The 61,358-nt window shown below is 40.7% G+C and overlaps 2 protein-coding genes across 2 annotated transcripts; both read right to left on the bottom strand.

Annotated features, from left to right (window-relative positions):
• Positions 1–821: 821 nt before the first annotated feature.
• Positions 822–7,682, bottom strand: LOC124287676. Its single transcript, XM_046724184.1, has 6 exons — positions 7,512–7,682; positions 7,254–7,393; positions 5,728–5,818; positions 5,158–5,329; positions 2,834–2,954; positions 822–2,627 (listed from the first exon to the last, which is right to left on the bottom strand). The coding sequence occupies exons 1-6, from the start codon at positions 7,607–7,609 to the stop codon at positions 2,413–2,415; spliced, it is 837 nt and encodes a 278-aa protein (XP_046580140.1). The 5' UTR covers positions 7,610–7,682; the 3' UTR covers positions 822–2,412.
• Positions 7,683–8,410: 728 nt separating this feature from the next.
• LOC124287663 (integumentary mucin C.1-like) lies at positions 8,411–40,947 on the bottom strand. Its single transcript, XM_046724166.1, has 9 exons — positions 40,923–40,947; positions 33,059–33,132; positions 13,544–13,788; positions 12,897–12,978; positions 12,181–12,518; positions 11,023–11,113; positions 9,900–10,028; positions 9,657–9,794; positions 8,411–8,652 (listed from the first exon to the last, which is right to left on the bottom strand). The coding sequence occupies exons 1-9, from the start codon at positions 40,925–40,927 to the stop codon at positions 8,411–8,413; spliced, it is 1,344 nt and encodes a 447-aa protein (XP_046580122.1). The 5' UTR covers positions 40,928–40,947.
• Positions 40,948–61,358: the final 20,411 nt, after the last annotated feature.

Raw genomic sequence — 61,358 nt, 5'->3', positions numbered from 1 at the left:
TATCTTAAGCCACATGAATCTACAAGATTCACTTGTCTGAGAGAGAAGTAAAACAAGACTGTGGTCCTCCCGAGTTATAACGGAAGTTGGAAGAATAGGATCTAGGAAATGCCGTTACGCAGTTCCCATGGGCAGTGGGGTGGGGTGGGGTGGGGGGGGGAAATGCAGGACGTATCTAAGGACAGCTGTTGAATCCAGGAAGTGGCTTGACCCACCACCAATCCGTAGGATTCTATAAGCAAAGATCATGAGTCAGAATAAGGAAAAATATGTAATGTTTAAAGTAAAATTGATATTTTATACTTATCCTGGCTCATGAGGAGAAGCCCTCTCAACCTCCCCGCTGGAAACGCTTCTGATTTCACAGTAGATCCAGGTGCATGTGCAGAAAAATCGGGAGAGAGTGACAAGTAAGGCTGGTCACATGACTGTTTGCGCGGGAAAAGGGAGGTAACTCCTGGGAGAGTGTATTTTTACGCCCGCTTCAGTAAACTACAAAGGACTCAAATGTTCCAATACCATTCGTAAGGGAAAGGGAGATAAGCAAGGATCATGAGTCAGGATAAGTACAAAATATCAATTTTACTTAAAAAATTACATTATTCCACTGATAAACAAACGAAGTTCGAGTTTTAATATTTCACTCGGACACGTGATAAATCTGCATATTAAACTCGCGAACACATGGTAACTTACGAAATCCCATAAATCCATTACTGTGTATAAGGTACGCATAAGACGCGACGTAGTTTCTCACCATCTGTAATAATTCAATATATAAGGAGTGTTTTTAATATAAATGAAAACACTTGACACTCGTCTGCAATCACAAATATTTTATTGGATTTTCGAAAGAAAGACGTCATTACAATAGCTCAGACAACATAATCCATAGCAGCTCACAAAGGTGACCCAGATCAAACCTGATAACAATTTGAATGTAATAAGTGCTGTTAGTGTCAAAGATATGGAAGGAATTTTGTTTTTGGAGCTTACAGAATATTTGCTGTTTTCGTTGCAAACGCTTCAAACACTATATTTTCAAATACTAATTTACAAGAGGACACCATTGGAGTGAGTGAGTGAGTTTAGTTTTACGCCGCTGTTAGCAATATTCCAGCAATATCACGGCAGGGGACACCAATAATGGGCTTCACACATTGTACCCATGTGGGGAATCGAAACCCGGGTCTTGGGCGTGACAAGCGAACGCTTTAACCACTAGGCTACCACACCGCCCCCAGGACACCATTGGATAAAGGATTCGTAATGACACCATTGCGCTGTGAAGACTTAGAGCGACAGTAAATGGACTTTTTTCGCATTTCAAATCCCTTCGATTCTTGTAAAGAGACACAGGCATCCGTTGTCAATATGACACGAGTGTTCTCTTATGTCATTGTTCTTGCTTGCGCTCCCTCAAGCGAGACTGGCGACAGTTCAGTAAAAATATCAAGATGAGGTTATCACCTCAGCATGGGGGAAGCATAATGGCCTATATGTGTGGGGAAAGCTGTGTATTGTGCTGTGAAGATTTTAGAATGATAGCGATAGTAAATGGGCTTTTTTCTCATTTAAAATTCCGTTCTTAGCGTTCTCATGTTGTGGGAAAGTTTGTCTTCAAAGGTTCATAAGTTGTCAGAGCCTGACCACTCCCAAACGTTATGGATACGTTACTAAGATGAAAACAATCCACGAAACACAGTCACCCTAGGATCAAAAACATAATAACGATTGTCCTATCAAATAATCACAAAAGACTAATCGCTCTTTAGTTGTTAAACTTTAACAACCACCAATAACGGGTGCATATGTTGTTTTGCCGGACATTTAGTTCGACATGAAGGATGGCTGTACATTCTTAAGGTTTGTTTACCCGGTCTGGTTCACAAGATGTAAAAGACACATGCATATGTTCAATGTATGACTGTAACAAAACATATCCAATCTCACTGATCTTAATTACAGGGCGTGTACAATAGAAAAAAGCCAAAGCGTGTCAAATCTGTACCTGTGTCAATGTACGGAGACGTAATGCATGGATGCTCACGGCTCAAGATGAGACCTGTCTGTCTGGATACCAGACTCCAAAGCCAATTCAACAAATCACTACAATTACGCTGAGATGCTTTGACAACACGCACAAAAATCTCCCATGCTTCAGCCGACCTTTCATCCATTGCCTTACACTTGACGTGTCAAGTTACATCTAAGTTATAAGAAAATATATCAAGCTGGAGAACCTACTCACGAAACATGAGGATATGTCCTTTGTCCTAGTACAACCTACTCACGTGAAAAAGTGTGTGTTTTTTCTGTGTTAGATTAAAAAGCAAAGTTATCGGTGCATTTGAATAATATATATCTTCCAATAGGACTAACAAAATTATTCTGGCGACAAATTAGGCTGAATTAGTTGCTGTATGCGTATGACTTGCGACTCTTTACGGAACTCAGTTCGTCCTGCTTATCTTCTTGCTTGCGTCTTTTCTTCATCAGCAGGAAGCACATGTACATGATGACGATGATGAGCACCAGGGTGACGACGCAGACCACGATGATAGCGGGGAAAATCACAGACATATCCAGGAGGCAGTCCTTTGTAGTTGGAGAAACTTCAGTTTCGGCTGGAAAAGAATGATACCCATCTCTTCATTTCATGTATGTGTTTCGCCTGTTTTATGGTGCGTGATCATAGATCTCATCGGCAAGGCCAGACAAAGTACGATAGTAAATTCTATGGTTTACAATTGTACGACGAATAATATGTCTACATTTATTTGCTGACTAGAATTCGGCTTATTCAAGACGATGCATGCAGGTGAAAACGTACAGTTTGTTTGTGACGCTGGCGTGGACTCATCCTCGAAGTAGACAGTGTGGTTGGCTGTTGCCTCAACTCCGCCGGTATTCGTTTGACGCTTCTTCCTGCCTCCGGTTACTCCACATTGTGTCTTCAAACAAATACAAGAGACACATACATACACATGCGTACTTTAAAAGAAACGTCACATCCAATTCCAATGTGAGATGACGTAATACAAACCTAGGGTACATAATAGTTTTTATGATAATATACTGAGGGAAACAAATAAGGGAACACCACTTCATGGCAGTATTCCTTTCTTTATTCTCAGATTTCCTCCCACACCGCTATTCAAAGCTGGTGATGAAAACTAGAAAATGTTAAAGGAACGCTAGAATTTTCCTGTGTTCCTTTATTTGTTTCCCTCAGTATATGTACTGTTTTTATCCAGCTTATATCTCATCAAAAAAGATTGTACACGACGTAAGCTGATGCAACGGCATCCTTAATGGCTAGGGATTTGTATGTACAACCGTAGGCTGCAGTCTAACCTTGCAGTGGAGGATCCCATCACTAACTGATTTGTTTTTGTTTAACGCCGCACTCAGCAATATTCTAGCTATATGGCGGCGTTCTGTAAATAATCGAGTCTGGACCAGACAATCCAGTGATCAACATGATGAGCATCGATCTAAGCAGATTGGGATACGTCGATATGTGTCAACCAAGTCAGCCAGCCCTATCACCCGATCCCGTTAGTGTGCTCTTATGACAAGCATTAGGTACTGAAGATCAATCCTATCCGGATCTTCACGGATCCTCATCCCTGAACAAGAGCATACATGTATATCACAGCTGTATTGACATGAACAGAAAATGGACCATTGATAGATTAAGGCATTTGTTGTACCAGGACGTAAAATAAGGCTTTACACGGTCCAGTGATGTTTAAGCCTTCCCGTCTTATCTATGTTTCCGCTCGATATCATGACGCTCGTTGGGACTTCATTTTATTTCGTCGTCCATGTATCAGAACATACTTTCATCATGTCTGCCTATAAACGTTTACTGACACCTTTATATAAGTTCTGTCCATTTTGGAGTTTGCATCGCCCATATTAGCTCAGTTGTTTTTATGCTAGTTATGTTTTGCTTGTTTTAGACAAACACAATACTGATTATTCTTGGAGCTTTAAAAGATCCCAGTTAGCTAACACAGTTTGTCTTATCGGGCGTCCGCGAATCGGGTATATGAAGCGTAACCCTCTCCATCGTAACCATCTCCATGGTAACCATCTCTAGGCCCCTTCACCGTTTAGGCATCTTGTCGATTGTCTTCTTTGAGTGGCATTTTCGAAGTTGGAAGTCAGAAAGAACAAGTAAGTATATGGATGACAACTTCTTGTATTCTAGAGCACTATGGATGACAACTTCTTGTATTCTAGAGCACTATAGATGACAACTTCTTGTATTCTAGAGCACTATGGATGACAACTTCTTTTATTCTTGAGTCGATTGTGTTGTTAACGACCTTCCACAATGGCACTTGAATGTTAGTCAACCAATCAACTTGTGTGTATATGCTCAAAGTTTGTTTGTCAGAGAACATCGTGAGTGTTGATCCCTTAGATTGCTTGTATTGAAATACTGTCAGCTACTAATAATAAAACTATAATTTTCTACCATGTTTCCCAGCAATACTTTATGACACCCTGATATCAGGACTACAACCCCGCGAAACTGTATATTACTTTTAAAAGGAAGCTATTTCAACCCTGAAATGACTGATATAGGATAACTGTCTTTAAGACGTTATTGTCAATTTGCCTGATAAATATAAAACGTCAATGCTTCAGTTACGGATTACATTTGGCGTGAAGGTCTAAAAAGCTGTCAATAATGAAACCAGGTGTTCGATAAAAGGGTTAACATATTCTACGCTACCAGGAGCACCTGGTAATTCCCTGAATTACAGAAATTCCCTAAACAGTGACTATTTACAGTCCGATACTAAACAGCAGAACTGCCATGTGACGGGGACAATGAGACAGATTCATACCTCATTGTTATTTTGTGACACTCTGATCTCACGGGCACATCCCCGCGATATTGTATGTTACTATTTTTTAAAGGCAACTATCTCAAACCTGAAATGACTGACATTGGATAGTTGTCTTTGGAATATTTCATGTGACAGTTATGAAATCAGGCATCAGAACAGAACTTCTGCCATGTGACAGGGACACTCAAGTGGTCGATGGAACAGAATAACGACTTCCGTGTAGAAATTCAGAGATTCCCCTGAGTACAAGTAAGAAAATACGTGTTTAAAATAGATAACCTCCACGTACCAACTGACAGCTAACTTGATCCCCTGCCAGGCACAGCCTGTATTTCATATCATGGATCACAGCTGCAGGTCCTGGTCGGAAGTAACCTGGCCTGTACCGCATGCAAATCCTCGTGTCACTGACTCTGCTTGGATAGGAGTGCACGATAGCCTTGCCGGACTCGTCGCTGCATCTATAATAAGAACAAATGACCATTCCAATCTTGGCCTCACCAAACATACGTCTACTGATAGTTGCAAATGTCAGAATACTAGATAATGCTTGACCATGATTTTGGGATTGAAAAGTTTCATCGGAAACATTCTGCTGATAAAAGACCACTGCAGAACCCCTCCTGCATTTTATGCAATGTTATTCCAATCCATTTGTATTAAAATGTGTAATACTATTATTAATGTCGTCAGAAAGACTGTTAAAACATGCTGATATTACCACACGAATAAAGCTTCAGTTTTGAATTTAGAAACCTCGTCGAGTTTCACAGATTCATTTTTATGTCAGTAGAGTCAATAATGGTGAAGTGTGAAGAATTTGGGGGTGATTATGGAGATACTTTTGGGGGATTCTTACCCATCATTTCCATACACCACTGCCTCTTTTCGCGAAGAACCCGTCTGACCATTATGGACGATTATTCGGATCAAGCCAAGATATGCGAAGCCTGCAACAATTTATGATTAATGAAAGAGACACAGGGGTGGAAATCAGCTGTTCCAGTTAAATACCGTTGTCAAGTCCATGTCATATGGTCTCGCCACATAGCATTAAAATATTGGTACCATGGCAACCTAGCAAAACACTGACGTTTTATATCTACATTTTGAGAAGCATAATTGTCAACCATTTCAGGGCCATTTACATCATGTCATATCTTGTCTGGTTTGGGAATGACGTGACTAAAATAGTATAATTTTATGACCGGGCGCTATACTCTTGTAACCAACGTACGAAGGAAATTACTACGACATCTGGTTTAATAATACTGTGTGGAAGTCCATGTTCTGAATAATCGTTTTGACAAAGAAGTTGATGATTAGGACGTGAGTGAATGAGTGAGTGAGTGAGTGAGTACGTCACATCGGCAATTTTTCAACCATATCGTGACGAGGATGCTTTGGACGTATGGACTATACTTCCGGCCATGGAACCAAGATAACTTTCTGTTGCCATGCAAGCTTTGCTGATGTAGTCCAGGTTTAGAACAAGACGTAACCCGCCTCTTAATGCCTCTGATTATGTATATTTTTGTCTCCATGTCCGTTTTATTGATCTCAGATATATGTTGGTATTGTATCACAAAAATAAGCAGGAATGACCATTTTGCTCACAGTGACCTTGAAATGTACTGTTGACGGTGGCTTAATATCTTACCACTCAACGTCCGGCATTGCACTGGGTTGAACATAGAACATTTGGCAAGTGCATGACATTGAAACTCCAAGACTAACCAGCATCTAAAGCATATATAGCTATATAACAGAGAAAGTAGGTCACCATGACCTATAACTCAAACCCTTAGATTACCTTCCCATTTCATTGATAAGTTTCCCAATCACATATCCACTACAAGAAATCTATCAAAACGGTCGAAAATCTTCAGAAATGTTCACGGAAGACCCATTTCTATGACCTTGGCCTTAACATAGGTAACCTGATCTGTTCCAATTGACCAACAATACATCTTCGTCACTGTAGAACATAAAGAATATTTCAGGTTTTGCCTGTATTGATGACCTTGATATTTCACTTCACTGATAAATGTGTAATATGCTGTGTCCCAGAGACGAGATAAACCAATACCCGCCGAAATGTCAAAGCGTTTAGTTTTAAAAACTCCGAACTGTTTGCCAGGCATTAGGAGGAGGTCACCGTGACCTAACAGAAACGTAAATCCAAATATCTGACCGACATGAGATGATATTACGTCTCTCTGCATGATAGAATATGATACTTAATGCAATTAATTGCTGACATTTCAATTACTGTTACAAATCATTACTTGTTCAATGAATTCTCATACTATTTAATACAAGTAAGGCATTTGCTGTTATTAAAAACCAAAACCGATTAAACATCATAATTCAAATTAAACTTACCGTTATCCGTTACGTCTAAACACAGTTTGTAGATTTGGTTTAGAGGAAGTGCTCTTTCTATAGCGCGGCCATTATTGAGCGTGGCGGATAGTGTCACACCTAAAAAGTTAACAGCCTCTTGCTGTTTGTCGATATATTTTCTGAAATAACAAAGCAATTCTCCCACACAATCCGTTTTATATCAAACATACAATCCACACATAAACTTCAGATACATTTCAGTTACAAAGACTTCCATATATCTGTTCCTCTACTCACGTTGCTGTGTCTGCTAGGATGGCATCTGTGGAGATGGTTTGTCCTGCTTGGTTGACACAGCATTTAGCGTACACAACTTCATCTGAGGCCGTCATCATGTTAGGGTTGTACTGGATGCGGTATGGAATTGTATAACACACATTCCCATCCTGCTGGACAAAATGACGACACAATGCATTATGGCCAACATGAAATGATGTATTCCTCATCAACGTGACCAACACCACCCACTTTTACTATTTCCCTTGCATTTAATGCATGTCATGGCAATACATGTATGTATGCCAAAATATCTTTCACAAATATACATACATATTAAATCTTACATATTAAGCTGTATTGAATAGAATAGTTCTTAGGTTCATCAACGATGTTATCTGAATGGATGATATGAATCATATAATTATAATAACGTATATGATTATACAGAAACGTTATATATTCTAAATAGAAAATATATGAATATTTATATAGTTCAAGGATGGAACTTTTCTTTTCTTTTACCACGTTTAAGTTTAATAATGTAATTCCGCGGAGATAACTTTAGAGTTCTGTGCATGTAATTCACATGTCGTAGCGATGATGTTAATGCACAGATACGATTAATATCTATAAAACGGAATGTCACTGGTCTTACTGGAGTTACAGCCTTCAGGCATACATGATTGCTTGTTTAAAACGAAATAGGTCCCTTTTTATGATCTGTTTGTTTGCCAACATATACTTTTATTGTTGTAGTAGTAAGATAGCATTTAGATTTAACAATATGCTTTAATCTTTCAGCAACCGCCCTTGGCATTGTAAGTATTGCCACATGAGGCTGTGCTAGAAAATACTGCTGTGCTTCTGTTGTTTCAGTTGCAGGTTTCAGGAAAGCACTATGCAACAATGGACACTTTTTATGGGCTCCTGGTTACCTGTGGTGTGGCGGTGTATGTTCCACACGTGCCACTGAAGCCGACAGTGAGACACTGGCCTTGTATATCCGATGGGATCCTGTTTCCAGAGTCAGTTATATCCCCAACTAGATCGGCGGTGCATCTATTAGAGGTGTAGCCAGAGACGGTGATGAGAGGCCTGTATGTGTTGATAGGGTTCATGCAGATCGTCATCTTGTTGTTGTTACAGGAAGTGATGGTTGCTAGGCATTGGCAATATGGTCATCAACATACGAAGTAACAGATATGATAAGCAACGGTCTATGAACAAATGTTTACGTTTGACAATGTATCCATGTAATGTCTAGTGCTTTATTGTCAGAACGGCTCATGGTTGTCAATAGACACAAGGTCAGATCCTGCAAAATGATCGTATCAATCCAAATACACCTGAGGTACAAATCTGGACAATTATGTTTTGTAGTTTGTTTGTTGTTCAAGAGCCACATTCAGCATTATTGTAGATATGTAACTGCGGTCTGTAAATAATTGAGTCTGGACCAGACTATCAAATGACTGACATCCTAAGAACCTATCTACGTGTATGGGATACGGTGATATGCAACAACCAAGTCAGCGAGTCTGACATCAGATCCCGTTAGTCGCCTCTTACGACAAGCATAGATTGCTGAAGATATTCATGAGTCATCATCACCAGATAAGTGAGTGAGTTTAGTTTTACGCCGCACTCAGCAATATTCCAGCTTTGTGGCGGCGGTCTGTAAGTAATCGAGTCTGGGCCAGACAATCCAGTGATGAACAGCATGGGCATCGATCTGCGCTATTGGGAACCGATGACATGTGTCAACCAAGTCAGCGAGCCTGACCACCCGATCCCGTTAGTCGCCTCTTACGACAAGCATGGGTTACTGAAGATCAATATTCTAACCCGGACCTTCACGGGTCTCATCACCAGATGAAACTTTAATGCCTAATATCATGATGACACTTTCTTCCAAAAGGTAGTGAGGAAACATTTAATTCTGAAGTCACAAGTAACGATGACACGGTATGTGATTGCATTAAAATCGCTCTGGTTTTATGTACAATGATGCAAGTGCCATTCACCATAATCTGTTTTAATTAGATCATAGTAACATGTCTGTATTGAGATCCTTGGACACCTCCAGGGACTGTAATGTGTCATTTCATTCGATTCAATTATCAGCATATACCAGAGAATAAAAACTGTAAAATATGAACATACTTCTCTTGAGTTCGCACTTCCCTTCATCGCCATTGTAATAGCCCGAGTCACATACACATACACCAACTGACCCGTTTGAGACGCACCGTCCGTTTCTTCCACAATTCTTGCCAGAACAGCCCACACCATTGATGTTAGCTGCGATGAACACACAATAACACAAATTACGCAACATGCACACCATTACAAGTTCTTACTAACTGGGGAAAATATTCTCACGTCTTGTACGAAACTACAACTTACATTGAATAATCCCGCAGTTGTCCCCTGTTCTGTCAGGAGCGGTGGAACAGTCACAAGTCGAACCGCTTGGCGGACAGGTCCCCGCATCGCAAGTAACACCGTACCGGTTACAGTCGAATAGAACCGCGCCTGGAATTAAGATGGACAAGCAATAAATCCAACACATGTCCGAAAATCAACGGCCGAGATTTTAAAATGTTTCGGAGATTTGACTTCAGGTTTTACGCGCGGGCACACACGCACGCGCACACGCACACTCGAGTACACAGGAAAGCACACACACCGCGCTGCGTGATATACTTCATGTACTTTCTAGTGTAAAAATATTTGGATATGCGCGTACAATTTAAGGAGAGGAAACTTTAAACCATGAAACTAAAACATTCTATTTCTAGCGGACCATGCACAACCTTTCAAGCCAAGCTTCGAATCCACGTCTAATATTCCCACCAAAAATTGTTCACTGAAGTTTTGTCATTTAGATCCCAAACAATATACAAACGCTTAAACGATCAACATTTTGAAAACGAAATGTGGTAACTCTTCGATTTGCGGTCTGGAAGTTGGAGAGTGTAAATACGAAAACATGCAACTCTCTGGATACCAATTTTTGCTTCACTGCAATAGCAGATTCGTTCGTACCACGGTAACATTCGTAGGCCAATGGTAATTTTAAATAACTGTATATGTATGATAGGTAACAATGAACGATTTGTGGATCAGGTTACATGCATTTTTGTCAATAATGTGCACGTTGTCTTAAGGAATGTGATTTTTGAATGTGGTTAATATTGTTATATATGACTTTATAACACTGTAACTATGCTCTATTGGGGGCGGTTGGGTAGCCTATTGGTTAAAGCGTTGGCTCGTCAAGCCGAAGACTCGGGTTCGATTCCCCACATGGACACAATGTGTGAAGCCCATTTCTGGTGTCCTCCGCCCTGATATTGCTGGAATATTGCTAAAAGCGGCGTAAAACCATACCCACTCACTCACTCACTCACTACGCTCTATTGAAAGTAAAGACTCTAGAATTACATTTCATATATTTCTGTTTTTCAGTGGTTCATTACAGAGGTGTAAAATGTATGGTGTAAGTGAATAATAACACGTTTCTTACCATCGTCGTCGTTGATGCATCCCTTTATGGTGATAGGATCATAACCCGGAGCACTGATTGTAATTGAGAACTCTTCAGTTGACTCGACGACCTTAAACACAATACATACGCCCTACATGCTCATCTGTCCACCTTAAAATCCAGGACAATACAAACACCTCATGACCAACTGTGTCTCCGTCATAAATAATAAAAACTCTACATATACATCCGTCCCTATATCATCTAGGATAATGTAGGCCCTACATGTTAAACCGTCCCTCTCCCATTCAGGGTCATATATACTGCAAACTTGTAGCATGTAAACTTGTCCTCTCTTCGACAGTAATGTAACATTCTAGATACATCTGTCCCGCTCTGGTAGCATAACTTTAACCTTCACATGCCTATGTCAGCACTTACAATAATAAAAGTTTTTGATTAGCATTTAGAGTGAGTGAGTTATTATTTTAACGTCACATCGGCAATATTTCAGCCATATCGTGACGACATTAGTATTTAGAAACTGGAAGAACAGTAACGCATTATACTTATATGGGTGAAGGTGCCTAACTTTGGTAAAGTAGTTTATCGTTCAATGCGAACCGCGAAATATCCGACGGGTGCCAAACTATGGTAATGGGGTTGCATGACACTTTGAAAATGGGGTTGCATGACACTCCCACGTATATCAAAGATACCTCTGCAAATATCTTAATGAATAGAGACCCGTGAAGATACAGGTTAGAACTGGTCTTCAGCAACCCCTGTTAGAACAAGTATATATAAATGACAACTTCTTTTATTCTAGAGCACGACGTTTCGATACAGGTTCTTGTATCGTTTTCAGCCTGTATCGAAACGTCGTGCTCTAGACTAAAAGAAGTTGTCATCCATATATACTTGTTCTGTCTGACTTCTTACTTCTAAAATGCAAATCAAAGAAGTCATTCAGCAACCTCTGTTTGTTGTAAAAGGCGACTAACTAGATCGGGTGGTCAGGCTCTCTGACACATGTCATCGTATCCCAATTGTGAAGATTATTGCTCATGCTGTTAAGTGTTAAACAACAAACCTAATGAATAGTGAGCATGAACGGTCACATCGTATTCACTATCTCTGTCACTTGGTCTCTAAATGTTTGTCAAAAACAGCAAAGTGAAGCAGAACCGTTCTTACCAGATCGTCAGTAATTGGCACTTCCAGGTAAGCATTTCTCTTTCCGTCTAGAAAGGCGAGCGTTGTGACACTGTCGGCGAAGTCGCTGGTTGAATCTGCATCCATGTCTGAGTAGGTCACTGACGCATTCATTGCAAGCGTATCTGATGATGGTCTCCTTATTCGTATGACAAGAGGGGTCAGGCTCTCTTTGACACATGTTCTTGCATCCGCGCTGAAAGCCAGTGGCGCATTTGTCGTCGTGGTTGAAGTTGTCGTGGTTGAAGTTGTCGTGGTTGAAGTTGGAGTTGTCGTCGTGGTTGACGTTGTTGTGGTTGTCATGGTGAGTGGAGGCGGGTCTGTTGATGAGGTATATGCTAGGCATGATAACTGTAGATGATTCAATAAAGATGCAATTAGGTGCCAATGCAAATCAAGCTAGACATTATACATCCATTGTATTAACTAATAGTTCAGTTCATCTGTGAATACAACATGCATTGCTGATATTCACTCACTCACTGTTTAATAAGGGAATTCATGTCACTCGCGATAACATACAAGCTATCAGTTACTGAAAGAGGAGTCTAAACACTGACAGTATAACTGTGTTAAAGGTTGTAAGGTAGTCTTATAATCAACCCTAACTGGCTTTAATTACACTTTACTGCACATCAACAGATATAGCAGAGCGAAACAAGTAGTCGTTCATGTAAAGTATATAAAATGCTCAATACCAGTAATGCAGAATAATACATCAAGTGGTATGTATCCTCCCGCTGTAAACCTTAAAGTGAATGTCTCCGCGAACTCTGAAATCTGCAACAGAATCAAACAGTTAATTACAGTAACGATTAAAGCTCGCGCCTATCTCAACGACATCAATAAAGTCAAATGAATGAAAAACAACTGTCCATCCTTTTATTTACATGTTATGAGGAAGCTGTGGTAATGCCCACACACGTTTTAACAACAATAATACCGATCAATGAAGAGGGTTCTACAATTAAATACAGGATAATCTCATTCAGCCTCTGAATGCTCTAATTTCTACTCTTAGTAACTATTGTTTCTTTTCAAGGACAGATGAGTTTAATTTGCCCTATTTCTATGAGAAAGGTTTCAGAAAACTTCAGCTTATACTAATGAAGTTGAATATTTTAATCTAAAGAGTATGTTTTTTTCAGTGCCGCTCTGCAGTCGCATGATTTGTTGAGACTTTTTACAGTGGTTCAGTGGGACATCTAACAATGGTATTCTGTTTTCTTTGTATCTGTTGTACCTTTTCAGTGATGTTTTGTGTGAACAAACGTGCAAGATTCAAACATTAATTTATCAAGAAATTAGTATGAAAATAGATATCAATAACTCAATACAAACATACCCCATCATCGACAGGTACGATAACTATTTCCAAATTGGGTGGGAAAGCGAATGTTCCGGATTTTCCCATCGGAAGGGTATAATCCGCCGGGAACGTGGCGGAATCATCAAGTGTTTCAATCGTAAATGAAGGTCCAAACGCTCCACCGCTTCGAATAAGATTGAATGAAATTGGAGTTCCCTCCTCAAGTGGAATACATCCCGTTGAGGGCGATAAGTCAGTTGTAAAGGATGGCAGTTGAGCACCTGAAGAGACGAAATATATTGTTCATTGAACGTCGTTTAATAATGGGATAAATCTTAACCATCATAATCTATAATAACAGAATGTATGCGTGTTTCTCCAAGCACTGTTCCATCGAACCATGTGAAACAACAAGGTCAAATCGCTGGTAGCTAATATATAATGCTTGGTAACCAAAGCATGGTAACAAAGCACCACCCCAACGCCCCAAATCGCAATTGTCCTACCATTTACAGGCCTGAAATTCACCTGTCAGTTTTCCTAGGATACCAAAGGCATGTAGCTTTTCACATAATGTATCCAGCAGTTCGAACTAATTCGGATAAGACATTGAATTTCAATACGAGTAGTAACAAATCGATTATTGAGGCCATGTCCCCGTTGGTCTACATATATTAATGGAGCAGTGCTCGGAACAGAACAAATATTCTCAAAAATGAAATTATAAAATATCCATTGAAACGTAACTAAAATGTTCTTTACAAAGTAGCATGGTTACCGTGGTATCACGTCAAAAACAAAAGCTGCTTGACCATTGTAAATCTGGCAATGTTGGTTTTGGGAAAGCAGATATTTCCAACTATACCAAATACACCTTGATATACCTCGGGTTGACGCATTTTAAGTTTTGACGCTTGACACCACAGCTCTATCAATGAGTAAAGGAGTCAATAAAAAGGTGCCAAACATGTTATATCTTATATCAGTGTACTATGGCCATCTGACTGAAATTTGCATTCGTCGTTGAACGTCAGATGACCATGGATTTTGATAGATGACTGGCTAAATTGCCCTCCTCACCATCAGGTAATTTACCATGAAGCTCTTTAATATCGCGTGAATCCCTCCCAATTATTAAGACAATTCAGGATTCGATGAAGCATCATCCTAATGAAACGTCAAATGTCATTCCATCGCATCCTTCCTGCAGGGCAGCGCCAAGTTCGTTGAGAGTGGTTGGTGCCATTTGATGTCCAAGGATATCCCAGAGATATCCGATGGTGATACATCTTGACTGAGTGCTATCCATGGTATCCTGATTATGATCTCATGTTGGAGGTGGTCACTAACAACACGAACCCCGTGTGCCCAGTGATACGTCCGTGAATAACATGTAAAGTTAACCGCAGGAAAAAGATCATTCCGTCTCTGTTGCGCCAGCCTAAGAAGTAGGCAGGTTCCATCTGTATCATTGATAACACGTGGACGTCGGACATGGAGGTTCCATCTGTTTCATTGATAACACGTGGAGGTCGAACATGCAGGTTCCATCTGTTTTATTGATAACACGTGAAGGTCGGACATGGAGGTTCCATCTGTTTCATTGATAACATGTGGACGTCGGACATGGAGGTTCCATCTGTTTCATTGATAACACGTGGACGTCGGACATGCAGGTTCCATCTGTTTTATTGATAACACGTGGAGGTCGGACATGCAGGTTCCATCGGTTTCATTGATAACATGTGGACGTCGGACATGTAGGTTCCAACTGTTTTATTGATAACACGTGGACGTCGGACATGCAGGTTCCACCTGTTTCATTGATGACACGTGGACGTCGGACATGGAGGTTCCAACTGTTTCATTGATAACACGTGGACGTCGGACATGTAGGTTCCACCTGTTTCACTGATAACACGACGACGTCGGACATGGAGGTTCCATCTGTTTCATTGATAACCAGTGGACGTCGGACATGTCGGTTCCATCCGTTTCATTGATAACACATGGATGTCGGACATGTATGATCCATCGGTTTCAGTGATAACAGGTGGACGTCGGACATGCAGGTTCTATCTGTTTCATTGATAACACGTGGACATCGGACATGCAGGTTCCATCTGTTTAATTGATAACACGTGGAGGTCAGACATGGAGGTTCCATCTGTTTCATTGATAACACGTGGACGTCGGACATGTAGGTTCCATCTGTTTCATTGATAACACATGGAGGTGGGACATGTACGTTCCATCTGTTTCATTGATAACACGTGGACATGCAGGTTCCATCTGTTTCATTGATAACACGTGGACGTCGGACATGTAGGATCCATCGATTTCAATAATAACACTTTGACGTCGGACATGGAGGTTCCATCTGTTTCATTGATAACACGTGGATGTCGGACATGCAGGTTCCATCTGTTTTATTGATAAAACGTGGACGTCGGACATGTAGGTTCCATCTGTTCCATTGATGTTTGATTCACAACAGGTTCCATCTGTGGATAACGCGTGACATGGACATGGAGTTCCATCTGTTTCATTGATAACACGTGGACGTCGGACATGGAGGTTCCATCTGTTTCATTGATAACACGTGGACGTCGGACATGTAGGATCCATCGATTTCAATAATAACACTTTGATGTCGGACATGGAGGTTCCATCTGTTTCATTGATAACACATGGAGGTCGGACATGTAGGTTCCATCTCTTTCATTGATAACACGTCGACATCGGACATGCAGGTTCCATCTGTTTCATTGATAACACGTGGACGTTGGACATGTAGGTTCCATCGATTTCAATAATAACACTTTGATGTCGGACATGGAGGTTCCATCTGTTTCATTGATAACACGTGGACGTCGGACATGAAGGTTCCATCTGTTTCATTGATAACATGTGGAGGTCAGACATGCGGGTTCCATCTGTTTTATTGATTACACGTGGATGTCGGACATGCAGGTTCCATCTGTTTCATTCATAACACATGGTGGTGGGACATGTAGGTTCCATCTGTTTCATTGATAACACGTGGACATCGGACATGTAGGTTCCATCTGTTTCATTGATAACACGTGGACGTCGGACATGTAGCATCCATCGATTTCAATAATAACACTTTGATGTCGGACATGGAGGTTCCATCTGTTTCATTGATAACACATGGAGGTCGGAGATGTAGGTTCCATCTCTTTCACTTGATAACACGTCGACATCGGACATGCAGGTTACATGTGTTTCATTGATAACACGTGGACGTTGGACATGTAGGATCCATCGATTTCAATAATAACACGTTGATGTCGGACATGGAGGTTCCATCTGTTTCATTGATAACACGTGAACGTCGGACATGAAGGTTCCATCTGTTTCATTGATAACATGTGGAGGTCAGACATGCAGGTTCCATCTGTTTTATTGATTACTCGTGGATGTCTTTGATTTGATACGTCGGACATGCAGGTTCCATCTGTTTCATTCATAACACATGGTGGTGGGACATGTAGGTTCCATCTGTTTCATTGATAACACGTGGACATCGGACATGTAGGTTCCATCTGTTTCATTGATAACACGTGGACGTCGGACATGTAGGATCCATCGATTTCAATAATAACACTTTGATGTCGGACATGGAGGTTCCATCTGTTTCATTGATAACACATGGAGGTCGGAGATGTAGGTTCCATCTCTTTCACTTGATAACACGTCGACATCGGACATGCAGGTTACATGTGTTTCATTGATAACACGTGGACGTCGGACATGTAGGATCCATCGATTTCAATAATAACACTTTGATGTCGGACATGGAGGTTCCATCTGTTTCATTGATAACACGTGGACGTCGGACATGAAGGTTGCATCTGTTTCATTGATTCCACTGTTTCATTGATAACACGTGGACGTCGGACATGAAGGTTCCATCTGTTTCATTGATAACACGTGGAGGTCGGACATGGAGGTTCCATCTGTTTCACTTGATAACACATGGAGGTTGGACATGTAGGTTCCATCTGTTTCATTGATAACACATGGAGGTGGGACATGTAGGTTCCATCTGTTTCATTGATAACACATGGATGTCGGACATGGAGGTTCCATCTGTTTCATTGATAACACGTGGACGTCGGACATGTAGGTTCCATCTGTTTCATTGATAACACTTTGATGTCGGACATGGAGGTTCCATCTGTTTCATTGATAACACGTGGACGTCGGACATGCAGGTTCCATCTGTTTCATTGATAACACGTGGACGTCGGACATGCAGGTTCCATCTGTTTCATTGATAACACGTTGATGTCGGACATGGAGGTTCCATCTGTTTCATTGATAACACGTGGACGTCGGACATGTAGGTTCCATCTGTTTCATTGATAACAACGTGGACGTCGGACATGCAGGTTCCTCATGTTTCATTGATAACACGTTGACGTCGGACATGCAGGTTCCATCTCTTTAATTGATAACACGTGGACGTCGGACATGCAGGTTCCTCATGTTTCATTGATAACACGTGGATGTCGGACATGCAGGTTCCATCTGTTTAATTGATAACACGTGGAAGTCGGAAATGCAGGTTCCATCTGTTTCATTGATAACACGTTGACGTCGGACATGGAGGTTCCATCTGTTTAATTGATAACACGTGGATATCAGACATGCAGGTTCCATCTGTTTTATTGATAACACATGGACGTCGGACATACGGATTCCGTCTGTATCACTGATAACACGTGGACGTCGGACATGCGAGGTTCCATCTGTTTCATTGATAACGCGTGGACGTCGGACATGCAGGTTCCGTCTTTTTCATTGATAACACGTGGACGTAGGACATGCAGGTTCCATCCGTTTCATTTATAACACGTGGACGTCGGACATGCAGGTTCCATCTGTTTCATTGATAACATGTGGAGGTCAGACATGCAGGTTCCATCTGTTTTATTGATTACTCGTGGATGTTGGACATGCAGGTTCCATCTGTTTCATTCATAACACATGGTGGTGGGACATGTAGGTTCCATCTGTTTCATTGATAACACGTGGACATCGGAAATGCAGGTTCCATCTGTTCCATTGATAACACGTGGACGTCGGATATGTAGGATCCATCGATTTCAATAATAGCACTTTGATGTCGGACATGGAGGTTCCATCTGTTTCATTGATAACACGTGGACGTCGGACATGGAGGTTCCATCTGTTTCATTGATAACACATGGAGGTCGGAGATGTAGGTTCCATCTCTTTCACTTGATAACACGTCGACATGGGACATGCAGGTTACATGTGTTTCATTGATAACACGTGGACGTCGGACATGTAGGATCCATCGATTTCAATAATAACACTTTGATGTCGGACATGGAGGTTCCATCTGTTTCATTGATAACACGTGGACGTCGGACATGAAGGTTCCATCTGTTTGATTGATAACCGTGGAGGTCGGACATGGAGGTTCCATCTGTTTCATTGATAACACGTTGACGTCGGACATGTAGGTTCCATCTGTTTAATTGAGAGCACATGGACGTCGGACATGCGGATTCCATCTGTATCACTGATAACACGTGGACGTTGGACATGGAGGTTCCATCTGTTCCATTGATAAGACATGGAGGTCGCACATGGAGGTTCCACCTGATTCATTGATAACACGTGGACGCTGGACAAGGAGGTTCCACACGTTTCATTGATAACACATGGACGTCGGACATGGAGGTTACATGTGTTTAATTGATAACACGTGGAGGTCAGACATGCAGGTTCCATCTGTTTTATTGATAAAACGTGGACGTCGGACATGCAGGTTCCATCTGTTTCACTGATCACACGTTGACGTCGGACATGCAGGTTCCATCTGTTTCATTGTTAACACGTTGATGTCGGACATGGAGGTTCCATCTGTTTCATTGATAAAACGTGGACGTCGGACATGTAGGTTCCATAGGTTTCATTGATAACACGTGGACGTCGGACATGCAGGTTCCTCATGTTTCATTGATAACACGTGGACGTCGGACATGTAGGTTCCATCTGTTTCATTGATAACACAGGGAGGTGGGACATGTAGGTTCCATCTGTTTCATTGATTACACGTGGACGTCGGACATGAAGGTTCCATCTGTTTCATTTATAACACGTGGAGGTCGGACATGGAGGTTCCATCTGTTTCACTTGATAACACATGGAGGTGGGACATGTAGGTTCCATCTGTTTCATTGATAACACATGGAGGTGGGACATGAAGGTTCCATCTGTTTCATTGATAATACTTGGAGGTCGGAGATGTAGGTTCCATCTCTTTCACTTGATAACACGTCGACATCGGACATGCAGGTTACATGTGTTTCATTGATAACACGTGGACGTCGGACATGTAGGATCCATCGATTTTAATAATAACACTTTGACGTCGGACATGGAGGTTCCATCTGTTTTATTGATAACAAATGGAGGTCGGAGATGTAAGTTCCATCTGTTTCATTGATAACGCGTGGAGGTCGGACATGGAAGTTCCAAATGTTTCATTGATAACACGTGGACGTCGGACATGGAGCTTCCATCTGTATCATTGATAACACGTGGACGTCAGACATGCAGGTTCCATCTGCTTCATTGATCACACTTGGACGTCGGACATGAAGGTTCCATCTGTTTAATTGATAACACGCGGAGGTCAGACATACAGGTTCCATCTGTTTCACTGATAACACGTGGACGTCGGACATGGAGGTTCCATCTGTTTCACTGATAACACATGGACGTCGGACATGTAGGTTCCATCTGTTTCATTGATACCATGTGGACGTCGGACATGGAGCTTCCATCTGTTTCATTGATAACACGAGGACGTCAGACAAGCAGGTTCCATCTTTTCATTGATAGCACGTTGACGTCGGACATGTAGGTTCAAATTGTTTCATTGATAACATGTGGATGTCGGACATGGAGGTTCCATCTGTTTCATTGATAATACGTGGACGTCGGACATGGAGGTTCCATCAGTTTCATTGATAACGCGTGGACGTCGGACATGCAGGTTCCATCTTTTTCATTGATAACACGTGGACGTAGGACATGCAGGTTCCATCCGTTTCATTGATAACACGTGGACGTCGGACATGCAGGTTCCAACTGTTTCATTGATAACATGTGGAGGTCAGACATGCAGGTTCCATCTGTTTTATTGATAACGCGTGGATGTCGGACATGCAGGTTCCATCTGTTTCATTCATAACACATGGAGGTGGGACATGTAAGTTCGATCTGTTTTATTGATAACACGAGGACATCGGACATGCAGGTTCCATCTGTTTCATTCATAACACGTGGACGTCGGACATGTAGGATCCATCTATTTCAATGATAACACGTTGACGTCGGACATGAAGGTTCCATCTGTTTCATTGATAACACATGGACGTCGGACATGGAGGTTCCATCTGTTTCACTGATAACACGTTGACGTCGGACATGGAGGTTCCAACTGTTTCATTGATAACACGTGGACGTCGGACATGGAGGTTCCACCTGTTTCACTGATAACACGTGGACGTCGGACATGCAGGTTCCATCCGTTTCATTGATAACCAGTGGACGTCGGACATGCAGGTTCCATCCGTTTCATTGATAACACGTGGATTTCGGACATGTAGGATCCATCGATTTCAATAATAACACTTTGATGTCGGACATGTACGTTCCATCTGTTTCATTGATAACACGTGGACGTCGGACATGGAGGTTACATCTGTTTTATTTATAAAACGTGGACGTCGGACATGCAGGTTCCATCTGTTTCACTGATCACACGTGGACGTCGGATATGCAGGTTCCATCTGTTTCATTGTTAACACGTTGATGTCGGACATGGAGGTTCCATCTGTTTCATTGATAAAACGTGGACGTCGGACATGGAGGTTCCATAGGTTTCATTGATAACACGTGGACGTCGGACATGGAGGTTCCTCATGTTTCATTGATAACACGTGAACATCGGACTTGGAGGTTCCATCTGTATCACTGATAACACGTGGACGTCGGACATGGAGGTTCCATCTGTTTTATTTATAAAACGTGGACGTCGGACATGCAGGTTCCATCTGTTTCACTGATCACACGTGGACGTCGGATATGCAGGTTCCATCTGTTTCATTGTTAACACGTTGATGTCGGACATGGAGGTTCCATCTGTTTCATTGATAAAACGTGGACGCCGGACATGGAGGTTCCATCTGTTTCATTGTTTCATTGATAACACGTGGACGTCGGACATGGAGGTTCGTCGGACATCGGAGGTTCCATCTGTTTCATTGATAACACGTGGACGTCGGACATGGAGGTTCCATCTGTTTCATTGATAACACGTGGACGTCGGACATGGAGGTTCCATCTGTTTCATTGATAACACGTGGACGTCGGACATGGAGGTTCCATCTGTTTCATTGATAACGCGTGGACGTCGGACATGCAGGTTCCATCTGTTTCATTGATAACGTCGTGACATGAGTTCCGTCTTTTCATTGATAACACGTGGACGTAGGACATGCAGGTTCCATCCGTTTCATTGATAACACGTGGACGTCGGACATGCAGGTTCCAACTGTTTCATTGATAACATGTGGAGGTCAGACATGCAGGTTCCATCTGTTTTATTGATTATTCGTGGATGTCGGACATGTAGGTTCCATCTGTTTCATTCATAACACATGGAGGTGGGACATGTAAGTTCGATCTGTTTTATTGATAACACGAGGACATCGGACATGCAGGTTCCATCTGTTTCATTCATAACACGTGGACGTCGGACATGTAGGATCCATCTATTTCAATGATAACACGTTGACGTCGGACATGGAGGTTCCATCTGTTTCATTGATAACACATGGACGTCGGACATGGAGGTTCCATCTGTTTCACTGATAACACGTGGACGTCGGACATGGAGGTTCCATCTGTTTCATTGATAACACGTGGACGTCGGACATGGAGGTTCCATCTGTTTCATTGATAACACGTGGACGTCGGACATGCAGGTTCCATCCGTTTCATTGATAACACGTGGACGTCGGACATGCAGGTTCCATCTGTTTCATTGATAACACGTGGACGTCGGACATGCAGGTTCCATCTGTTTCATTGATAACACGTGGACGTCGGACATGGAGGTTCCATCTGTTTCATTGATAACACATGGACGTCGGACATGCAGGTTCCTCATGTTTCATTGATAACACGTGAACATCGGACTTGGAGGTTCCATCTGTATCACTGATAACACGTGGATGTCGGACATGTAGGATCCATCGATTTCAATAATAACACTTTGATGTCGGACATGTACGTTCCATCTGTTTCATTGATAACACGTGGACGTCGGACATGGAGGTTCCATCTGTTTAATTGATAACACGTGGAGGTCAGACATGCAGGTTCCATCTGTTTCATTGATAACACGTGGACGTCGGACATGGAGGTTCCATCTGTTTCATTGATAACACGTGGACGTCGGACATGTAGGTTCCATCTGTTTCATTGATAACACGTGGACGTCGGACATGCAGGTTCCATCTGTTTCATTGATCACACGTGGACGTCGGACATGGAGGTTCCATCTGTTTAATTGATAACACGTGGAGGTCGGACATGCAGGTTCCATCTGTTTCACTGATAACACGTGGACGTCGGACATGGAGGTTCCATCTGTTTCATTGATAACACGTGGACGTCGGACATGCAGGTTCCATCTGTTTCATTGATAACACGTGGACGTCGGACATGTAGGATCCATCGATTTCAATAATAACACTTTGATGTCGGACATGGAGGTTCCATCTGTTTCATTGATAACACGTGGACGTCGGACATGGAGGTTCCATCTGTTTCATTGATAACACGTGGACGTCGGACATGCAGGTTCCATCTGTTTCATTGATAACACGTGGACGTCGGACATGCAGGTTCCATCTGTTTCACTGATCACACGTGGACGTCGGACATGCAGGTTCCATCTGTTTCATTGTTAACACGTTGATGTCGGACATGGAGGTTCCATCTGTTTCATTGATAAAACGTGGACGTCGGACATGGAGGTTCCATCTGGTTTCATTGATAACACGTGGACGTCGGACATGGAGGTTCCATCTGTTTCATTGATAACACGTGAACATCGGACATGCAGGTTCACTGATAACTGGACGTTTTCCATTGATTGATACACGTGGACGTCGGACATGCAGGTTCCATCTGTTTCATTGATAACACGTGGACGTCGGACATGCAGGTTCCATCTGTTTCATTGATAACACGTTGACGTCGGACATGGAGGTTCCATCTGTTTCATTGATAACACGTGGACGTCGGACATGGAGGTTCCATCTGTTTCATTGATAACACGTGGACGTCGGACATGGAGGTTCCATCTGTTTCATTGATAACACGTGGACGTCGGACATGGAGGTTCCATCTGTTTCATTGATAACACGTGGACGTCGGACATGGAGGTTCCATCTGTTTCATTGATAACACGTGGACGTCGGACATGGAGGTTCCATCTGTTTCATTGATAACACGTGGACGTCGGACATGGAGGTTCCATCTGTTTCATTGATAACGCGTGGACGTCGGACATGCAGGTTCCGTCTTTTTCATTGATAACACGTGGACGTAGGACATGCAGGTTCCATCCGTTTCATTGATAACACGTGGACGTCGGACATGCAGGTTCCATCTGTTTCATTGATAACATGTGGAGGTCAGACATGCAGGTTCCATCTGTTTTATTGATTATTCGTGGATGTCGGACATGTAGGTTCCATCTGTTTCATTCATAACACATGGAGGTGGGACATGTAAGTTCGATCTGTTTTATTGATAACACGAGGACATCGGACATGCAGGTTCCATCTGTTTCATTCATAACACGTGGACGTCGGACATGTAGGATCCATCTATTTCAATGATAACACGTTGACGTCGGACATGAAGGTTCCATCTGTTTCATTGATAACACATGGACGTCGGACATGGAGGTTCCATCTGTTTCACTGATAACACGTGGACGTCGGACATGGAGGTTCCATCTGTTTCATTGATAACACGTGGACGTCGGACATGGAGGTTCCATCTGTTTCACTGATAACACGTGGACGTCGGACATGCAGGTTCCATCCGTTTCATTGATAACCAGTGGACGTCGGACATGCAGCTTCCATCCGTTTCATTGATAACACGTGGACGTCGGACATGCAGGTTCCTCATGTTTCATTGATAACACGTGAACATCGGACTTGGAGGTTCCATCTGTATCACTGATAACACGTGGACGTCGGACATGGAGGTTCCATCTGTTTCATTGATAACACGTGGACGTCGGACATGCAGGTTCCATCTGTTTCATTGATAACACGTGGACGTCGGACATGGAGGTTCCATCTGTTTCATTATAACACATGGAGGTCGGACATGTAGGTTCCATCTGTTTCATTGATAACACATGGATGTCGGACATGGAGGTTCCATCTGTTTCATTGATAACACGTGGACGTCGGACATGGAGGTTCCATCTGTTTAATTGATAACACGTGGACGTCAGACATGGAGGTTCCATCTGTTTCATTGATAACACGTGGACGTCGGACATGGAGGTTCCATCTGTTTCATTGATAACACGTGGACGTCGGACATGTAGGTTCCATCTGTTTCATTGATAACACGTGGACGTCGGACATGCAGGTTCCATCTGTTTCATTGATAACACGTGGACGTCGGACATGGTGGTTCCATCTGTTTAATTGATAACACGTGGAGGTCAGACATGCAGGTTCCATCTGTTTCATTGATAACACGTGGACGTCGGACATGGAGGTTCCATCTGTTTCATTGATAACACATGGACGTCGGACATGCAGGTTCCATCTGTTTCATTGATAACACGTGGACGTCGGACATGTAGGTTCCATCTGTTTCATTGATAACACTTTGACGTCGGACATGGAGGTTCCATCTGTTTCATTGATAACACGTGGACGTCGGACATGGAGGTTCCATCTGTTTCATTGATAACACGTGGACGTCGGACATGGAGGTTCCATCTGTTTCATTGATAACACGTGGAGGTCGGACATGCAGGTTCCATCTGTTTCATTGATAACACGTGGACGTCGGACATGCAGGTTCCATCTGTTTCATTGATAACACGTTGATGTCGGACATGGAGGTTCCATCTGTTTCATTGATAACACGTGGACGTCGGACATGGAGGTTCCATCTGTTTCATTGATAACACGTGGACGTCGGACATGGAGGTTCCATCTGTTTCATTGATAAACACGTGGACGTCGGACATGGAGGTTCCATCTGTTTCATTGATAACACGTGGACGTCGGACATGCAGGTTCCATCTGTTTCATTGATAACACGTGGACGTCGGACATGCAGGTTCCATCTGTTTCATTGATAACACGTGGACGTCGGACATGGAGGTTCCATCTGTTTCATTGATAACACGTGGACGTCGGACATGGAGGTTCCATCTGTTTCATTGATAACACGTGGACGTCGGACATGGAGGTTCCATCTGTTTCATTGATAACACGTGGACGTCGGACATGGAGGTTCCATCTGTTTCATTGATAACACGTGGACGTCGGACATGGAGGTTCCATCTGTTTCATTGATAACACGTGGACGTCGGACATGGAGGTTCCATCTGTTTCATTGATAACACGTGGACGTCGGACATGGAGGTTCCATCTGTTTCATTGATAACACGTGGACGTCGGACATGGAGGTTCCATCTGTTTCATTGATAACACGTGGACGTCGGACATGGAGGTTCCATCTGTTTCATTGATAACACGTGGACGTCGGACATGCAGGTTCCATCTGTTTCATTGATAACACGTGGACATCGGTCGGACATGGAGGTTCCATCTGTTTCATTGATAACACGTGGACGTCGGACATGTAGGTTCCATCTGTTTCATTGATAACACGTGGACGTCGGACATGCAGGTTCCATCTGTTTCATTGATAACACGTGGACGTCGGACATGGAGGTTCCATCTGTTTCATTGATAACACGTGGACGTCGGACATGGAGGTTCCATCTGTTTCATTGATAACACGTGGACGTCGGACATGGAGGTTCCATCTGTTTCATTGATAACACGTGGACGTCGGACATGGAGGTTCCATCTGTTTCATTGATAACACGTGGACGTCGGACATGCAGGTTCCATCTGTTTCATTGATAACACGTGGACGTCGGACATGCAGGTTCCTCATGTTTCATTGATAACACGTGAACATCGGACTTGGAGGTTCCATCTGTATCACTGATAACACATGGACGTCGGACATGCAGGTTCCTCATGTTTCATTGATAACACGTGGACGTCGGACATGGAGGTTCCATCTGTTTCATTGATAACACGTGGACGTCGGACATGTAGGTTCCATCGATTTCATTGATAATAACACTTTGATGTCGGACATGGAGGTTCCATCTGTTTCATTGATAACACGTGGACGTCGGACATGGAGGTTCCATCTGTTTCATTGATAACACGTGGACGTCGGACATGCAGGTTCCATCTGTTTCATTGATAACACGTGGACGTCGGACATGGAGGTTCCATCTGTTTCATTGATAACACGTGGACGTCGGACATGGAGGTTCCATCTGTTTCATTGATAACACGTGGACGTCGGACATGGAGGTTCCATCTGTTTCATTGATAACACGTGGACGTCGGACATGGAGGTTCCATCATTGATTGGACGTTGATTCCATCTGTTTCATTGATAACACGTGGACGTCGGACATGCAGGTTCCATCTGTTTCATTGATAACACGTGGACGTCGGACATGGAGGTTCCATCTGTTTCATTGATAACACGTGGACGTCGGACATGCAGGTTCCATCTGTTTCATTGATAACACGTGGACGTCGGACATGTAGGTTCCATCGATTTCATTGATAACACTTTGACGTCGGACATGGATGGTTCCATCTGTTTCATTGATAACACGTGGACGTCGGACATGGAGGTTCCATCTGTTTCATTGATAACACGTGGACGTCGGACATGGAGGTTCCATCTGTTTCATTGATAACACGTGGACGTCGGACATGCAGGTTCCATCTGTTTCATTGATAACACGTGGACGTCGGACATGCAGGTTCCATCTGTTTCATTGATAACACGTGGACGTCGGACATGGAGGTTCCATCTGTTTCATTGATAACACGTGTTCCACGTCGGGACATCGGACATGGGTTCCATCTGTTTCATTGATAACACGTGGACGTCGGACATGGAGGTTCCATCTGTTTCATTGATAACACGTGGACATCGGACATGCAGGTTCCATCTGTTTCATTGATAACACGTGGACGTCGGACATGTAGGATCCATCGATTTCAATAATAACACTTTGACGTCGGACATGGAGGTTCCATCTGTTTCATTGATAACACGTGGACGTCGGACATGGAGGTTCCATCTGTTTCATTGATAACACGGTGGACGTCGGACATGGAGGTTCCATCTGTTTCATTGATAACACGTGGACGTCGGACATGCAGGTTCCATCTGTTTCATTGATAACACGTGGACGTCGGACATGCACCATCTGTTTCATTGATAACACGTGGACGTCGGACATGGAGGTTCCATCTGTTTCATTGATAACACGTGGACGTCGGACATGGAGGTTCCATCTGTTTCATTGATAACACGTGGACGTCGGACATGGAGGTTCCATCTGTTTCATTGATAACACGTGGACGTCGGACATGTGGTTCCATCTGTTTCATTGATAACACGTGGACGTCGGACATGGAGGTTCCATCTGTTTCATTGATAACACGTGGATGTCGGACATGCAGGTTCCATCTGTTTCATTGATAACACGTGGACGTCGGACATGGAAGGTTCCATCTGTTTCATTGATAACACGTGGACGTCGGACATGTAGGTTCCATCTGTTTCATTGATAACACGTGGACGTCGGACATGCAGGTTCCATCTGTTTCATTGATAACACGTGGACGTCGGACATGTATGGTTCCATCTGTTTCATTGATAACACGTGGACGTCGGACATGGAGGTTCCATCTGTTTCATTGATAACACATGGACGTCGGACATGGAGGTTCCATCTGTTTCATTGATAACACGTGGACGTCGGACATGGAGGTTCCATCTGTTTCATTGATAACACGTGGACGTCGGACATGGAGGTTCCATCTGTTTCATTGATAACACGTGGACGTCGGACATGTAGGATCCATCGATTTCAATAATAACACTTTGATGTCGGACATGGAGGTTCCATCTGTTTCATTGATAACACGTGGACGTCGGACATGGAGGTTCCATCTGTTTCATTGATAACACGTGGACGTCGGACATGGAGGTTCCATCTGTTTCATTGATAACACATGGAGGTCGGACATGTAGGTTCCATCTGTTTCATTGATAACACGTGGACGTCGGACATGGAGGTTCCATCTGTTTCATTGATAACACGTGGACGTCGGACATGTAGGATCCATCGATTTCAATAATAACACTTTGATGTCGGACATGGAGGTTCCATCTGTTTCATTGATAACACGTGGACGTCGGACATGGAGGTTCCATCTGTTTCATTGATAACACATGGAGGTCGGAGATGTAGGTTCCATCTCTTTCACTTGATAACACGTCGACATCGGACATGCAGGTTACATGTGTTTCATTGATAACACGTGGACGTCGGACATGTAGGATCCATCGATTTCAATAATAACACTTTGACGTCGGACATGGAGGTTCCATCTGTTTCATTGATAACACGTGGACGTCGGACATGTAGGTTCCATCTGTTTCATTGATAACACGTGGACGTCGGACATGGAGGTTCCATCTGTTTCATTGATAACACGTGGACGTCGGACATGCAGGTTCCATCTGTTTCACTGATAACACGTGGACGTCGGACATGGAGGTTCCATCTGTTTCATTGATAACACGTGGACGTCGGACATGGAGGTTCCATCTGTTTCATTGATAACACGTGGACGTCGGACATGTAGGTTCCATCTGTTTCATTGATAACACGTGGACGTCGGACATGGAGGTTCCATCTGTTTCATTGATAACACGTGGACGTCGGACATGGAGGTTCCATCTGTTTCATTGATAACACGTGGAGGTCATACATGCAGGTTCCATCTGTTTCATTGATAACACGTGGACGTCGGACATGTAGGTTCCATCTGTTTCATTGATAACACATGGACGTCGGACATGGAGGTTCCATCTGTTTCATTGATAACACGTGGACGTCGGACATGCAGGTTCCATCTGTTTCATTGATAACACGTTGACGTCGGACATGTAGGATCCATCGATTTCAATAATAACACTTTGACGTCGGACATGAAGGTTCCATCTGTTTCATTGATAACACATGGACGTCGGACATGGAGGTTCCATCTGTTTCACTGATAACACGTGGACGTCGGACATGGAGGTTCCAACTGTTTCATTGATAACACGTGGACGTAGGACATGGAGGTTCCATCTGTTTCATTGATAACACGTGGACGTCGGACATGTAGGATCCATCGATTTCAATAATAACAGTTTGATGTCGGACATGGAGGTTCCATCTGTTTCATTGATAACACACGTGGACGTCGGACATGGAGGTTCCATCTGTTTCACTTGATAACACATGGAGGTGGGACATGTAGGTTCATCTGTTTCATTGATAACACATTGAGGTGGGACATGTAGGTTCCATCTGTTTCATTGATAACACATGGATGTCGGACATGGAGGTTCTATCTGTTTCATTGATAACATGTGGACGTCGGACATGTAGGATCCATCGATTTCAATAATAACACTTTGATGTCGGACATGGAGGTTCCATCTGTTTCATTGATAACACTTGGACGTCGGACATGGAGGTTCCATCTGTTTCATTGATAACACATGGAGGTCGGAGATGTAGGTTCCATCTCTTTCACTAGATAACACGTCGACATCGGACATGCAGGTTACATGTGTTTCATTGATAAGACGTGGACGTCGGACATGTAGGATCCATCGATTTTAATAATAACACTTTGACGTCGGACATGGAGGTTCCATCTGTTTTATTGATAACACATGGAGGTCGGAGATGTAGGTTTCATCTGTTTCATTGATAACAGGTGGACGTCGGACATGGAGGTTCCATCTGTTTAATTGATAACACGTGGAGGTCAGACATGCAGGTTCCATCTGTTTCACTGATAACACGTGGACGTCGGACATGGAGGTTCCATCTGTTTCATTGATAACACGTGGACGTCGGACATGGAGGTTCCATCTGTTTCATTGATAACACGTGGACGTCGGACATGTAGGTTCAAATTGTTTCATTGATAACATGTGGATGTCGGACATGGAGGTTCCATCTGTTTCATTGATAATACGTGGACGTCGGACATGGAGGTTCCATCTGTTTTATTGATAACACGTGGATGTCATACATGCAGGTTCCATCTGTTTCATTGATAACACGTGGACGTCGCACATGTAGGTTCCAAATGTTTCATTGATAACACATGGAGGTGGGACATCTAGGTTCCATCTGTTTCATTGATAACACTTGGACGTCGGACATGCAGGTTCCATCTGTTTAATTGATAACACGTTGACGTCGGACATGTATGATCAAACGATTTCAATAATAACACTTTGACGTCGGACATGAAGGTTCCATCTGTTTCATTGATAACACATGGACGTCGGACATGGAGGTTTCATCTGTTTCACTGATAACACGAGGACGTCGGACATGGAGGTTCCAACTGTTTCATTGATAACCAGTGGACGTCGGACATGTAGGTTCCACCTGTTTCACTGATAACACGTGGACGTCGTACATGGAGGTTCCATCCGTTTCATTGATAACCAATGGACGTCGGACATGTAGGTTCCATCCGTTTCATTGATAACACGTGGATGTCGGACATGTAGGATCCATCGATTTCAATAATAACACTTTGATGTCGGACATGTACGTTCCATCTGTTTCATTGATAACACGTGGACGTCGGACATGGAGGTTACATCTGTTTAATTGATAACACGTTGAGGTCAGACATGCAGGTTCCATCTGTTTTATTGATAAAACGTGGACGTCGGATATGCAGGTTCCATCTGTTTCATTGTTAACACGTGGATGTCGGACATGGAGGTTCCATCTGTTTCATTGATAAAACGTGGACGTCGGACATGTAGGTTCCATAGGTTTCATTGATAACACGTGGACGTCGGACATGCAGGTTCCACATGTTTCATTGATAACACATGAACATCGGACTTGGAGGTTCCATCTGTATCACTGATAACACGTGGACGTCGGACATGCAGGTTCCATCTGTTTAATTGATAACACGTGGACGTCGGAAATGTAGGTTCCATCTGTTTCATTGATCACACGTTGACGTCGGACATGGAGGTTCCATCTGTTTAATTGATAACACGTGGAGGTCAGACATGCAGGTTCCATCTGTTTTATTGATAACACATGGACGTCGGACATGCGGATTCCATCTGTATCACTGATAACACGTGGACGTCGGACATGGAGGTTCCATCTGTTCCATTGATAAGACATGGAGGTCTGACATGGAGGTTCCATCTGATTCATTGATAACACGTGGACGCCGGACATGGAGGTTCCACACGTTTCATTGATAACACGTGGACGTCGGACATGGAGGTTCCATCTGTTTCATTGATAACGCTTGGACGTCGGACATGCAGGTTCCGTCTTTTCATTGAAAACACGTGGACGTAGGACATGCAGGTTCCATCCGTTTCATTGATAACACGTGGACGTCGGACATGCAGGTTCCAACTGTTTCATTGATAACATGTTGAGGTCAGACATGCAGGTTCCATCTGTTTTATTGATTACTCGTGGATGTCGGACATGCAGGTTCCATCTGTTTCATTCATAACACATGGAGGTGGGACATGTAGGTTCAATATGTTTTATTGATAACACGAGGACATCGGACATGCAGGTTCCATCTGTTTCATTCATAACACGTGGACGTCGGACATGTAGGATCCATCTATTTGAATGATAACACGTTGACGTCGGACGTGGAGGTTCCATCTGTTTCATTGATAACACATGGACGTTAGACATGCAGGTTTCATCTGTTTCATTGATAACACATGGAGGTCGGACATGGAGGTTCCATCGGTTTCATTGATAACACGTTGACGTCGGACATGAAGGCTCCTTCTGTTTTATTGATAACACGTGGACGTAGGATATGCACGTTCCATCTGTTTCATTGATTACGAATCTAAAGTCTTACAACTCACTACAGAAAACTCCTCCAGAAATTTCCAGATTTTATATTTTTTCATTATTTTTGCATGGCATGTTTTGGAATAGTTTAACATTGTATTAACACTGCATCTGTATCAGGTGAATGGGCCAAGATATCAAGTGCGTTGCCTTACCTCCTTTCTCCACATGGCACACCATCAGTACAACGCCAAAGCTGAAGATGGTGTTTAAGAACATCTCAGTGTTTCTGAAAAAACAAAACAACCGGAAAAATAACTTACAATAAGTATAACAATATATACGTTTTAAAGGTCAGTACAGTACACACAACAGTTATGATTGTGCGAGGTTGGTATCCCTAGTCGAGGCAGCTTATTGCAGTCAGTTTAGTTGCCTTGCATACAAATAAATGTAATAGTCGAAAATAGAAGGGGCAAATAATATATTGCATTTTGAACGAAAAGGTCACATCGTTTTTTTGCAGATGTTGTCCTTACTTAGCGAGTTTAATTAAAATCCATTCAAATCCCATGGATAATTATACTGTTTGCAACCATCCTGCAGGATGAATGACGTCTAGAGACGCAATCACTGATGTAATAACCTCATATAATATTAGTATCTACGCGTTTTCAGTTTATACTCATTTGGGCATACTTGCACATCTTGAATATCAAGACAGATAGAGTGATTGAGTCGACAGGATTTCTATGCACTGTAACTTAGGGAGTGTGCAAATCAGTTAATTACAGAAATAAGGCATCGACTAAGTGTAATGGCTGAATCTGAAACTGGAAATACTCTGTATCAACAGAACATGTTGGCAGTGTTTTGTAAGGGTGTATCAACAAGGAAAGATGAAAGGTGTGCAGTAACCAAATTACAAAGGATAAATAATAGGTCATAACCTAGCATATCATGTTCAAGACGTGATCTGTAGAGCCTGAGTTAAAAATGATATCAGAACAACTGCCAATCTGAAATGTTCAGCACACTGAGATGTTTCACAGTAAATTTCGAACTTTAACCTGTCCATGTTCACGTGCAAAACATGAAAACATGGGGGGGCTGATGTGTGTGTGTGTAGTCGGCGTCTATACTACAGCTGAGTATGTTGGTATGTTGGTATATCCATCAAGCATCACTTTATCACATCGATTTGACATGGAGGAAAGTATTTGCAGACGTGATGATTTCTCAGTTCATTCTGAAAATTACAGAGCATACAGAAGTACAGGAGATGGAGACTGTCTGTATAATTCAGCCTCCTTATATCTCTGTGGCAATGAATCTCTTTCCAAATGTCTTCGCATTTTAGATAGTGCAGAACTTTATTTGAAACGGGGGCCTTATACTCTCTCTAGTCCCAACTATCACCAGCATGATGTCAAGGTGCAAAGGCCAAGGAGATGGAGCTTATATAAACTTGTTGCTTTCAGATGAGGGTTGGAGAATATTTGATGAATCAAAGGATTTGGAGAGAGCAATATTATTTGAAGCTCAAAAGAACTGCCGTGACAAGCAATGGTGCTCATTTCTACATATGTGTGCATTAGGAGAGGTGCTGAAGGAGTACTGTGAGATTGTGTCTTTATACTCTGATGTCCAATATGCACTGAGGTCAGTTTTGAATGGAACTTTAATTAGTTCAGAACCTCGTAGTATGTACATCTGTACATTTTATGGACTCGAGCCAGCATGCTTGACAACAGACCTGGAGCTATCTCCCAGCCAAATCAGTTTGTACACTTTTTCATTTGCTTGTAAGTACAAAATAAAGCAGTGGTAAGTAGATGAACAACATGTTGAGAAAAGGAGAAAGAAAAGCGAGGTGTCAAGAAACATTCAACTGCCCAGCAAGGAAAAGATAGTGAAAATGAATCAATGAATGAAAACACTTGCACACCATCTGTTTCTGATTTCAATGCCAGTGAAGACTCAAAGGAATCAATCAAAGGTGACTCATTTAAAAGTGCAAAGTATTTTGATGCAAAGGAAACAAACATTCCAGATGTTGGTAACCAACCACACCAACCACAGAAACTATTTCCTAAACGTAAGAATGGTACTCACAAGAGAACATACCAGACTGGGTGGTTCCAGAAATGGAAGTGACTTCATTATGATGAACACTCAGATAGGGTCTTTTGTTTCATTTGCATAAAAGCAATCAAAGAAAATAAACCCTCAAACCCTTGCACAGAGAAAGCTTTCATTTTTGACGAATACAACAACTGGAAGAAGGTTACTGAGAAATTTGAGAAACATAAAAAGAGTAAAAGTCATCAAGAAGCAGTTGAAAGAGTAATTGTATTGCCTCTGCATACAAAAGACATTGGTGATTCGGTGTCAACAGAGTTTGACGAAGCTTGAAAGGAAAACAGCCAATGTCTTCTAAAAATCCTGTCATGTCTACAGTTTCTTGCTCGTCAAGGACTAGCTCTCAGAGGTGACAAAACTGAGACTGATTCAAACTTTCTTCAGTTACTTGTCTTCCAAGCCAAAGATGATCCCATTCTGAGTAATTGGTTGAAAAGGAAAACAGATAGGTATACTTCGCCTGAGATACAAAATCTCCTTCTTGATATTATGGCAAACACAGTCTTGCGAGAGGTGATACAACCTATTCACGAAAGTACGTTCTTTTCAACAATGGCAGATGAATGTGCTGATGTGTCTGATAAAGAGCAACTTGTAGTCTGCATCAGATGGATTTATGAAAACTTTGAGGGACATGAAGAATTTGTTGGATTCTACGAGGTTGCTAACATTGAAGCTTAAACCATATTTGAGGCAATCAATGATGTACTCCGGGGGTTGAATTTGAATTGGTCTCAAGTTAGAGGACAATGTTATGAGATGGCTGCAAATATGGAACTGGGCCAGTTCTACCAAGCACGAAACGGCCACCCAAGAGAATAGAGCACCTGGAGCACCTCACCATGTACCTCAGACAGTAGAGGAGTATTACAGACAAGTGTATTTCATGACTCTAGACTTGGGCAGCAGCTGCATCAGATACAGGTTTAATTAACCTGGCCATATGCTCTACCAGAACCTGGAGACTCTACTCCTCAATGCTGCTGCAGGAAAAGACTACAAATGCGAATTTGACTTTGTTTCCAAAATGACACCTGGCTATATGCTCTACCAGAACCTGGAGACTCTACTCCTTCATGCTGCTGCAGGAAAAGACTACACAAGCGAATTTGACTTTGTTTCCCCCCACCACACACACACACACTTCTGAATAGGTGCTACGGGCCCGCAAGGACACGCGGACACGATCATTGGCCCTAGTGCATTGTCCCTGTTGTAGCGCCAATTTAACTGTTCATGTACAATATGCATTGGCGTTAATGTTGGCGTAGTGACCATCCTCATGGCATTGCATACCCACCCCGCATTCCATATTTGGTCAGTCATATTACTATAAGGCAATAGTATCGTGTCTATTGGTTACTGTGGACAATACAATCGACAATTAATACTAAAAGTTCTTTTGAGGTGAGGTGAGGTGAAATTGGGTTTCACGTCGTGCTTGAGAATATTTCGCTCATATGACGACGTGCATGCGTGTGTATGTGTATGTGCGGCTGCTTTTACTAGCCCAGACTGAAGCTGGTTTTATAGTGCTAGGCCACTGAGATACCACGCCGCAGTGAAGCATGAATACCCCACTCAGACACACTATACTGACTCCGAGCCGACCAGTCCTTGTTGTACCCATTAATGCCGAGCGCCAGGCAGGGACCAACAAGTACCATATTTTAACGTCTCTAATGGTATGACGCGGTCGGGGATCGAACCCGCAACCTTCCGGGTTCTTTTGAACTTTCATTGAACTGTCAGAATAACCTCTGCAAACGTGCACGAAGGCATTGCATGGTTCACGAGGAATATGACTAGGTTGTGGGGTTTTGGTTCCCAAACCGTTCACAGCTGACAGTCATTTTCCAAGTTGATTTGACGAACGTTTGAAAATGACTGAAGACCACATTGAAGATAATGTTTTGAATTGGCGGGGTTCGAACCCCCCATTCCCCCTTGAAAATTCCTGGATCCCCGCCTACGCCTTTGGTGGTCGTAAGAGGTAGTCATGCACACTGACTTCGTACCCCAAACGGTGGGACGCATTGCTCAGAACATAGATCACTGCATTGTATGGTCCAGAGTCGATTGCTATGAGGGATGATAAGCAACAAAGGGGCAAAGAATAAAAGATAAATATATGGAAACGATTCGGTGTACATCAGCTTGAGACATGTAATGGTGTACGAGGAAAGTGTATGTGTCTACTTACCAAGTTCTGCCGAATAGATGTTCCAGGTGCTAGGCCGAAATCTGAACTGGGTAGTTGCAGCCTCCTTCAGAGATGTGAAGAGACTGATGGTTGTATGAGGCAAGGAGCTTACATACGTATTACCCCGCCAGTAAGATTCGCCGAAGTTTCTCGTTATGCATCAGCGCTCTTGATGAGTGAGACAGCTTCAAAATAGGTGTGTATATAAGCTAACAAAAGACATTCTTACTTGATATATATAGAACAAATTTATACAAAATGTGTTTCGTCACGCTGTGTAATCACTAAATGCATATGAGCACTTTTGCCAGTCCGTTCTGTAAGTCCCATAAACGACCCACAGCAATATGAAAACAACGATGCAGGAATCAAGGTCTTAACTAACGGCCTGGAACATATCAAATACTGATTTGACATATTTACATCGTAATAACTGTATACCTTAACATGCCGCCGCCGCACGACAGTAGGACTACAGTGCGATGTTAAGAAACAAACACTGCTTCTACCAATCACTTAGTCAAGCAGTAAACCTGATGATCTGTTAAATCGTGTGCGCTGAGATAATGTTTTACTTTAAAATTTTGGTCTGTGTAATAAACTGTAAATATACACATATATAGCTTATTGCTTAATTCATATTTGGGCTATAAAAATAATATGATTATAACCCATGTCTTAAATTGTAAACTATATTGTAATGCTATAACCTGTGTATATAGTTGTTTACTTTTGTGACTTCTGTGTGTATATTGTACATACATATATGGTTAAGATATCTGTATGGTAATTCGACATTCCATGTCATCGTTATAAAGTGTTTCAATATTAAATTGTTTAATATTCGATTTTTTAATAGTTTTTTTTGGCTTCATTTAACATATTTGGCATTCACGGCATACGTCTCTTTGCAGTCATTGTTTAAGTTAATTACTTTATGCCTGCAAAAATATTCCTCAATGCAGAACCTTTTCTATCAAAGAGGCGTGAAACGAGGTTAAAGTCCGCATGTCTACCATAAAACTTCTTGAAAGATTTACTGAGGTCTTGGATGTTGTAAATGTCATCAAACAACTTCTGAGCAAGAATGGTAGGACGGTCTTTGAAATCCTGATAAACAGAGCACTCATGATCGTACATCGTAAATTATAGGATATTTATATAGCGCACATATCCACGCAACTAGTACATATTCAAGGCGCTGGGTTATTTCACCTCGATCATTGGATCAATCTCAACGGCACAATATATTATCAATCTCAACTCCCTTGGGATCATACAACTCTTGCAGACACTAGGCGCACCAAGTTATTGCGGCTTTCCCATCCTTACGAGGCACACTAAATGATGATATGAGAAACACAATTGAAAGGGATATTGATTTAGATGAAATAACCTCTGCAGTCAGAAATATGAACAATAACAAAAGGTTCAGGAATTGAGGGCTTTCCAATAGATTTTTTTCAGCTTTTTTTCTGGAAAGAATTAAACGTTTGAATTTTCAGATTTATTTAAAAAGTCTCAACTAAAAGGAAATTGTCTTTGGCCATGAAAAGGGGAGTTATAACTTGTATCCCTAAACCAACTAAAGATAGATCTTTTCTAAACAATTGGAGGCCAATACCTCTCCTAAATGCCCTTTATAAGATAATCAGCACTTGTATTACAAACCGGTTAAAGAAAACATAGGACTCACTTATTCATGGTAATCAAACTGGATTTATTCCAGGCAGAATATTATTGAAAACACAGGACTACTATATGAAATCATGTTTGAAACCAAAAAAAGAAATATCCCAAGTTTATTATTTTTGATTAAATTCGAAAAGGCATTTGATACTGTCTCAAAAAGTTTTATTGATTTAGTATTGGAAAAAATTGGTTTGGGCCCTCAACTAAGGAGCTAGACAGACCTCTTAACTTTAGACACAACATCCTGTGTAGTTCAAAATGGCCATTTATCATACTTTTTTACAAATGAAAGTTGGTGCAGACAAGGGGACCCCATATCCCCTTACCTATTTCTCTTTGTAGCTGAAGTTTTAGGTTGATGATAAGAGCAAATAAGGACATAAAAGCAATTACTATAGATGATAAAGAATACAAACTTGGACAATATGCTGATGACACAGAATTACTGTTAAGAATTACTGTATGCTGCTATCAATACATTGAATACCTTTTACAAGAGGTCGGGTCTTAAGATAAATATTGATAAAACTAAAGCAATCAAGATAGGAACAAAAGCGGCTAGTGATGAAAGATTATGTAATGATATAAAAAAAGAATGGCACAGACATCAATTTGAGGTATTAGGTATCAAATTTACTTAAACACTATGTGACTTATGGGTGATTAATACTAGAAAAAGGCTTGAAGAAACTAATAGACTTCTGGCAGTCTGGAGAAAAAGGCATTTAACATTAATAGGAAAGATTACAGTTATCAAAACATTAACAGTTTCAATATTAGTACATGTTTTTAACACATTTCCCAATCCACCCAACACTTTTATTACTTCACTTGAAAGAATATTCTTTAAATTTATTTGAAATGGCAAAAACGATAAAATCAATAGAGAAATTATGAAAAGATGAAAAAAATTGGGTGGGCTACGTATGATTGATATACAAACGTTTATTGAAGCTTTAAAAATCTTCACTTTGAGATTACATTGTAGAATAATCACTGCAGATAATCCATGTATTATACCCTTCAATGATTTATTCAACGTTTTTGATATCAAAACCCTTATTGGATTAATGTTCTAAAGGCATGGGCTAAATATTGTAAGAAGACTGATGTTGATGCAGATAACATTGATGATATCCTAGCCCAGCCTTATGGTTTAATCACAGATTAAAAGATACTCATGACTTCATAAAACACTGGGATGAGAAAGGAATCTTAACTATTGAAGATATATGTGATAAATCTGGAATAATGCCTTTTGTAACATTAAAACATATATATGGTATAGGAGGAACAATGTAGAATTACAATTATGTTATACACATCTTGCCTATATCCTGGAAACAAACTATTAGAAACAACAGGGCGATACCTATCAACAATATGAACATTACCATTTGTAACAAAAGCCTCATTACAGTTATAAAAGGATCAAGACTTTTTTATGATATACTTTTTCTGATGACAGTAAACTTAAGGTATGTTCGAAATGGGAAACACGTTTTCATTGTGACTTTGAATGGCATAAGATATTCAGTATTTATAGACATAGTTTAAAAGATTTTAAACTTCTTAATTTTCAGTTTATATTCTTACATGGAATAATATATTCCAAAAGGGAGCTTTTGAAAATGAAACTAATAGATTCTGACATATGCAGTTTTTGTAATGACCTACAAGAAACAATCTGTAATGTATACTGGAATTGTAAGGAAACCAAGACATTTTGGAATGAGCTTAAGATCTGGATCAATAAATACCTCAACAAAGAAATCATAATAACAAAATATCTGTTTTGATTTGGTACTTCACAATTCAACAAAATACTAAACCATATAATTTTCTCTGCAAAGAGACATATTTATTTATGTAATATCAAAAAACAAAACAAAACAATTCCCAATTTAATTAACTATCTGAAAACCTTAGATTTCATCTTTCTTGCAGAAGTAAAATATTTCCAAAAGAAACAATGACATGGAAAATTTTGAAAAAAAAAAGTTTTCCTCTCATCCCATATCTCAATCAAGTATTGTACTCACCTCATTTCGACCTCGTTATGAACCAAGAGTCACCACCCGAACAAACAATGGCTGCACCTGAGTCTTATGGTGGCTGATTAGGGCCATCGCTTTCTCGCCTTAAAATTCGGAGGCGAGAAAGCGAGAAAGCGATATCACGAGACGAGAAAGCGATATCACGAGACGAGAAAGCGATAGCACGAGACGAGAAAGCGATAACACGAGACGAGAAAGCGATAGCACGAGACGAGAAAACGATACCATTACGCGAGAAAGCGATAGAGCGAGAAAGCGAGAAAGCGAGAAAGCGATAAAGCGAGAAAGCGATAGAGCGAGAAAGCGATATACCAAGGCGAGAAAGCGATAGAGCGAAAAAGAGATATACCAAGGCGAGAAAGTATGGTGGCTGATTAGGGCCATCGCTTTCTCGCCTTAAAATTCGGAGGCGAGAAAGCGAGAAAGCGATATCACGAGACGAGAAAGCGATAACACGAGACGAGAAAGCGATAGCACGAGATGAGAAAGCGATAGCACCAGACGAGAAAGCGATAGCGCGAGACGAGAAAGCGATAACGCGAGACGAGAAAGCGATAACACGAGACGAGAAAGCGATAGCACGAGACGAGAAAGCGATACCATTACACGAGAAAGCGATACAGTGAGAAAGCGATAAAGCGATAGAGCGAGAAAGCGATATACCAAGGCGAGAAAGCGATAGAGCGAAAAAGCGATATACCAAGGCGAGAAAGCGATAGAGCGATATAGTGAGAAAGCGATAGAGCGAGAAAGCGAGAAAGCGATAGAGCGATAGAGCGAGAAAGCGATAGAGCGAGAAAGCGATAGAGCGATATAGCGAGAAAGCGATAGAGCGAGAAAGCGAGAAAGCGATAGAGCGAGAAAGCGATATTTCACATAATTCTGCCCTGTCTGCACATGACGTCTAACCTGCGTATGATTTAATCCAACAGGAGGCTTTATTTTCAATTGGTTTAGTCGTATAGAAACAACATGAACATGCTTTCAAATTCTGTGGCACTTTTCTAATTAATCCTTTAACTTGTCCAAACAATAATCCAACAATAACTCCAGAAACCGAGTGTGTTTTCGTTGAAATAAATGAGTGCTCTTAAAAAGTCTGTAAAAAGGATACCAATCATTTAATTTATTGTTACATCACTTATTAGACCTGGATTAATTCCTGGCTTGCATTTCTTTATTGTCATTTCCCTTGTTAAATGCCACCATTGTTATCTCATTATTCATACCGGAATTAACAATCCCTGGCTTCCATTTGTCCATCCACCCTACCAATTTAGCGCTAATTAAGTACTGGCTTCCCTTGTTATCTTATCACTGTTGTTTCAAATGTACGTCTTTAGCTTTCTGTTTCCTAGTTTCTAGTCTCTTCATTCACCTGATGAAGGATAAGAATATACTCCGTAACATCGTGTTCCAGTGCGGTGTTAAACAACAAACCAACCAAATGAACTCCTCGTCGGGCTTTATTGCTTCAGTGATGGAATTTTTATACACCCTGTGCCTTTCATCTGGTCTTTTTATGTGTGCCTATTTCACACATACATATTTCTACTTTTATGTGAAAAAGGTTTTGTTCTAAATGTATGTGCCATCGTCTTCCATACTTCTACAAGAATGGCTTGTCTACATACTTATATGTCTGTCTGTCCCCATATCCCAGCTATCTACTTGAGACAGAGCCACAAGTCATCGACCGACGTGATAGGTGTTTAACAAAAACGTAATATAATTATTACTTGGGGAATAAAGTACTATATCATATCATACACCTGTATATTGAAAATAATTTAGTTTAGATGGGGAGTTGAGAAGTTGGACGTAAGAGGGTTGGGAACTTGATTGCGTATAAGTTCAACTAAGTAAGTAATGTAAAGTATATTGTGACTTATTGGTTGTGAAACGTGCGGTGTGTGGCCTTGACATTGTGAGTTAGTCTGGATAATCGAGTTTAAACTGTAACGTGTGGCTGGATAGGGATGTTTTAAAGGGTTTATTCTGAATTTAAGGGTGTTTTTGTTTGTTTGGTGTTTTGATATTTTGTTTTCAGACCCAGTATAGTAGTTATTGAGTAATTTGGTTTCTTCTAGTAACTACTATCTAGTAGGTACTAGTCTTTGCACCTGTGGCTTTTTTTATATATTGTAAGTAGTTTTAATTGGGGATAGAGAAGGACGGGAGCGACTCACTCCAGTGTGTACATGATAAATGTTTTGTAGATGTGTAGGAGGGTTTATTTGGCTGCAGTGACCTCAATGCTCACAATATGAAACATACATTTTAGAAAGTCCGATATGCTCATGTGGACTAGCAAATGAGGACAATTTTCACTTTTTCTTTACTTGTCCAATATATACTGTAACTCGAAATAACATGTACTTTTACCAAAAAAGATATACATTAGACTCAGTATTATTCGGAAATGTCCATGCAACTGCACCTGTAAATATGCAGATTCTTGAATCTGTTCATTTATATATCGTAAAGTCAGGCAGATTTGACGCCCTATTCTCAAGATAATGATTGTTTACTCTCAACCTATGATGTCGATATACCTCTCTTCTTTTGGACTATGTACAGCGTATACATGACTAACAGCCAAACTATGTAATTGTTATTTGTTTTTGTAAGGGAGAGGTGTTTATATAAGCTTACAGCTTGTTCACCGATCCCTATTCAATTTCATTTGAATAAAAATATGTATAACCATTTGTCTGCATCCCAGTGAATGTCACCTATTGCTCTCATTCTATTTCAATCGTTTTGACATGAGTTGACCAAGTTATAAACAAGATGATACAGGTAGATAGTTCCATATATTGAACGAGTTTCAAGTCCTCCTCTGGAAACGAAAATGTTACGAAAGGTTAATTGGATACACGCGTCACCAATCAGCTTATCAAAACCTATGCGACCACGTCCAACTGTAGCCCATTTCTTTACTTTTATTCTCAATAGACCACCAATAGTGGTATAAGAGTACATATCGCACACATCAATTATTACATACAGTCAAAATGGCGGCGGAGGGTAACAATATATTGTAAGAAACCAGTTGTTGGTATAACATGTCTATTATCTAACTTTTGTCAGAAGAAAACGTGGGGGAAAAGATGGGTTTTGATAGATATTTTGATGGCAGAACGGGTTTGAAATTGGCGGACCAAAATGTCGCTTACATTATAATAAAGGAGTTGTATATCCATATAACTTTCCCCGTTGTTCAGCACACCAACTTCTAAATGCCATCCAAAGAAGTTCACTATATATAGCTAGACCAGCGTTTAACTGCGTACTATTTTCAGCTTTGACTAGACGAACGTTTGACTGCATCCTTTTATTTGCTTAGATTACACCATTGACTGTGGAATGGTTCAGTTACTACATTGAGGTACCAAGGTGCTTTAATTACTGTCACGCGCGTCTCCTCTATCTTTGGGAAGGAGCGAATTGGGTTCATGTAGGTGAATTACTTCAGTTAATAAATGTCATCGTCTTTATTACTTCAAAGAAACTACAGCTGTATTTTGATCACCCTGAAATACAATAAAGTGACATAAACATAAACGGTTAAGTTCCCATGCCTCATTTCTAATTCCTCCACCTATAACCAAACAGCGAGAACTGATAATTATTTATGAATTGTCTACATACGGCTCATTTATAGTGTCACATACTTCAAAACTCTCTGAATGTGATGTATATGTAATAAACTGAGCTGCAAAAGAAACGCAAGCTCCAATTTGTTTGAAATGTAAGTTGGAATTGAACTGATGGCGTACAATATGGCGTCACAAAACTATCAACAATGAACCTAAAACATGAATATTGCTCTTAGGCGACATATATTTAAATACACACACTCACTCAGTGATTTTATTTTAGGATGATGGTTTGGATGTGGTTGATTGTCTTAGTGCTGGCCACTCATGGTGGAAATCACCATGAAAATATACTCGTCACAATGCCTTATTTGTCATAGGTCCCTCCCGTTCATCTGGCACTTCCGACACATTTGTCACACAACATCATAATTCAAAGAAAACCATAGGAAAGAACCAGTCAGACTAGAAAATTCGGAAACTTTTGGAAGCAGTACACATCAAGAAGATACGATCCGCTCTCAACAGAGATGAAGGATAGTACATTCCCAATGCCTACCATCACTTGATAAAGTAATCAATAATATTTCTTGTGTACATTATCTGTTTCAATTCAACTATGTACATCAAACCCATCTTTTGTATATACAACGACATTAGAACCTATGTCGAAACGTCGCCTCCACAGAATAAAAGAAGTTGTATATCCATAATAATTGTCATTATTCTTCATCAACTCAACATCTAAAATGCCCATCAAAGAAACAATTCAATTGGTTGGTGTGATTAAGTTGGTTAAGACAATTCGAATCCAGTCATGTCATAAAATATGTAATTCCTTAAGTCACATCACAAAATGAACGTTTCCGTTATTTCACGATATGACTATTGCATACGTGCAAATTGCATGTCAAAGGAAAGTCTACATCTCTATTAGATATTCTTTAAACGTCAAGTCATACACCGCCATTCGTGGGCAAGAACATTACTGAAAACCATTTAATACTATCCAGAAATTACGATTGCGACTGAGCTCCCGTTTGTAGTCGATCATGTGCAGACAGCACTGAATTGTGGGTAATATCGCTTTCTCGCTCTATCGCTTTCTCGCTCTATCGCTTTCTCGCGCAATGATATCGCTTTATCGTCTCGTGCTATCGCTTTCTCGTCTCGTGCTATCGCTTTCTCGTCTCGTGTTATCGCTTTCTCGTCTCGCGTTATCGCTTTCTCGTCTCGCGTTATCGCTTTCTCGTCTCGTGCTATTGCTTTCTCGTCTCGTGTTATCGCTTTCCCGTCTCGTGATATCGCTTTTTCGCTTTCTCGCCTCCGAATTTTAAGACGAGAAAGCGATGGCCCTAATCAGCCACCATAGAGTCTTTCATTGACTTGCTGCTGCCACTGAGAATGTAGGAGATTCGCCTGCTCTGAGGAGTGTATGGGACCAAATAACCCGGAATCGTTTTCGATGGGTTGGAGTAACACCTGGACGACCGTTATTTTTTCATGTATTGTGACATATGCATCGACGACAACATTTGCGATGTAGCAGCACCGTACAGACACAGCAGCGAAACTGGTGCATGATTTCGTCTTCAACCCTCAACGTAGAGAAAAGCACAGACTGTCTACAGACATCGAAATGAATGGTTTGCATTGAACTGCGTTGGATAGATTGTCAAATATGGAGAATCTGACTCGGTGATGGTTCAGGGCAAACTGACGACGTATCGCAAAATGAACAACGTCAACATCACCTTCTCCCGATTATCAATCGATAGTGGGAGTTTCGTTTTTAATCGAGATATCCGAATCTGAACCCAATAGAGCACATGTGGAAGGTAACACGATACGTGCGTCAAAGCCAACATTTGAATGAGACACTTGCACATCTGGCCAACTTGTTGCAGAAACAATGAAGGATAAAGAAGACAGAATTTGTTGACTTAATCTGACCAGGTGTAATGTCGTGATAACAGCACATGGGGGGTCACACAAAAGGTACTGATTGGAACTCCCCATCCCACCCCAGCTCCTCATTTGCGCACGTGACTTACGACCAAACAAAGTCACTATTATCATTACGTCCGCTGAAAATGTCACTATCACCATGCTAATTTTCGTCTATGGATCACTCACTTTAAATGAAATTTACACATTTTAATGGACACAGTAATAATTTTCAAAGCCTTCACAAACGTTTTGCTTTTTGTTTGAATGCATTATGATTCTGGTCCCTGTCATTCATTTTAAAGCATTGCTAACTCTTCAAAGCATCTGAAGAGACTGCTTCGCTCACCTGCACAGTCGGATTTCTCGTGATCAGTTGAAACCAAATCAAGTCCCAGTACACGTCTTTTCGGTGACGAGTCAACTTCACATACACCATATAATCATATGCATGAGTTATAGTATTGTAAATAGTATATTTGCTATGAATTCAGTATAACATATCGATAGGAACCACATAACATGTCGATAGGAATCACATAGCATGTCGATAGGAATCACATAACATGTCGATAGGAACCACATAACATGTCGATTTGAATCACATAACATGTCGATATGAATCACATAACATGTCGATAGGAATCACATAACTCATGTCGAATAGTAATCACATTGGGATTTGTCGATCATTTTGTAATCACATTTGGATATCGATCTTCCATAAAATCTTTAAAACAACAGTTCATCTTAACTTCGCATATTGGTAATATATGTTTCAAGTCCAAATTGCTCGATTTGAATCTATTGTAAATCATTTTGTCCTGGAGGCAAATTTGGTCCTAGTTTTCCCTCTTTTGTCCATTTTATCTTCATCATAAAATGTTTTTTAAAGCAACATGTGAATATGATGCTCTTTGACATCTTCGCATTCTTTGCTTCTATATGTCTCTGCACTGTATTGTAAATACTTTTCTGCATTAAAACATCATGAAACGCGCGTCATTCTGCATTCGGATTTGATACCAGAATGCGATTTGGTATGTGTTTTGTTAATTTGTTAACATAATTTGTTGAAGCTAATGAAACATAATGTATGATATTACATTTCTGGAAGAGATGCATGGGTATGTATTGAACATATACTCTGCAAAAAAAGAAACGCACAGGTGAAAACTCAGGAATGTAAACACTTTATTTTGTTTCCAAATAAAAAGCTTTAACTAATGATCGCACGAACGTAAAATTTCACATGGATGTTGTCAAAGTCAGCTTTACAACATGCAGCTATCATTTGTCTCTGAAACCATTGCACCGGGCGTACAGATGGCGTGGAGGTCAGTACCTGTTGTGACCACCTCGAGCTTGCAACACAGCTTGGCACCTCCTGTCCATGGACATGATCAGTCTTTGAATCCGTGCTTGGGGGATCCTCCTCCATTCCTCCTGCAAGGCTTGAGACAGTTGTTGCAACGTTTGGGGTTGAGGCTGACGACGTCGAACGCGTTTCCCAAGCTGGTCCCACAAATGCTCTATTGGGTTCAAATCGGGGGATTTTGAAGGCCAGGGAAGAACTGTGATGTTCTGATTCGTCAGGTAGTCCATCGTGATGCGAGCCACGTGCGGTCTGGCGTTGTCCTGTTGGAAAACGTGACGTTGAGGGTTGATGACAGGTAAAAGATGACGTTGCAGAATTTCATCCCTGTAACGAATTGCAGTCAGGTTACCACGGACGTGCACCAAGTCACTTCTCCCGTTGTAAGAAATGGCCCCCCATACCATCACACTTCCCCCTCCAAATCTGTCCGCTTCAACTACACAATTACGGGCGTAACGTTCGTTTCTCCGTCTATAGACCCTCGTCCTACCATCGTGTCTTTGAAGTTGGAAACGAGATTCGTCGCTGAACCAAATTCGCTGCCAATGTCTCCAATTCCATCTCTGGACGTTCCTGCACCATCGAACACGTGCCAGGCGATGATGAGGTCGTAGTGTGCATCCTACGTGAGGTCGTCGAGGGCGTATCCCGTGCTGTCTGAGGCGATTTCTGATGGTCTGGGCGGAGACGCGGCGAAGACCTGGGACGTTCTCTGCTGTTTGTGTTGCTGGGACGGCCCGGTTACGTAAATGGAACACCCGGATGTAGCGGTCCTGTGCAGCATTGGTTACCCGTGGTCTACCACTCCGAGGTCGGTCGCGGGTCGAGCCCAGTTGATTGTAGCGCCTCCATAAACGGGAAATTGTTGTGTGATGCACGTTGAAGTGTCTTGCAACTGATGACTGAGATTCGCCAGCTTCAAGACGTCCGATGGCGATGTTCCGGTCAGCTTCGCTAAGTCGTGGCATGTTGAATTCGTCAGTAAACTGGCGTTGAAAGTGAATTGAACACGTTAAACTGCCTTCCTCATATACCCTACACACTGGTGCATAGGTGAAGCAACTTTCACGTGCATATCGTTCGAAGTGTCATTTACACGTGAAAATTTCATGATATTTTCAAAACCATCATCAAACAACAATATTTCATGAAATGGTGTGTTTGAGCGATACTAATGGATATGAACAAGTATACATTATGTTTGGTTAAAAGTAACCGGGTTTTGTTTTGCATAGAAATAAAATAAATTTAATTTTAAATTTCATTATCACCTGTGCGTTTCTTTTTGCAGAGTATACTTTTTGAAGGGTAATAATAGGTTTGAAAGAATATATATATGCTTATCAACATATGTTGAATGTGAAATATTGACAACGTGTGGTCCTTCTCTACATGTCGATTAGTGTGATTACACATTTGATGTCAATTTTGTTCAGAATTCAGCAAATGAATCAGCTGAGGTAAACCTCCACACTTTCATTCCAAGTTTTACTAGTCGATTCTATCATTCAGAGTTTGAAGATACAGATATTGTAAACAAATACTCCTTGTAACTATAAATATTATGAATGCAACATTTAGAACGTTGTGTTCAATCGACATACAATAAACCTAATATATACCCAAATGCCTGAATAATTGATTATATTTCTTATTTATCACTTTGTATTGCGTCAGTTCAAATATGAAATCAAACGTATGTCTTCATACTGTTGTATTTTTTGTATCTTAGCTAATATAAATATTTGTAATTAGATAAGTTTATTTCAATTTTGGGACTTACCGTAAATCATGTTATAGTGTTTATTCCATATTATCACGCATGGGGTTTTAACGATCTTTTTCGACTGGTTTTATTAATAAACTTCAATCTTATAACACACCTTCAGATAAAAGTTAGCTTTTTGTACATATATGTAACTACATACCGTTATTGGCATATAATTACGCTACCTAATCAAGTTGTGTACAATACAAAAGTAAATATAAAATATCTAAATATAATATTTTATTACTTACGAGAGCGAAAATATCGGGGTTCATATTTTTCATACGATGCCCAAGGGTAATATATCACTTTGTCATGGTGACGTGACTTCTTGAACAATGCTATAATGTCACGTTACTTCTCTGACATTGCGTTTTACATGCGGCGACGGAGGGTAGCCGGCCTATGTTTGAAAGAAGATTTAGGTTTATTTTCCTCAATTTCCTCCGTAATAAATAGAACATTATATTCGTTCCCATATCATACTATGTTTACGACACTCACTCTCGCTCGGGAATTCGTAAGCATAGTATGACATGGACATTCATATGATACCCTGTACCTATGCCTGTTTGTTAGTACAAAAGTTGTTCGTAAATACCCGTCTCAAACTCACGGCTGTCTACTGTTCAAAAACCTGTTTTCCAAGGATGACAATTCAATGAAGATATGCTTCAAAGATATTCAAAAGTGCCAATCATAATGGTATTTTCTAATTCGGGAGATTCCCATTCAATATTGCATGTATGTATAATAGTAATTTGTTAAAATGTTTAATGTTCAGCAAAAAGCATCCTTTGTATCCACTGGGTACATTTTAGGCGTGCCTGCAATGTCCTGCTCTATTGCCTAGGCCTTTATTTACATGTTATTTGCTTGTATATGTTTTTATACAAAATATGTAATCATGTAGGGAAACCGACGTGACATGATAATAACGTGTGGCTGATAAATTGTCAGTTGGTAAATGTGATTTGATAGGGTTTTGAATGTGTCCCACTTTTTAGGAAATGTACATTATATACATGTAATTCCATGCGTCATCTTGGTTATGTTTGAAACCTCGTTTATCTTATGATAATAAGATATCTTCTTTTATATCTTTAGAATTGAACGTAAACATACATGGTTGCCTAAGTACGACTCAGCCAACTTGAAGCTCACATCTGGGTAACATTTCCATACGTCAATTAAATTTTTTATATGTCCTGAAATCATACCTATTCTTGGAATATGACGTTCCACGTCGCATGAATTGTACATGACTTTCGAAAGACGATTATATATATTCACTCAGAAACACTGAAAACAGGATGCTACAAGCAAATCAATTCATTCAGAAACAATATTTAGTTATTTTATTTCATCTGCAAAATGTCATTTTACGCAATTCTTCCGTTAATATAACAATAGCCAATAGATTGTGTTTATATTGTAGATTGTAAATTGGTTCACATTTGTGAGGGTTAGCAGGTAAGAAGAGTGCTTTCTGTTATTTGGGTCTCAATCCATTTAGCCTTTTGAAAGCATTTGCTGCGGACAAACGATGAATTTGCAATTTTACCTCATCAGTGTTTTAACACATGAAAACATGATTGTATGTGTGTAAAGAATGCATCAACAGTTTTACAAATATGTTCGTGTTTAAAACCGATATTTGACATGCAAACATTTCTCATGCAAGAGTTGATATATGGCAATTCCTCATCTCGTGTTAGTTTATGGCTTTGTCCCCTGAAATAATTATGAATAGCGCCGGCTAACTATTCAAACATTACTTTTAACGTGTAAGAAATGATCATGATCATGAAACGTTGGACTTTGCATTTAACACCACTGCAATATGCGAATGTCATTTAAGAGAATCCGTTTACATGAATGTAAATTGTTGACAGTTAATGGAGAATACAAAAGCTGACGGGACAGGCTACAGCCTATTCTGCCCCAAGAACTCATCATCTGTTGGAGAATGCTTGGACACTCTGCAGGGTAAAGCATTTGCTCGCCATATCATACCCTGGCTCGACTCCCCACATGGGTACAATGTGTGAAGAACATACATGGTGGAATGTTACTTGAATATTGGTGTACCTAAACTTATTTTTACTCACTCATGTTATGATGGAAAGTGCATGCGTGGCCTATTCGTCTAGGGCGATACTGTGTGTCAGTTATATCTCCTCGTCTTACGAAAGTTGCTGCAGCTGATAGTTACGAGTATGATCATGGTTTCAGAAAACGTCTAAATTTCATTGAGGAATGCCCTCGTGTCGTACACGTTTACCGCCCGCCCGAAATGCACAGATCACTAATCAAAAAAAAAGAATGATAATCATTTCAGCCAATCGTTATTTTCTGCAGAAAGGTCTTAGGTCCAAGTAAATAAATGTTGTCTTTTAACAACATGGCAAAACATCAATTATAATAAAGAGTTGCTCATCATTAAAAGAGATATAGTGACAGAAATGTTAAAGCCACTGTATCCTATGATTTTCGTAGGATAGAAATTAACTGAATATTTTGATAGCTCCTGTGAAGTTCGTCAAGGTTGTGTCCTGAGCCCTGTGCTGTTTTCTTTGTTCATTAATGAACTCAAACTGTCACTAGAAAATAAATTTCAGGACGGTATTTTTATATCCGAAAAAATGTTAAACATTATTGCATTGTTGTTTGCAGATGATCTGAGTTTGGTTGCTGACTCTGTTGTTAAACTTCAACGTCGTCTTGATGCTTTACATATGTATTCTTACAAATTGGGAATGGATATTAATATTGATAAAAGTAAAAAATTATTGTTTTTAAGATAGGTGTCCCTCTATCAAAACATGAAAAATGGCTGTATAGTGGCCCCCAATGGAAACTGTAAATGTTTACAAGTATCTTGGACTTATGGTCACGCCTAAATTATTTTGGACTAGAGCATTTAAAACTCTCTGTGAACAAGCTAGTAAAGCACTTTGGCCTGTTAAATCATTGATAAGACGGTATAATATGTGTTTTCTGATGCTTTTTATATTTTTGATAAGAAGATTATTCCAAGTCTTACATGTGGCGCTGAGATCTGGGGTTTTCTAAAAGGAGAGAATATTGAAATTACCCATCGTAATTTTTACAAATTGATGTTACAAGTTTGTTACAGATCTCCTAATGTTGTTTCTTATGGGGAAAGCAGACGACCCCCTCTGTCAAATGTTTATTTTGTAAAATGTATTAAATATTGGATAAGATTATTACATAAGTACCCCAGATAGATACCCTTATCAATTTTTTCTTATTCCAAAGACATCAAGTGGGCACTATGTCTCCATTTAAAGTCTGTATACATCCTCAGATATTAACATCTCTAACAACCTTGTGAAATATTTTAAATATGTTTATTCTGCGAAACATTGTTAGCAAAATCATTTCTTCGATCCATGTTATGTACACTCGTTCAAACCCTCGTTGGTAACTCAGTTAGGTCGTATGGCCTTATATGCAAATAAATCGCTTACTCTCTCTCTCTCTCTCTCTCTCTCTCTCTCTCTCTATATATATTATTTCAGAAACTTCTTCTTATATATGAACTACTGTACGCTCGGTATATATATATATATATATATATATATATATATATATATATCATGCGTGTCTCTACAGGAAATTATTTTGTAGCCAAAGTGCTAAAAAGACTTTTCATTAACGCAAAAGCCAATAATAAAAAAAATATCTGAATGGTATAATTTGATTAAACATGGGTCCCGTAATAAAGGTATATTGGTTACACCTACTTGGGTTGTCAGTCCAGATTTGATGAGGTCATCATGTGACGATGTCGCATTGCCCATACAAGATAAACACATAAATATTTATTGAGGTGAAGATCCCCAGTTTTGCATTCATTGTGATGAAAGAATCATGAAAGAATTTTTTGTAAATAGATACATATTTCATTACTGGAAGTTTGATTAGTAACTGAGATTGTGAATGGCTGTATCCTCACAGGGGGTTGAAGTATTTTGCAATTATGGTCCTCCTGTGTGGTTATGTGAGTCCTAAACGTTCAAGGTAAATTAAACTTACCAACTTTTTTAAACGCAGTATTTTTGGGTGTTGTTAAGTTATGGCTAAATTTAACTACGATCACCAACGGCTGAGTGGATGATATAAATCCGTCTAGGGTCTCTGGTATGGTGATCTACTTTTAGTTGCTGGTGATCTATAGCCCGTTATAATATTGCATTGTCTTGCATTATAGTATAAGTTTTTAGTTACATGCTAGTCTTATATCTCTATATGTGATACACTAGAAGTTTTACTGTTCATCATAAACAGTTTTATAGCTTCTAATTATATTGATCTTTACTGATAATTAAGTGTTCTCGTCACGATATGGCTGAAATATTGCCAATGTGACGATAAATATAACTCACTCACTCCCTCACTCACTCCTTCCCTCACTCACTCACTCAAAATATTGTCATCCCGAACGGTGACACGATGCATAGTGCTAATTCATGCACCCAATCCACATGTCAGGTCTCTAGTTTCAGAAACAGAAGACACAGTCAGTATCTTGTGTAACCTACGCCCACCTTGATGACGTTTTGAACCCTCGTCCTCATTGAGTGCACAAGGCAACCTGTTCCATTCTTGGTGAGATGTATGCTATAATACATCAGTATTCTGGACTGGCGGATCTCGCTGACGAACCTTACGCCCCAGAATGTCCCAAACATGCTCGATAGGGTTCAAATCAGAGCTTCTGGGTGGCCATGGAAGGGTGGTAATGGCTTCTTGATGCAGGAAATCACTGATGTGGCCTGGCGTTGTCGCCCATAAAGATTGGCCTTGTTCATAGGGGATGATTATCAAAATGAGGCACTACATGCCTCCTCGGGATTCCTCTTGGTATCTTTGTCCATTCAGATTTCTTCTCACTATGACAAGCTGAAGTTGAAATCGACGAACAAGACTAAGTAACGCTGTGTCTTGTCTAGCTGATGTCTTGCGTGGTCTGCCTGAACCATCCAGATCATTGTTGATATTTCTTCACATATCGACTGATTGTTGAGGGGTGGTAACCGAATTGCCTGGCAATTTGTCTCATGGACAACCAGACATTAACCATACCTATAATTTGCGGTCTTTTGGCCGACGCTAGTTGAGGGGTCCCATAGAGTGGCTTAAGACAATAAGTAAGCATTTTAGCTCAGTTTTCTAACAAGAGTGAATGATAATTGAAAATGTATTTTCATGACACGAAGGGTGCAAGTGTTTCATATCCTCCACACTGGTTACCTGCAGCACGTGCATCGTGATTTGTTGCGTTTGAGACATGTAATAGGTTATTGTTTTCATTTATTTTTATAATGTTGTTATAGTGCAATTTTAAAATATTGAGATAAAAAAGTATTAGGTGGGATACTTATTCACCACGTGTATATACACAATTAGACTAAAATACTGTTTATGCTTTTTTATATTTAATAATCTCTTCCAAAATAACCCGTGTAGATCAGTCGGTATATTTATATGCTTTGCTGTTAATGTTCTTCTGGTTAAAACACACGAAGGTATTGCTAGGTCTATGTACATAGAATTAAATGAAAACTTATCGATGGCGTGGAAGGGAAATAATGAATACATTGGATATACACTAAACATATTCTAAGACGTTTGTCAGTGCATGTAAAAGTAAGGTGTAATAGTATAAATACTAATTAAGGAAAATTATTGTAACAATTGTCTTGTCATTGCTTGGAGATGTGTGTGATCAGAAACCAGTTACTAGCAAAAGTAAATAATGATAAAGATAGATGGTGTCCCGGGTCTATACATGAGCTGTTCAACATCATACACAGCACTATGGAATTCAGCTCAGAGAAATGGTTCCGTAGAAATTATATTCATATTTCAAACTGACACGCGTGAAGATACATAGTTACTTGACATGGCTGAATGTACGTAGATCACGGCGGGAAAGGTCTGTGCGCGAAAAGCTCACCAGCACATGAGTCCCTGGCCGCCCCGGTGTGGGGCGATGCTTAGAAAAACAATCACTGGTTTGTCTGTTCCAGATTCGACAATTCCCAAATTGCTTTCAATTAGCTTGTTTGTTCGTGGCATTAAATGAAATACAGAAAGGAAAGGAATATTTCATGTAACCGTAACTTGGCATCGTCTAGGAATAGAAGACGTACCAGCAAACAGTGTGATAAATATTTTGTATATCTGGGGAGAACGAACGGTAACTAAAAGCACCAATGAGTAAATGATAAATGTATGATTCTCTCCCTGTCGCCCTAGTACATGCTTGGAGTCGTGCAATGTTGAGATACCCCTTGTGACAATTTTCATATTGAAGCAAAATATATATCTCGTTGTCTCACGCCGTATTTTCAACATTCCAATGTTAAAAGTACCAATTGAAGACAACAAGTAATGTAAGAGTAATTGATTGAAGCAATGTATTGCTATTAACAACAATCTAGCAATATCATACCGGGTATGGGGCGGTGGGGTAGCGTAGTGGTTAAAGCGTTCGTTCGTCACGCCGAAGACCCGGGTTCGATTCCCCACATGAGTACAATATGTGAAGCCCATTTCTGGTGTCACCCGCCGTGATATAGCTGGAATATTGCTAAAAGCGGCGTAAAACTAAACTCACTCATACCGGGCATTGTCCTACTATTCACTTAGACGCGACGTGGGGCGGTGAGGTAGCATAGTGGTTAAAGCGTTCACTCGTCACGCCGAAGACCCGGGTTCGATTCCCCACATGTGTGCACATGTGGGTGTATCCCTCGCCCTGATATTACTGGAATATTGCTAAAAACTGCGTAAAACACAACTTACTCACTCACTCACTCACTCACTAGAAATGACGTCTCTATGCAATTGGTACCTCAATGGAACCTGAAACTCAGATTTGATTTGGAAGCAGTTTATAACATGTAGGCTTACAGGTAAATGACGGATATAATAAACTGAAACATAAACTGATGTACAAAAGAAAGTACACACCTGGTGTTTTGGGATTATTTGAAAAGTGTTGTGATTTTGACTGGCAACTTCCCAATTGGGCACGATATCTGTGGTGTTTTGGCAACATATTAGGATGGTCTGTGACTTCATCACTGTAAAAACTGTTTTCAAAACATTATCGTCGCTTTTTAGAAAGTAATTCAAAAGCACCAGGTGTGTACTTTCTTTTGTACGTCAGTGTATAAGGAGCTAAAACAGTGATCGCTAAAAAGTGATCGTCATAACCGTAGTTTGTTGTATTCTACAGTACCCACAAGTTGACGTATCTGACACACATCCTTAAGCTCTCTCCATTCATATCTGTACGCAGCCGGCTGTGACTGTACAGCGAACAGTAGTACATAAAGACGCTATCACTTTCACTTACAGTCTCTTTTGTGTACGAACAACGCGGAATCTCGCAACCAGGCACTGAGTATGACCTCCTAGCCTGTGCAACACGCCACAATTAAATTCTGGAAACCTATTTGTCCGTATACTCTACGCGCTCCGGTCTAACTTCTAAATTCCAGATTCCATTATCATGGGTATATGTTAAGGATAAAAACATGATTTTATTTTCGGAAACTACCTGCAGTAGACCATGGTTAAGAATACGTACTCTTGCTCACAACTCATGATTACAGAGATTCAAGTTATAAAAGTGTGTTTACATGTAACATATTGGACAAACTTTATGGATAACAAGTGTAGTGAGCGCGACGTTTCGATACAGATTTCTTGTACCGTTGTGAAGCAGGAATGACAACGTATCGAAACATCGCACTCACGAAATAAAAGAAGTTGTCGCCCATAAAGATTGTTCACTACTGTACGTCCAACTTCTAACATGCCACTCAAAGAAGTTTCATGATTCGACAAAATTCAACTTATTTTAAGTTAATGATACATTAAATGTATAACGTTCTGAACATATCTTGCCCATGAGCGAGAATACTTTCGCTGAATAAAGCTTTTTTCTTTATATTGCAAATACATACATGAATACATCAAAGTATCATGACACACAATTCAACCCATTGTTAGTATTAGTATCTCGCCCCGCGGTCAAACATTTAGCCCAAGTGCGAATAAAAGTGGCCCCAAAAATAGTCCTTTCGTCGAAACTCACTTCTTGGTTATACTGCACAGTAAGAGGGGCAGCAATAATTGAAAATGTTTATATAACGGCATAATCCAACATGTTATACAAGATGACGTGAAAGTGAAAGGGTATAAAATGAGTTTAATTATCATACGCGTGTCATTTTCTCATGAAGCAATAGTTAGATGTTAACTCGTGACAGTAAGTAGTAAGGGTAAAACATATATTACTTCACGTCATTAATATCCACCAAAAACAAAAACTTATGAGAAAATGAATTCCATTCCAACATCTCGTATGAGTCCCATATAATTCAATAGTTTTTAAGCATTACCGATAGTTGAGCGTTTGCGAATGCTGCGTACAGCTATTTTATACGTTCACAAATATGACAACACGAACGCACTTTAGCACGCGCGCACGCACACACGCACGCAAGCACGCATGCACATCACTATAGGTATCTTCACAGTAAACATCGTCAAAGTGGTCTTGCTAATAGTGTTCTTGCACTCAGCAAGCTATATGGCGGCGGTCTGTAAATAATCGAGTCTAACCAGACAATCCAGGGATCAACAGCATGAACACTGATCAACGCAATTAGGATACGACGACATGTGTCAACTCAGTCAGCGATCCTGACTACCCGATCCCGTTAGTCGCCTCTTACGACAAGCATGGGTTACTGAAGATCGATTCTAACCCGGACCTTCACTGGTCGGCAGCGTCATTTTTCAAAGACTTTTAAAAGATGATACTTGTTGTTGATCTGCCTGGTGGTCAGCACTGATGAATGAAACAAGGGCCGGTCGGCTCTGCGTTAGATTACAATGTCGGGCGTCCACGCTGTGGACTGACAATAAGAAACCCCACATTATGTATGTTTTCCAAAACAATCAATGTATACTGGACAAAATAAGTTAGGGATATTGGTATTTTTATGATTGATATTTTATCAGTGTGTCAATGAATAAATAGATCATTGTACATAATTTCAAAATTTACATACATCCCTAACTATTTTTTTCCAGTGTATTAACGCAAGAATTATTACTCTTAATTCTTTTGCTTTACTTAAATATCGTTTCCTGGGTTCGTAGTGACACAAATCTGTTTCTGCGCTTTTCATCAGAGGTGATTCAAATTGGACTCTTACTGAAAGTTTATAATGATGTTGCGAGGCATATGGTGAATGAAAATAAAACAGTTGAGAACTCATATCGTTGTTTATATAGCCACTATATTAACCAGTCGATATTCGGCAGAGACAGAACGTGTATAAAAGTGAACGGGAGGTATACATATATCTATTGAGTGGAGGGGAACTGGAGGGGGAGACAACTTGAACTGATCTGTGAATTGACTATCGCTCTGAACATATCACATCTGATCTTGTAAATGATGACGTTGATATGTCTCATGAAAATGTCAAAACAAAAACAATAAGAATTGCAGAAGATACCATTGGAAAAAACATCTGTTAAAAATCGGCCTTCTTTCCAAAGTGTTGGTGGAATGACATCTGTGAAAAGGCCAATATCGCAAGGAAAAAGACATATAATAATAGATTCGTCACTCTTCACTAAAATATGACTTTCGTAAGAAACAAGCCATAGTCAAGCGTATTGTTAGAGTACTAAATGGTCAAGCTTTCGAGAATACATTTCTACTATCAATAGATTCACACCATTAACTAGTAACTGGACCAAGGTAAAAGGATCAGTGGAATAATTAATATTAGTTCACCGATAATGGGAGACACTGGAGAACTTACCACAAAAAGTCAGAAAGCAAATACACTTGAGGAACAATGAGAGGTATCATTTTGAAGTGGATATGGTCATTTTTTGTCTGAAAGAAACATTCAACTTTGCATAGGTCAAGAACTCTCAGGCGTGCTTATGATTGAAAATGGTACTCCACAAGGGAGTGTAATAGTTCCAGTTATATTCAATATCATGATCAATGACATTTTCGAGGACCTACCTGTAAACATTAATGCTGCACAGTGTGCAGATGCCGGATCGTTTCGGAGACGGTTGGTGTAATTTTTAGTTTGTTTTAGAATCTATACAAAACTGAGTAAGTAAAGTCAGTACATGCTGTTCAATATGAGGGTTGAACAAATCAATATTCAAATCAACATCAGTGGTGATGATGATCACAAGTCCTAAAATCCCTATGATATCAGTATAACTCTCGGGCACAATAAAATGGAAATAGAATAAATGTTCAAATTCTATGGCGTGTTTTCTTATCAGAGATTAACGTGGTCTCACCATATCACACATTTGTATAACACATGTAACACGATCGTCAATCTTTTAATGTGTATTTCAAAAACGAAGTAGGGTGCTGATAAGTCATCTGTGTTCATGCTTTACAAGGTCTTATCTAGACAAATGACTGGGGTTGCCAGGTGTTTATGTCTGCGTCTATTTGTCATCTCAACACGCTTGACTGTATTCAGTCAAAAGCACTTGGGCCTATGCAACAACTCTAACATCAGCGCTTCACGTTGAGTGTACAGAAATGTTCACAGATATCTCTGAAAACTATGAGCAAAAAATATGCAGTAACTGAGATTGTTAAAGACTGAAATATGTCATGTGTGAGTGGTCTCATGGCAAACTTGCGTTAGCTGCTCATCAACATGGTCTGAACTATTGTAATCCAGTTGCTCTTTCTGCTAAACGTCATACAAATACATAATTAACATAACGGGTATTTATGGACATCACAGCTGACATGCTTCTATTCTACATTGTATTTGTCTAAGTGGCTGAGTGATACTAGCACTAATATAGCCGTGTATTACGTGATTTAGCGTTATACCCGTTAAAAGCATACCCACCATATACAAAAACATATAAGAGGAGGAGTACATTGTACTGAATGTATAGTTATGAATAAAGTTATATATATTGTATGATAGCAAATAACTGAGAACATAACCCTGTCAAAACCTTTACCGCTTTCCAGTGAAATCAAAATTGTTTCCAAGTTGCCTTTTGTCCTGTGAATGAGGGAGTGAGTAATATGGTTTTACGCGGCTTTTAGCAATATTCCAGCAGTATCACTGCGGGGGGTGGGGCGGTGGGGTAGCCTAGTGGTTAAACCGTTCGCTCGTCACGCCGAAGACCCGGGTTCGAATCCCCACATGGGTACAATGTGTGTCCCCCGCCGTGATATTGCTGGAAGATTGCTAAAAGCGGCGTAAAAACCATACTCAGTCACTCAGTCAGTCACTGTGGGGGACACCAGAAATGGGCGTCACACATTGTACCCATGTGGGGAATCGAACCAGAGTCTTCGGCGTGCTAGACTACACTAGACTACACCATCACCCCAATATATATGAGCGCAACTTGATGTTTAATTAGTGCCTTGTGTGAAATTAGGCATCTCTTCAATAATTACTCGTGAAGATCTGGGTTAGAATTGGTCTTCAGTAACCCATGCTTGTCGTACTAACGGGATCGGGTGGTCAGACTCGCTGACTTGCTTGACACATATGTCATCGGTTCCCAATTGCGCAGACCGATGCTCATGTTGTTGATCACTGGGTTGTCTGTCCAGACTCGAATATTTACAGACAGCCGCCATATAGCTGGAA

Source organism: Haliotis rubra, unplaced genomic scaffold, assembly GCF_003918875.1.
Source record: "Haliotis rubra isolate DU_JTF1 unplaced genomic scaffold, ASM391887v1 Scf404, whole genome shotgun sequence".
Taxonomy (NCBI): domain Eukaryota; kingdom Metazoa; phylum Mollusca; class Gastropoda; order Lepetellida; family Haliotidae; genus Haliotis; species Haliotis rubra.
Note: the sequence above shows the minus strand (reverse complement) of the source record. Positions and strands in the feature narration are given on the sequence as shown.

Bases quoted from the DNA above. Each gene is read 5' to 3' on its own strand.
- LOC124287676 (XM_046724184.1), bottom strand. From the start codon at position 7,609: ATGATGACGGCCTCAGATGAAGTTGTGTACGCTAAATGCTGTGTCAAC. The intron at 5,819-7,253 runs GTAAGTTTAATT...AAATTGTTGCAG, and splicing joins TTTAGACGTAACGGATAACG to GCTTCGCATATCTTGGCTTG. The intron at 5,330-5,727 runs GTAAGAATCCCC...TTCTTATTATAG, and splicing joins GTGGTGTATGGAAATGATGG to ATGCAGCGACGAGTCCGGCA.
- LOC124287663 (XM_046724166.1), bottom strand. The intron at 13,789-33,058 runs GTAAGGCAACGC...TCGTCTCTTCAG, and splicing joins GTGCCATGTGGAGAAAGGAG to GTGCTCAACTGCCATCCTTT. The intron at 9,795-9,899 runs GTAAGTTGTAGT...TGTTCATCGCAG, and splicing joins CAACTGCGGGATTATTCAAT to CTAACATCAATGGTGTGGGC.